Source organism: Lissotriton vulgaris, chromosome 3_1, assembly GCF_964263255.1.
Source record: "Lissotriton vulgaris chromosome 3_1, aLisVul1.2, whole genome shotgun sequence".
Taxonomy (NCBI): domain Eukaryota; kingdom Metazoa; phylum Chordata; class Amphibia; order Caudata; family Salamandridae; genus Lissotriton; species Lissotriton vulgaris.
The window spans coordinates 1694571236-1694643324 of record NC_141689.1 but is presented as its reverse complement, the minus strand read 5'-3'; positions in this window follow the sequence as shown (position 1 = coordinate 1694643324).

Sequence of the window (72089 nt, the reverse complement as noted above, 5' to 3'; positions counted from 1 at the left end):
ACCTTCAAAGACCAACATGAATGGAGAAGGTGGTGATAAAGTGACTTTCTGGTGCCAGCTCCAACTGGTGACATACGTGTTCAGGTACATTTTAGAGAACCACTGGGCCCTGTTCAAATGTGCCACTATATCATCCATCGTCGGGATCACGTGTCTTTTTTTTCCAGATGGCCCAATTGGCAAGCCTCATGTCAACACACCGCTGAATGGCAACATGTTGCTTTGGCTTTGGGGCCACCACCAGCGGGGACACCAACGGAGTGGGCCCAGACACCTTCTCTATGACTCCCAAGTCCTCAAGATTTTGAAGCTCTTTTCCCACCAGGGGGCGAAGGTGGGAGGGGTGCGCCGGTGCCGGAGTGCATTCGGTTGAATCTTCTGGTTGATGTGTAATTTCACTTGGCGATCTCGGAGATTGCCTAACCCTTGGAAGAGCTTGGGAAATTCACTCAGCATATCTTCAGCGTGGGTTTTGTGGACCTGCTTGGCAGAAAAGACCAGCTCCAGATCTTCTGTAGGTTTGGCACCCCAGCAGAGTCCCATTATTTCCCTCGATCACCTAGAAACTAGTCATCACTGAGTACTTGGAACTCAAGACTTCAACCGCCATCATCCCTTGGAGAGGTATTGGTTTGGTGCTTCAGTATGTGTACATTTTGGCCGCACTGGGTTTTAGACGTGGTTTGTGTGACAGCCGTTCATACTGATCGGAGTCTATCACATTGACTGATGTGCCTGTGTCTATTAGGGCTTGTACTGATGTTCTGTTGACCTTGATGTTCCACATCTGGGGTGGACTCCCCTTTCGTCCTGACCTCCCTGCGAAAGAGATGACAAATATTTCATCGTCATCTTCTAAGTAGGCAGCGGCGCCTTGCTCTTGTGGAGGTCCAGGGTTGTCATGTTCCTCGAGTGTTAGGTGTCGAAGGGTCATCCGATGCATTCTGGGTGCGTGCCACAGCAGCGCCCCCCTCCACTATAGCAGACGCTTGTGTAATGATTGGCCTTGCTGCATTTTGAGAAAGTTTGTCATCTCGCTGGGCACCTGTCCTGCTCTTTGTGGTCAAATCCACAGTGCCCACACTTGCCACCTGGCAAGTTTCTGACTCTTCGCCTCTGGCTCGGCGCATCCTTGGTACGACCTCCACCGTCTCTTCTTTAACCTGTACTACCTTCTGCGTCGACGCGGCTGGAGTGTTTCGAACTCGTACAGCCTCCATTTCTTCGGCCTGCTTGTCTGACAGTTGGTGGGAGTGAGCTAGGACCAAGATTTCATCCAGGAATCTCCCTGGTTGTTGGTGCATCTGGCGCTGCAGCTCGATGGACTTGCATCCCTGAATAACTTGTGCCCTGATCGCTTTGTTTTAGTCAATACCTGTGCATATGCGTGCCAGCTTCCGGAGTTGGGAACATGTCTACTGTTTCTGCCTCTGTTTGCCGGGCCTGGCGCAGCTTGAACCACTCGTAGTCAGGGTTCATCTGTGAGTCAAAGTACCTGTTGAGGGCTTTGATGTGCGCGTCATACCCTTGGGCCGCTCCTATGTCAGGCAGTGTCTCAAACAGAATATAGAGCTCATCTCCCCCAAAGTGCATCAGTAGGCAGCGCTTCACCCTCCCATCTGTCTCTCGGGTCTCAGTGAAATAGTGATTGAGGCGATCTGCCCAGAGCTTTCATCTGGGCGAGGAGGAGGCTGGGTCAGCGAGCTGGCTGAAAAGGGTATTGGTGTCACTGACATCTGAGAGTATGGCACTGTTTGCACTTGTGCTGTGGCTAAGGTGGCAGAGGATCCCCCATGATGTGCTTAGAGTGATCTTGTCCTAAGGTGACTGCACTGACATGCGCAGAGCATGTAGTGGTGCTGCACCTCTCCCTGTATGATGTGCCTTTACCCTACTTGTGCCCGGAATGTGTCTCTTCCTGGCTTCCCAGACTGACCTGTCCATATCTCTGTACTGGGGTGAATGTATGACATTGTTCTGCATTCGGTCCATCAGTTGTCCTTTTTGCATTTGTCGCCCCGAGTAGGACAGGTATGCTCAGACATGTGTCCCGTGCTCTCCATGCCACTGGAATCAAGCTATCCTGGCTGATGAGGGCTCAAAGCCTGAAACTGGTCCTAGGATGCTTGTTTCTAGTCCAGAGAGGACCTGGCATAGCAGTTCGGGCTGGACTGTTCCCATTGGGCGCAGGGTGAAGACTGATTTGCATATGTCTGGGTCCAAACTGGAATGGCATGGTGAGCAAAAAAAACGATGGATTTAGGCCCAGATCTCTGTACTGGGGTGAAAGTATGACATTGTTCTGCATTCTGTCCATTAATTGTTCTTTTTGCATTTGTCACCCCGAGTGGGACGGGTATGTTCAGACGTGAGTCCCATGCTCTCCGTGCCACTGGAGTCAAGCTATCCTGACTGATGAGGGCTGAAAGCCCAAATCCAGTCCTAGGATGCTTGTTTCCAGACCAGGGAGGACCTGGCCTGGCAGTTTGGGCTGGACTGTTCCCATTGGGGGCAGGGTCAAGACTGATTAGCCTATGGCTGGGTCCAAACAGTAATGGCGTGGTGAGCAAAACAACAATGGATTTAGGCCCAGGTCGATGTACTAGGGTGAATGTATGACATTGTTCTGCATTCTGTCCATCAATTGTTCTTTTTGCATTTGTCACCCCGAGTGGGACGGGTATGCTCAGACGTGAGTCCTGTGCCCTCCATGCCACTGGAGTCAAGCTTATATCAAGAAGGGGGAGAAAGGACAATTGATCACTTGATCAACGGACACTATTTACCACTCAGGGTGGTGGAAGTTCCAGTAGCAGCTTGTGTCCGTATCTAGTACTGAGGATACAAAAGGGGTTGCTGAACTGTTCCTATGGAGGGATAGGGAAAATTTACCTGGCGTGACCAAGGGTGTTCGAATGATACCCTGGGGCATCCATTATGTTGGATGTAGTTGCCTCACACACCCAGAAGGGTGTCATGCTTCATCATAGGCGGTTGCTCCTCGTTGGGGAGGCGGTGCAACCCCCGACGGGCTCACCTCAAAGAGGGGCTCTTTGGCGGAGATCTTTTTATCCAACAGCCTTATGGTGAGGTGGGGGTGTGTGGGCAGGACGGTGTATTGTTGTGGTAGGGTTATTAAAATGTAGCAAGGGGTACCGGAATTCACTTTATTCTGGGGGTCCCCTGGCTGCAATTAAAAAGTGGGGCTAGCTCGCTAGGAGTCAACAGGTTAGGTCGAGTGACCCTAGAGGAGACTAGAAGTGAACGTGGTCGACATGTTTCTCGCAATGGGTTAATCACCGGCGATTCTTCAGGACCTTAAAAAAAGTGAAAATATCAACAACATGCTAGTGTCATGTGTGTGGTGTATGTTACCTCTGTGGATTCTCCTATGCCTACTGGTCAAACACTAATTGCCACATGAGGGATCGGCGGGACAAAACATCAGGGATGAGCCCATAGGGTGTGGCTCTAATCTCCTGTGTCCGCGTGGGGAGACCTACCCGTAACCGCCGAGCTCGAGTTCAGACGTGAGTCCCATGCTCTCCGTGCCACTGGAGTCAAGCTATCCTGACTGATGAGGGCTGAAAGCCCAAATCCAGTCCTAGGATGCTTGTTTCCAGACCAGGGAGGACCTGGCCTGGCAGTTTGGGCTGGACTGTTCCCATTGGGGGCAGGGTCAAGACTGATTAGCCTATGGCTGGGTCCAAACAGTAATGGCGTGGTGAGCAAAACAACAATGGATTTAGGCCCAGGTCACTGTACTAGGGTGAATGTATGACATTGTTCTGCATTCTGTCCATCAATTGTTCTTTTTGAATTTGTCACCCCGAAAGGGACGGGTATGCTCAGACGTGAGTCCTGTGCTCTCCATGCCACTGGAGTCAAGCTATCATGGCTGATGAGGGCTGAAAGCCCGAAACCAGTCCTAGGATGCTTGTTTCCAGTCCAGGGATGACCTGGCCTGGCAGTTCGGACTGGACTGTTCCCAATGGGTGCAGGGTCAAGACTGATTTGCATATGGCTGGGTCGAAACTGGAATGGCATGGTGAGCAAAAAAATTATGGATTTAGGCCAAGATCTCTGTACTGGGGTGAAAGTATGATATTGTTCAGCATTCTGTCCATCAATTGTTCTTTTTGCATTTGTCACCCCGAGTGGGACGGGTATGTTCAGACGTGAGTCCCATGCTCTCCGTGCCACTAGAGTCAAGCTATCCTGACTGATGAAGGCTGAAAGCCCGAACCCAGTCCTAGGATGCTTGTTTTCAGACCAGAGAGGACCTGGCCTGGCAGTTTGGGCTGGACTGTTCCCAGTGGGGGCAGGGTCAAGTCTGATTAGCTTATGGCTGGGTCCAAACAGGAATGGCGTGGTGAGCAAAACAACAATGGATTTAGGCCCAGGTCGCTGTACTAGGGTGAATGTATGACATTGTTCTGCATTCTGTCCATCAATTGTTCTTTTTGCATTTGTCACCCGAGTGGGACGGGTATGCTCAGACATGAGTCCTGTGCTCTCCATGCCACTGGAGTCAAGCTATCATGGCTGATGAGGGTTGAAAGCCCGAAACCAGTCCTATGATGCTTGTTTCCAGTCCAGGGAGGACCTGGCCTGGCAGTTCAGACTGGACTGTTCCCAATGGGCGCAGGTTCAAGACTGATTTTCATATGGCTGGGTCCAAAGTGGAATGGCATGGTGAGCTAAAAAATTATGGATTTAGGCCCAGATCTCTGTACTGGGGTGAAAGTATGACATTGTTCTGCATTCTGTCCATTAATTGTTCTTTTTGCATTTGTCACCCCGAGTGGGACGGGTATGTTCAGACGTGAGTCCCATGCTCTCCGTGCCACTGGAGTCAAGCTATCCTGACTGATGAGGGCTGAAAGCCCAAATCCAGTCCTAGGGTGCTTGTTTCCAGACCAGGGAGGACCTGGCCTGGCAGTTTCGGCTGGACTGTTCCCTTTGGGGGCAGGGTCAAGACTGATTAGCCTATGGCTGGGTCCAAACAGGAATGGCGTGGTGAGCAAAACAACAATGGATTTAGGCCCAGGTCGATGTACTAGGGTGAATGTATGACATTGTTCTGCATTCTGTCCATCAATTTTGTCCACTTTTTGCATTTGTCACCCCGAGTGGGACGGGTATGCTCAGACGTGAGTCCTGTGCTCTCAATGCCACCGGAGTCAAGCTATCATGGCTGATGAGGACTGAAAGCCCGAAACCGGTCCTATGATGCTTGTTTCCAGTCCAGGGAGGACCTGGCCTGGCAGTTCGGACTGGACTGTTCCCAATTGGTTCAGGGTCAAGACTGATTTGCATATGGCTGGGTCCAAACTGGAATGGCATGGTGAGCAAAAAAACTATGGATTTAGGCCCAGATCTCTATACTGGGGTGAATGTAGGACATTGCTATGCATTCAGTCCATCAATTGTTCTTTTTGTATTTGTCACCCCGAGTGGGACGAGTATGCTCAGACGTGAGCCCTGTGCTCTCCATGCCACTGGAGACAAGCTATCCTGGCTGATGAGGGCTGAAAGCCCGAAATCAGTCCTAGGATGCTTGTTTCCAGTCCAGGGAGGACTTAGCCTGGCAGTTCTGGCTGCAAAGTTCCCATTGGGTTCAGGGTCAAGACTGATTTGCATAAGGCTGGGTCCGAAAAGGAATGGCATGATGAGCAAAAAAACAATGGATTTAGGCCCAGATCTCTGTACGGGGGGTGAATATATGACATTGTTCTGCACTCTGTCCTTCAATTGTTCTTTTTGCATCTGTGAGGGCATCCACACTCTTATGTATACTGTCCTGCCTCCAATGTCACTTTTACTCTTGTCTTTCTTTCTCCATTTTGTTTCTTCTTTTTCTTCTCAGGCAGCTCCCAGCACATCCGGCTGCAGACTGGACCTCCCCGGCGTAATCTCTCCTCTGTGCCGGGCCTCAGATCATTCCCCATGTTTTGGGACTGAAGCCCCACCCTCACATAGCGTGTCACACGTGGGCAGGCCTGGGCTGAAGAGGGGCTGCCGTCGATCTCGTCCACTCAGACGAGGGCCGCTGCTACACCGCTGCGAGTGTTCCGGCCTTCTGTCTCCCGCTGTGTGCTCACCCACTCAGACACCTGGAAACAAGGACGACAGGCTGCACGGGTGACAATGTGGAATGCGCAGGTTCTCCAGGACCGATACAGCCTCACATGGTCTGCCGGTGCAGCAGTCTTGCAGAGCAGGGAGATGCAAAGGTGCGTCTACCCCTCGTCGCTAGTGTGGCGCGCCAGTACAGGTACGCAGTACAGCCTAACCAGTGTGCAAAGCATACACATGTTCAGGCACAGTTAAGTCTAGGCCAAAGGTCATGTGTGACCTGGGACTTGTTTCTTAATACCCTCGAACCGAGCCCGGTCACGAGGGGTGGTGTACTGTAACACTGTAGTGTAACAGCTGGGTGGCTCTCTACATGTTATGTTATGTTGATATAACTTTTAAAGCGCACGAATACTCGGAGGTATACACTGGCCTTCATCTTCCAGTTTGAAGTTTGGTGCTGAAAAATTACCTCAATGATGGAGAGAGTCAGATACAACCACCTATAAAAGAAACTTCTTATTAATCTGCATTTCCTACTTGCCAAACAGGAAATTACATTACACTAGGGCATGCTGATCCCTATATTCCGTGACTGGCAACGCGAAATGGATGAATATTACACCAGAGAAATAGTGTTATATCAAGGTAGAAGCTGTCCCCAGAAATTTGGCAAAATATGGAACAGATGGGCAGGGGAATGCTAAAATATAGGAGAGAAATCAATGGGAGAGCGAGGGTTTTTTGGGCGCGTCCTGATACCCAGAAGCGTACTATACCTAAACAATGTGGACGGGCCCACTATATGTATGTAATTACTTTTCTCACTGTTTGTGGCATGAGCTTGGACCCATTGGGTGTTGTTAAAAGACCTCTCACACACCAACCTAGTTAGTGTCCTGCTTCATCATTGGGGTCCCAAACAGGCGGCCAAATGCCCCCCAGTTGTGCTACGATGCATGATTTCAGCAGAGCTGGCGTTGGTGCGTAAGTGTGATGTGATGTGATATTCTACAGTTAAAAATACCTCTGAGAATCCTTGCCTTTAATTTTTAATATTGGCGCCTACCTGAAAGTGTGCAAGGTGCAAAAATGGTAATCTCAGTGATTTTGAGGAATATTGTAATACAAAAATACGCCAGTTACTCCGGCGTAGTTACAAAATCACCCAGTCCTAATGTTAAGGGTTGCATCCATGTGAGATGTTCAGGATACCTACCATATTAGTTCAGTTCATAGACATTCATTGTATGTAAATCCACCTTTTGTGGGTATTCTGAACACCCGTCCTTAATTTCGCTCTCCTGGACATGCATTGGACACCCCTGGCATATTAACAAGAACGGCGTTAAAATTATCGCCGGTTGAGCGGCAGAAAACTGGCGCTAAAGCAGCGATAATGGGCTTGATAATATGCCCTGGAGAGTTTCAATAGAAGCCCATGTTCACACCAGAACATGGACTTCTATTGGAATCTCAAGGACATATTATCAAGCCCATTATCGCCGCTTTAACAGCAATAATTTTTAACGCCGTTCTTGATGATATGCCCCGCAGTATGGCTATTGTACTGAGGAAATATACACTGTCAAGCATGAACCTGCTGGCTTGTGATAACATCGTGACTAATTACAGTTAGACCGTTTTGATCCGAGTAAAGCTAACGCAGAGAGGGGGATTCGTTTAATAAAGCATGGCTCGGTGAAGTATCCTCATTAAAGGTACGATTTGCGTCCGTAAGGATCTGAAGTAACGGTGATGTGATCACGTACAGTGTTTGGCAGCACACTGGTGAAACAAACGCGGCACTTCCACTGTGTACATCTTCTTTCAAACCAAATATCACATCGAATGTAGTTCAGATCATTTAGACTTTCAAACAATCAAACCGAACTCTCCTTTCTTCACCTCACCACCGTTGCTGTATTGCAGGTTCAGGCAGTACTCTTTCAAACCTCTTTCTCCTTTCTGCACGTCTCTGGGGCTCCCCAGGTAGCACTAGTTGAGACTGTTCTAATTTCCACGAGTCTTTGGCGTATTTCTTTAATCACAGTGGCATCACCGACTAAGGTCACACCCATCTGAATAAATTGACGGGGTTTGCCTTGCCGACACCGGAGTAGAATCCCCAAGTGAGAGCATCCCTTCATTAGTAGAGGAAAACGGACTACTCTCTTGAGGTCAGGTATGTGCTTAGTCCACAGGGGATATCAGATCATGCCCTATCCCTTGGCTCCCTCTAGTGTCTAGTTAAAGTTTATCTTCATTTGTCGTCGTCTCTCAAAGATGGCTGCCTACGATGAATGTGCGTGATTAACTTGAAGAACGTGTGCAAGGCTCATTTTCACTCTAACTCTAAAGCACATAAGAATCAATTTTGTTATATCAGGGCCCTATGACCAGTAAAGGAAGGGAAGGAGTTGCTTAAAATGAAGTGCTATAAATAATTTCAGAAAAAGATAAAGTGATGGCAGTTAATGATTCACTTTCCTAGCACTTCATGAAATGCACAGATACATTGTTCAATCACAAATGTTTTCGGGCCCACACATTGCGGGCTCCCACAATAACTTTTGCTAACGCAATCTGTAGCAATCGTGTGAGCCATTTGAATGAAATGAAAATGCAGCAGATGGAACTCGAAGATATATATATATTGTGCTGGAGAAATATAGTGATGTTCAGGAAAGCAGAAGTAACTCCGTCGTTGAATAAAATTAGTGTTTCTTCATGTAACGGGTACTTTTAGATTATTGTTTGAAAAGGCAAAGGAGAAATCTGATGTCAGTGTGTGCTCTATTTCATCAAGGTTACAGTTGCCTAGCACCGCCTCATCCAATCCCACCCACACCGACCAAAGAAATATCAGTCAACGCTTTTAAAAGCAGATTTGCAAAAAAATAAGTAGAGTTGAAACTTGATCTTACTCTATGTCGCTTGAATGTGTGTGTCTGGTTGGTAGCTTTGCAATTTCTACTTTCTAAAGAAAGTGGTATTGTTCAATGCTAAATGGTGGAGAAAAGCCATTCAATTTGTATTCTCGGTGTCTGTCTGCCAGTTCCTGCAATCAGGTGCTATAAATGGGCCTGTCTGCTCTGTATCATTTCATCTGCAGAAGGACCAAGAGCAGGGAAACACGTTCCACTCGATCTGTTTTTAAGTGAATATTCTCTTTTTATACTTTGCCCCCGCAAACCAAAACGTATCAATCCTTCCCCTGCTCTGCTAACATTCAAGAATAACATTTTCTTTCTAACAATATAAGGCCATGTTCTCAAGGAAGTGGCGGAGAGAGGCGTTAGCCTTTTAGCTTTACGCCTCTCTCCCCCACTTCGGAAACGCAAGGCTGCACCCTATTCTCAAAGGCAGCCTTGCGTTTCCCCCTGCGATGGCGCTCACAACTTAGCGCCAATGCAGGCACCATTGCACCAGAGTGCAAGGGTGTCTGCAAGAAGGGAGGGTTGTTTATGTATAGGAAGGTGGCCCTTCCTGCACATAAACAAACCTTAAATGCCAGTTTGTAACTTACCTGTGTACTGCCTCATGCAGCACACATGTACGTTTTAAAACTGCATTTAAAAAAAAACATTTGTTTATGCGCAGGAAGGGACATCTTCCTGTACATAAACAAACCATGGCATTTTGCTTTTTCCATGTGTGCTGCCTTGTGCAAAAAGCAAAAACGAGGAGAAATAAAGCATTTCTGCTCGTTTCGCCACCTTAAGACCAGATTTTTCCTGGTCTTAAGTTTGGCACTACCTCCTATTTACGTTGCCCTTGTGAATAGGAGGTAGCATAAAACTCAATGGGTGTTGTGGTGGAACGCCCACTGCCACACCCACTGCACGCCCCTTTCAGGCTAAAAAAGGTTGACGTGGCATAACGCTGCCAAGTGGATAGGGCTAAGCCCCTATCACCACTACAATGTTACTGAAAGTGACATTGTGGTTGCGATGGGGGCTTGTGAATATGCCCCATAGTGTAGCTACAAACAGACTTTCAACATCCCCTCACTTTCTTCACCTTCTAAGACCCTACACATTGACTTCAACTCCCCTCTTATCCCAACAAAACTGCAGCCAGATGTATTGTCTCTGTACCAATGTAATCAGTCATGCTTTGTATGTATTAAAGCAATGAAAACAAATGAGTTCGGGCACAAGTTTATTTATTCTGACGAAACATGCCATGCTGCACACCATGATAGGCGAAAGATGGCGAAGTACTATGAGCCATTTCTGTTTGACTTCAACCTGCCAATAAATTGATTAGCTATGTACGTATTATAATTATTCGCTACATTAGTACATCTACATAATCAGACCAGGAACTTGTACCCTAAACCTATTCCTAATATTAGGGTGCTTCCTTATCCTAAACCATTCCCTGGAACTAATCCTAATGCTTACCTTAAGTGCAACCCTAATCCTTGCTAACAACAAATATGACCATACGTGTAAGCCTTACACTCACGATTACCCTAATCCAGAACACCAAAGACTTACTGTAGACTAAGGTCCAAATTTACTGAGGAATTGCGTTGGTGTTCCATCACTTTTATTGCACTGCCCAATGCAAAATACTTTTTGGAATTTAGTTTAGTAAATGCAAAGTAATGCAAGGCAGAGCACAGCGAAGCCTTGCATTAATTTGCATTGAGGAGGCATTCCACAGGTGGAGTATGGGTGTTCCCACGCAGCTGCTCATGGATTTTTACGCAATCACAGATTTAATAAAGTGCGTAAATCTGGGATTGTGAATGACGTCTGAGTTGCATCTTCAGTGCTTTCATGCTGGACGTGTAGAATACATCCTTGTTGGTTTCTGGTCACCTATTTCTGCATCCTAACTTTGTGACTAGCAGCCTACCAGCACATGGGCAAGGTTGCCAATATTGAGGCAGGCAAGCCAATCAAAGGCAAACATCAATGCACTATGTCAAACATAAATTCTCACACTGATTCTGACACATGCATGTTTGCTAGGATAGTATATACGTGAGTGTTTGTCATAGTATATATTTGAGGTGATTGCAGTGAGGGGGGGGGGGGTGAGGGTGAGGTCCAGCAGATGAGAGAATGGGTAATGTTGCAGAAACTATTCCCTGGAGCATCACTAAATAGTGATGTCCCTGTCAAATATGAATGAAGCTGCACCACTGTAGGGATTGCAGCACAATATAAATAGCAAAATCAAAAGCCACACTCCAACTTGCTCTAAACACATATTCTTTCTACAATGTATACAGTAGGGGTGGGTGTAACTGGCATAATTTTCTCTAGCATAATTACAGCACAATTACTCAGAATTATTCGTAGATGTGTGAGAAGCGTAATCAAGCATTTAGTGCTATTTTGTTAGTACGCAATGCGCCCTTGCATCCAAAATGGACCCAAGGGTGCATTTTGTCCTAAGAAAATAAATAGTATGGCATGCTACAGGACACGAGTACCAGTAGTCAGCAGACACTCACTCTCGCTTAGTTCATTTTTCCTGTGCCCCTGTGATATGATTTTTCCTCAAATTACTCTGAATTCCTTATGCTAGCGTAATTGCATAATTTCAGTTATTTCACACCACAAAAGTAATTGCTAGTGACATGTCTCGATATCTGAGTTACAATAACTGAGAAAATAAATAATTTCTACTGAAATATTGAATGGTCATGTGTTTAATACTTGCAAACATTTTAGAAAGATTTTGCAAACTGTGAGCTACATCTTTTGATACAATAAAAAAAATTCTTTTGACAGAATAATGTCTGAACACAACATATAATATAAAGTGATTCTACCATACATACACTCACAAAAATAGTTAATTTACTTTACAAAAAAAAATAGAAATTATGTGAAAAAGCCAAAGGTTAAAGTAATATTATAGTTAGGAGGATTTCTCAGTGAAAACGTTAACGCTTAAAAAACAAACAAACAGAAACTCACTATTTATATTTAGCAGAGCTAACTGTAACTTGTGCCACCAGCATGCACTGCTCATGACCTCACATTTCACATCACTCATGACTTGTTCTATGACATCATATATGACATTCATTTGATTTTGCATTTTTCTGATGCTGCTGACAACCAATCAGAGAGCTCGCTTCCGCAGGAGTCTGACTCCTGCAGAGAAAATTGGCCCTAGGGAAATAAAGCTCCCTGGGTCGATCAGAATGCAACATTTTTGAAATGGCACTCCCTCAAGAGTCTATTAAGACTCATGCGGATCCACCCATTCTGATATATAAATATTTTTGACAAAGTGTCACATGTGCACAGCAGGGAGGCCATTGTGGCTTTCCAAGGGACACCATTCCCCGTGGCCACACGGCCTGCTCCCTTAAAGTAATCGGCCTCGGGGGTTGACTTCCTGAGGCCTTTTGAGGCTCGGGAGGGAGGCCGTGTGGCACCCCCGCATTTAGTCACATTTTGGCCCTAGAGGTGGGTTCCCCAGTGCTTTTTGAGGCTTGGGAGGAGGGCCATGCAGCCCCACTCCCCTTCATGAATGCAGCCTCAGGGCAGGGCTCCCCCGGGCATAAACATAGTAATTGTGGTATTTAAAAAAATATATTTTGGGCTGTGGGTCCCTCTGGGTCACCCCAATGGGGCCCAGGGGGACAGGGTATCTCTACACTGCCACTTATATTAATATTTTTTCCTAACTTCAGGACAGGAGACTCAGTCCCCGAGTCCTGTATTGACAGTCAGCCACATTTATCTCATGTTAGTGGCAGAGAATCAGAGAGCTCTCTCCTGCAGGTGTCTGACTCCCATCGGAGTGAGATGGCTTTTTGGGAACTAAAGCTCTCTGATCCACTCTGAATGCTCTATGTTTACCCTGCCATTCCCACAAGAGTAAAGATATACAGTTATTTTTCAATGTTAAGTCCTCAAAAACTACTTAACGGATTTATACCAAATCACAAAAAACCCAATCTGTGGATAAACTTTCCAGTAAGGAGCTGAGGTGGATGAACTTTTGTTTTAGAAACGTTTGTGAAGATTGGTCAATCAGGGCCAAATTTAATAGCAAACCAAAAAACACCCTATATATATAAATATATATATATATATATATATATGAATGTGTGTCTGTCTGAAAAATAAATATGTTTTATATATGTATGTCTAAAGGTCGATGGAAGAATAAATGTGTAAATGGACTTTTTTTTGTAAAAATGATTGTATAACTGACTTATTAAGTGTATCTTAGTGAATACATGTATTAGCGAGTAATGTTTAAATATGTAAATATCTGTATCAGTGTCTCACTTTGTATATAAGTGGCTGCATGGGTTGGTGACTAGCTACATGAGTGTCAATATGGGTTATTAGTTGGTTTTTAGAGTATCAGTATGAGTGTCTGTATGGTTTGGTGGGGGGTATTTCTTACCGCATAGATGCATGAATGTGTGACTCACTGTTTGTATGTGTTTTGAAGACAACATGTATGCAGGACTGTATGGGTGGATGAGTGTGTGTATGGGTGTGTTAGTGAGTAAATCACTGTCTCAATAGTATCTTTATGAGTAACTGTATATGTTTTAAACTAGTATATGTGAGTATTGATGTATATAAGTGATGTATATAAGTGAGTATATGTGAGAGCAAGAGATTGCAAGAGTTCCTGTATAAATAAGTATGTGTTTCTATAAGTGATTGTTTAAGAGAGTAAGTATGTGTACGATTCTGTAGAAGTAAGTGTAGTGGTGGGTGTATAGCTGTATATGCAAGTAAATGGATGTTTGATAGTTTATTTGCATGTGTGAGGTTGTGTGTGAGTAACTCTATAGATGAGTGTCGGTGTGTAGTAAGATGTATAGATGTATGAGTACACATGATGAGTGAGTACATGTATGAGTGCCTATATAGAACTGTTAGTGAATGACTGGATGTGTATGTAGATTTTAGAATTACTGAATAGGTTGTTTTAACTGGAATTGGTTTTTCCATTTTTTTTAAATTTTAGTTTCTATTTCTGAATTTGTGTATCAAGGGTTATATTACGCTATTACGCTGAGAGGAGGTCTGTCACTCTTTCACAAGGAGGATGTCATCAGTGATGTCATCAGTGATGTCATTTGAGATGTCATCAGTGATGTCATGAGTAATGTCACTGACCATGTCATGAGTGATGTGATATGTGACTTCATCAGCAGTGCAATGCGGGCGCACAAGTTATAGTTAACTACAACAGGGGAAGTTCAATGGTTTTGTATGAGTGAAATGTCCAGCTAACTATAACATGTGTGAAACCTATTGTTTTACAGTGAATTTCTAAAATTTTTTAAATGCTAATTTTTAACTATAACGTGTGTGAAACCTATGGTTTTTTAAGTGAATTTCCAAGGTTTGTTAAATGCTAGTTTTAAACTATAACGTGGCTGAAACCTATGGTTTTTTCAGTGAATTTCAAAGGTTTTGTAAATGATAATTTTTAAATGTAATAAATGTTATATTTTTTTATACTGATTTACTATATTATTTTAAATTATTTATTTTTAGATATTTTATTTTTTAAATTGCATTACATATTTTTTTATATAAATTGAAAAATGAATGTTTTTAAAATATTGAAATTGTAATTATTTTTTTAAATATTTTTTTAATATATATATATTTTATATAGCAGGCAATGATATCCTATGGAAGAAAAAAATCAAGTTGCTGGTAAATACAGTTAAATTTACTTTTCAGGAACAGTAGTGAGCTGAAAGATGCAGCAATGAGGTCTCTCCAGAAAATAGCCGGGTGAATAGGAATTCGGAGATCGGCTGATTTTAGAGGAATTTTTTAAAGTTCCAAAACTCCACACTTAGAAGAATTTCCAAGTAAAACATGTCAATGTTAGCCTAGGGAAGGAAATTCAAGTTACTGTATGTATCGTTACAATTACTTTTCAGGGTCCGTCCTGGGCTCAAAGATGCACCACTGACATCTCTTGTGATAACAGGTGAGTAAATTGGAATTCGTAGTTCGGATGATTTTACAGGAATTTTTTAAACTTCCAAAACTCCACACTTAGAAAAATTTCCATGTGAAACAGGTCAATGTTTGCCTATGGAAGGAAATTCAACTTACTGTAAGTATGGTTACATTTACTTTTCAGGGTCGGTCCTGGACTCAAAGATGCAGCACTGACGTCTCTTGTGATAACAAGTGACTAGAATTCGTACTTCGGCTGATTTTAGAGGAATATTTCGCTCAATAGTGAAGGAAGGGGGCTCGGTCTGAGGAAACATGTGTGCAAACACGCTCTGAGGCACGTTTTAGGTTGGGGAATATATTCCTCTTCAATCCTGAAGTCACCTATGAGCCAACTAGCCCATCAGGTACCTCCAGTTTGCACCAGGGAGCTGTGTTGCAGAAAGTCGTTCAGAGGCACGCCCCCTTTTTACAACACTCTGCAACGCAGCTCTGAGGCACTTACTAGAGGTACCCGTTGGATTAGTTGGTCCTTAGGGGACCTTTGGATTGAAGAGGAATATATTCCCCAAGCTAAAACGTGCTACAGGGCGTGTTTACACACATATCACCTCAAGCCCCGCCCCCTACCTTCACCACTGTGCAAACATGCCCCGTAACACGTTCTAAGTTGGGGGATTAAGTCCCCTTGCATACTAGGGGTCCCTGGGCACCAACTAGCATACCAGGAACCTCGAGTATGCGCCAGGGCGCTGTGTTACAGAGAGGTGTAAAAAGGTGCGTGGCCTCATTACACCTCTCTGCAATACAGCCCCCTGTATCCCAGAGTGGGAACTAATTCCCTTTGCATACTGGGGGTCCCTGGGGGCCAACTAGCCCACCAGGAACCTCCAGTGTGCGCCATGGGGCTGCGTTGCAGAGAGGTGTAAAGAGGCCACGCCCCGTTTTACACCTCTCTGCAACGCAGCCCCCTGGCACGTTTTCAGACGGGGAACTAATTCCCCTTGCATACTGGGAGTCCCTGGGGGCCAACTAGCCCACCAGGAACCTCCAGTGTGCGCCAGGGGAAGCGTTACAGAGAGGTGTAAAGAGGCCACACCCCTTTTTATACCTCTCTGCAACGCAGCCCCCTGGCGCTTTTTCAAAGGAACTAATTCCCCTTGCATACTAGGGGTCCCTGAGGGCCAACTAGCCCACCAGGAACCTCCAGTGTGCGCCAGGGGGCTGCGTTGCAGAGAGGTGTAAAAAGAGGTCAGGCCTCATTACACCTCTCTGCAAGGGAGCCCCCTAGCCCATACTGGAGGTTCCTCGTGGGGTAGTTGGCCCCCAGGGACCCCCAGTATGCAAGTGGAAGTATTTACACCTCTGTAAACGCGCCAGGGGTCGCGTTTGCAGAAAGGTGCAGGGAGGGGGCATGGCCTCCTCCCGATCCCATTTAAAAAAAAGAAAAAACTTTTAAGAAGGAGGGCTATGTAGCCCCCCTTCTTTTTCTTTTTTTTGGCCCTGGAGACCCTATCCCACAGGGCCTGCCCCCAATTATTATTATTATTTTTTTTAATCGGGAAGGGGGCCCCCCTCCCGTAGCCAAATCCGGCCCTGGGGGCCCCATCCCCCAGGGCATGGCCAACTTTCTTTTTTTAATTTTTGTGGAAGGCAGCCCCCCACCTATGCCCCCCTTAAGGCCCCGGGGACCCCATCCCCTGGGGCCAGCCTTTTTTGAAAAATGTTTTTTTTGGGAGGGGGGCCGCATGGACCCCCCCCCGGGCCACTTCTGGCCACGGGAACCTGGGGACCCTGCAAGGCTCTTGCCCTACCACAGCAAACAGCAGTGTCCTGGGGGTGGGCACCCCGGGACACTGCAAGAGCTGGCCCTGGGGGTTGGCAATCCCCAGGGCCATCGAGGGCTCCAGGAGGGGGACTGTGTGGCCCCCCTCCCAACATCAACAAAGCCCTGAGGGGTGGTGGTCCCCGGGAATGGGAGGTCCATCATGGACCCCCTATTTACATATAAGTGCCCCGGGGAGGTGGTGGTCCCCGGGGCGTGTGGGGGTTGAGCCCCCCACAGGTTTTTTTTTTAAATTACAAAAATGAAGCCCAGGGTGGTGGCTGTCCCCGGGGCTGCGGGGGGGGGGCCATGAGCCCCCGCATTCCTAGGAAGAAAGCCCCTCGGGTGGCGATCCCTGGGGCTTGGGGGCCTTAGTGACCCCATCATTAATATTAAAGCCCCAGGGTGGCGGTCCCCGGGGCTGCGGGGGGCCATGAGCCCCCTGAAAACTTAGAAAAAAAGCCCCGGGGGTACCGGTCCCTGGGGTTCGGGGGGCCTTAGAGGCCCCATCACTAATAACAAAGCCCCGGGGGTGGTGGTCCTTGGGGCTGCGGGGGGCTCTGTGCTACCCCGCAATCACAATTACTTTGCCCCGGGGGGTGGCGGTCCCCGCAGCAGTGTGGGGGGGATTGGGACCCCCCCACACTTTTTAAATCATTTTGCCCCCGGGATATGGTCCCCCCGGGGCTAATTTATAAAAAAGCAGACCCGGGGTTCTTTTTCCGCTGAGTTTGCGTACCGTACGTGGACCATGCGGTTCTTGTGGGACACCCTACGCAGGCCTAGGGGCTCAGGGTGTTTCTATCCTGCCCCCTTTTTGCGTTTTCTATGTTTGTTTCTCTGCTTTCTTGTGCCTCGGTTCTACCGAGGCACAAGATGGCTGCCAACACTTCCTGGTTTGTTATGTTATGTTATGTTAAAAATGCTCTTTTATAGCGCACGGCTACTCCTGGGAGTGTCCCGGCGCTTTGGCAAAAATCCCTAGGAAGAAGAGAACCATAACACGGCAGAATGGAAGAAAGCAGGAGAGCAGTTACTGAGCAAAAAGCAAGGTTTTAAGTCTTTTTCTAAAGGAGAGCAGGTCATCAGCTTTCCTAAGCAGGACAAGCAAATCATTCTGACCTTGAGGCGCTAGAAAACGAAAGGAGCGTCCTCCGATTCTAGCAAGGCAAATGGAGGGAATCAAAGCTTTAGACAAAGAAGCAGAATGTAGAGTCCTGCGAGGCACATTAAAAGCCACGCGCTTCTGAAGATATTTGGGGCCTACCTGATGAAGGGCCTTAAAGGCAAAAGTAAGCGCATTAAAAGCGATCCTTTTGGCGACTGGGAGCCAGTGCAACTTGTTTTAGCAACTCTGTGGCTCCAGCTCTGCGCTGGAGACCAAAGATGGCTCTGGCCGCAGAATTTCGCACAATCTGCAGTCGAGCCAAAAGATATTTCGGCAGGCCAAGATAGAGGACATTCGCATAGTCCCGACGCAAACCTATCACGGCCTGCACGATGATCTTACTATGCTTCAGTGACAGCAGCGGAAGTAATTTCCACAGCATCTTCAGGAGGCCGAAGCATTTACCAGTCAGCCCAATGATCTGGGGACCAAAAGCGAGGCCATCATCTATCACAAAGCCCAGGTTTTTAGCTTTGGGAGAGGCGGCATCCGGTGGAAACATATCTAAATGCCACCAGGCCTTCCAACCAGGATCAGGAGGGCATCCGAAAAAAAACAATTCAGATTTATCGGAATTGCATTTTAGGCTGTGTCGCTGGAACCAAGCAAAGACAGCTCCCAAGCAGTCTCTAATCCGAGGACCGTCGAAATCCTTGCCCTTATCAAATGTAAAGAGCAACTGGGTGTCATCAGCATAGGTTATGATCTGGGCACCGAAAGATTCCGCAACCGCCGCCAGAGGGGCCATATAGATGTTAAGTAGCGTAGCGCTTAAGATGGAACCCTGCGGCACCCCCACCTCCAGCGGCGGCATTTCAGCAGAAAACGGAGGTGCCCAGTGTTTGGAGTGTTGACAGCCAATTAGCAATCAGCTCGTGCTCGGGAAGGTACAGTAAGGTTACAGTAAGCTCCTATAGATATACTTATGATTTTACTTATGATTTTCTCAGGAACTACGAAATGGATTTACACCATTTAACAAAAATCGTGATCTGCGAACAGAACTCTACCTTTTTGCCAAATTTGGAGTAATTCTGTTCAGCCGTTTGGGCTGTAGCCCTGGCTAAAGGTCCTATGGAAAATTGCATGGGGAAAACACGTTTTGGAACCCCCCTTTTTTCTCGGCCCCCGCTTCACGAATCAACTCCAAGCTATCAGGGAAGGAGCGAAGTCAATCACATTGGTACTAAATCCTCCATTCATGCACTTATACATCCAATCAGTCTTCAAGGCAGATTGCTATATATATATATATATATATATATATATATATATATATATATATATATATATTTATATATATATATATATATATATATATATATAATACATATTTAAATAACGAACCAAACCACTTTCACAGGATGATGTCATCAGTGATGTCATCAGTGATGTCATTTGAGATGTCTTCAGTGATGTCATCAGTGATGTCACTATAACGGGGGAATTTCAATGGTTTTATATGAGTGAAATGTGTAGCTAACTATAACACCCCTAAAACCTATGTTTTTTTCAGTGAATTTCTAAGGTTTTTTTAAATGCTAATTACTAACTAAAACTTATCTGAAACCTATGGTTTTTTTCAGTGAATTTCAAAGGTTTTTTAAATGCTAATTCCTAACTATACCATGTCTGAAGCCTATGGGTTTTTCAGTGAACTTCAAAGGTTTTTTAAATGCTAATTCCTAACTATAACTTGTCTGAAACCTGTGTTTTTTTCAGTGAATTTTAAAGATTTTTAAATGCTAATTTGTAAATATTTTTATTGTTTTTTTATATTTTCTAACTACATTTTTTTAATCTTTCTATTTTTACGTTATTTTTGAAATTGCATTACACATTTTTTTATTAATTTATTTTTACATAAAAATGTTTTTTTTCATTATTTTATATTGTTTATAATATACTTTATTATTTTTATTATTTTTTTCTTTTTTTTCACAGTTGCGCACCTTACAAACACCCTACTTATTTACTGCTCGAAACGTGTCCGCCATTTTAGGGTTGCTGTCTTGTATCCGCGAAGGGCGGTTGCTATGCGACTTGTGCGCGACGCCTTGCGCATACGCGAGATGTACATATAACGCGACGTGACAGAAGCGCGGTAGCTTGTGATGTCATATACATATCAGACGCGGTGTGTGCGCAACTTCTGTAATATTTCCATTGTTGAAAAACTTATTTATATATATTTAATATAAATATTAAGACAAGAGATTATCTGAGAGTATTATTTTAATAATTTTCTTTAACTTTCTTAAAAACTACACACTGTTATCCTATGGGTAGAAATTCACTTAGCAGGTAAATAGTGTTATCCTTACCTTTTCTTACTCAGTGGTAGATCCTTGATACAGCACTGCTGCATCTCCTCTGAACAGTTGAACAAATGCAAATTACCAAAGACGCTCGGAAGCCCACGTCTTTTTTTTTTTAAATACCGCTAGAATGCGCGGATCATACGCGCACCCCGGGACTTTTCTCCAAAAAAGAAAAAAAATAGGGGCCCTGGGAGACCTTGTGGGACCCCCTGAGGAGACCTAGAGGATCAGGGTCTGTCCACCCTCCCCCTTTTCTCGTTTTAAACACACATTTCACACGCTTCTTCTGCCTCCCTTGTACTGAGACATAAAATGGCTGCAAACAGTTTCTAGTTTTGAATGTTGACAACCACTTGACAGCCAATTAGCCTTCAGCACGTGATCAGAAGGGTGCGCTTATGGTACAATGATAATAAGCGGAGTATACTCATTCAATTTTTTTATGGGAAGTGTGCTGCGTGGGCCCCTCCCTTGCCCAATTCCGGGCACCGGGTCCCCAGCCCCCGGGGCACGGCTAATTATATAATATTATTTTGTGGAGGAGGGCTGCAGAGCCCTCCTCCTGAAGCCACTTCAAGAACACGGGGACGTCCGAACTCTATCTATGTATGTACCCCGTAGGAGTTGCCTTCACTTTACGCATTCATGTTTGTGGTAGCCCATGCGTGTTAATGTTACACATGAGCACAATATGTCCAACCGTCTGGCTATATACGCCTAACGTATTTCATTTTATTTGCACCTGCTCCATTACAATATACCCAATCACAGCTCTCACACCCAGTGACATCATGCTCAACCAATCATCCTTTTGCAAAGCATTTATAAGCTGGCAACCTTCTTGAACTTTTCCTATTCCGCAGTCACAGCCATTGAGAGTGTTCATATCCACTTCTTCATAGGTGAGCACTTTTTTAAAGAGTAATTAAATTAATTAATCTGAACAATCTTTAAATACCACGTCAATGCAAATTTATGTTCGATTTGGCAATGCTGTTTTTAAGCACACTTTCTTGCTTTTTTATATCATTGAGATGACTTCGGAACTTTTGTTTCTGTGCAAATCACTTAATCCTTGTGCGTTTGTTTAATTTGCCAAGCGCCATATGGCCGCTCCTACAGCAGTGTGCTACGTGCTGTTCAAGTGAATGCGATGTAGTTTTTCTCGTGTAAGTAGTGCGCCACGTGCCCCATGCAGTGCATATGTAATGTTTTTGGCAAAAGAATTCTTTAGCACGGTTTCCAGCTCTTATAACTTAAATATTTTGCCTTGGTAGGCGATGTTTCTGGTCAAATCACTTAATCCTGCCACATATAATAGTCACGTGCTGCTTCCTCCCCATGCACTGCGCATGTAATTGATTGGTCAATGTTGTATTTTAGCATGCTCTCCTTGTTTTTAAATAACCTTAAACTTCATTTTCCCCCTGTTCTATCTCATTATACTGATATCTCAACCATGAGATGTACTGGTCCCCACAAGCTGTCCTGCCCATACACAACACCACGTGGTGGTGAACAACTCGACACACCAGATCCACTGACTGCTCTCCATATGTTATCAGCCGAAAATTGCAATGGACCTAATGGAGTTCTAAGGTTTGTCTTCAACATTTCATGATCGAAAACCATTCTGAGATAAGCATTTGTGTATTTCATGTGTTTGCAGACGGATAACTGTGTTATTGTCATCTTTTACTAGAATTCATAGCAATTCTGAAATCAACCAAACGTAAAAAAAAGCATGTCCTCCTGATTTTATTGCACAAATATGTGATGTAAAATTGAACAATGTATGAGTTATAATTTTTTTTGCTTCTATAAATATTTTTATAAAATATAAATCTGCATTGGGATAGTCTTATAGACGTTTCTTTCTGAAACCCATTTCTCATTTGAATGCTCGTTACACATTTTCAGCCTGTACTTCAGTTACAAAGTAAACATTTTTTTTTTAAAACCTTGTCTTTTAATTTTCCTTGCTATTTATTTCTGAATTTCTAGATCCTGGAAGTCCAAAAAGGGTTCTATCAGATCAAGCCCAGGAGTTTGTGAATGAAGTGAGTGACCAATCTCGGCCTAACATTTGTATAATGCAATACTATTTCCTATTTTTCTGTCCAAATATTACCTGTGATAATTACCTTTTATCCCCAATCCTATTGAGAACAATTGTTTTTATGAACATTAAAATTAAGCTTGGACATATGTACAACATATACATTTTTAACTCTTTTTTCAGTTACCACAATGTTACATGAGTCAGCAGCAAGTTACCAACATTGAAGAAAGTGTATCCTCCTGTTCCAGTTCATTTCACAGATGTCTCAAATATGGCATGAACTAGTTGTATGAAGCCAGAGAGATACACAAAACAGACATCTTTAAGGTAAATACTCAAAATATGACTACTGGACAAAGTTAAAAAGTAACGGATATAAGTACTTGAGGGGTTTTCAGTGGCAGATAATCTCTAATTCACACTTGTACGGATAGGTCTGATACAGGGTAGATCTCTGTATAACATTAGGATGGCATATAGAGCTCCCAACCTTCTTACTTTTTTTCCTAAAGGGTTCTAAATTGGGGACGAATATTAGTCTGTGCAGTAGAATTTGACGGTGTTGCTCCACTGGTACTTGGGCCTTCTCATGAAGCAGGAGGAGCCTCTCTCAATCTCCTTAACTCTTCCCTTGCAAAGTTGACCGGATTCTTAGCCTGCAAGTGCTTCTGCATACTTGCAGTTCCACACCAGTCCTCTTTATTGGGGTCTCCTCTTGAAAGCAGTCTTGCATATGGAACAAGTAACTATTCTTGCATTCACCTTTTTTAAGACTTGTGAAAATTAACTTCAAAACATTCAATAAATACGGTGTCACTATTCATTGTGTCAAATGCTTTATTAAAAATATGCAGAAAATGTTCCCTTTAATTGTTGTTAAGATCTTTACAAGAGAATTTGAAAGGAGAAAGTAGGAGATGAATAACAGAGGTAGGCTGTTATATCTCAAACTGCAAAAATTGATAAAAAGGGTGGACCAAAGTCTGCATGTACAATGCCAGTGGAAGCGTTTCAGGCACACTGCAAAGATTTAAAAAAATATAAATATTGTCAAGTATTACTTTGACTTGTAATGTTTGACCTCATTTAGTCACATCAATCGAATTTTAAATACTTATTTTCTTTTTTGTTTTGCAGATTAACTACAATACTTCTTTTGGAGTCCATATTAAATGTTGTTTATTATATTGTTTTGTTAGCTATAGTTCTAGTTATTTATTGTATTATTATCTTTTAGTTATATTTCCAGTTATTGTTCTAATAAAAGTTAATTAAAAAAGTACATACGTTTTTTTGTGGGGGTAGCAGTCATCTATAGAAATGATATTTATAATTTGAAGTATAATTCTGAGGCTAACTCATTAGCAACATAGTGTGGTGAACTTTTAACCTCTGTGCTCACGTAAGTGTTCCATGAACTGATACTATGGTAGCAAGCAGAAAGCCGTTTGGGGGTAGGGTTAAAAGTTACTGGCTGTGCAAAAAATGTTATATTTACCCAGGATCTTCTATATCACAGAAAGGAAAGCAAAGTAAAACAAAACACTGTGTACCAGATTTACAACCCTCTTGCACCACTTTCGATTCCAACCCCCCCTACCACATTACAAGTATGTGGGCTTTAACGACCCCTCTCAAGCCCCGGGAACCACCACCCCTGAAATATGTGTATTACAGGAGGCAAACTGCATGGCCTATGTTTATATTTATTCACATGCCACCTTGTGTGATGCACCACTAGGATGCAGGAGGTCTTGAGCCCCAGGAGCCGCAGCGTCAACCTGACCGAGACCCGAGATAAAAGCTGAAAGATCAGAATCAGAGCCTAAATATCCCGAACCCGCTGTTTGGAGCGAAAAACCCCAAACTGCGCTAAGTCCAGAACCGCTCCGATGAAGAGGAGCTTCTGAGAGGGGCACAGCTGTGACTTTGGCACGTTGATGGACAACCCCAGCAGGTGCAAGAGGTCGACTGTAGTCTGGAGGTAGGAGCCCGCCTTTAACAGTTTTAAGTTGGGGAAATAATTCCCCTTTAATCCTGAGGGTTCCTGGGGGCTAACTAGCCCACCACGTGCTTCCAGTAAGCGCCACTGCGCTGCGTGGCAGAGAGGTGGTCAGGCCGTGCCCCTTTTTTCAGCTCTCTGCAACGCAGCTCTGTGGCGCTTACTGGAGGTACCTAGTGGGCTAGTTTGACCCTAGGAACCCTCAGGATTCAAGGGGACTTCATCTCACAACTTAAAACGGCCACGGGGCACGTTTACACAGTTGTGAAGGGAGCTGATGGGGCCTGAGGTGACGTGTCAAACATGCCCTGAGGCGCGTTTTAAGTTGGGGAATTAATTCCTCTTCAATTCTGAGGGTCCCTGGGGGCCAACTAGCCCACCAGGTACCTCCAGTATGCGTTGCAGATAGGTGTTCAGAGGCCATGCCCCTTTCTACAAGACTCCGCAATGCAGCTCCGGCGCGCATACTGGAGGTACACGGTGGACTAGTTGGCCCCCAAAGGACCCTCAGGATTGAAGAGGAATTAATTCCCCAGCTTAAAACACGCCAGAAACTTTCAAGATAGCAGTGGACCGGAAACGGAACATGAATTTTGAAAATTTTGTGAAGATTCGTCACCAGTAGGATATATATACCCCGTTGCGGTCACTAGTTATAGTTAATATTGTGTTTCCATATGAAATGCATTTTTTTGGTTGCAAATAACTTTAGTGCCATTTGACGAAGCACCACAACATGTTCCAAAAAGTGCTACTTTTTAACTAGTTTGCTCATGGAAAGTTTTGTGGTGATCTGTCAAGCAAGGACTGAGAAATGAGGGGGGGGGGCAAAACTTGTTTTCCCTTTCATTTTTCCATATGAACTTCAGACACAGCTACAGCCAAAACTACTTAACACCAAATTTAGCTGAAAGCTAGATCTTGGGCCAGAAAGAGTGCTTTTTATTTTTGGTGTAAATTTGTTTAGCTGTTTTTGAGCAATTTAGGCTAAAACAGTTGTATATAGCACACCAATGAGCCTATGTGGATCCTTCACAATGGATTTTCAGATCTGGTGTACACTCTTTGCATTATGATTGGCTGGCCGCAACTTCAACAGCAATGTCTGAAATATTTATAAAAATGGTAGAAGGGGTACCCTGGCCCTCACAGATCCATTTATTGTGTAATGAAGGGACCCTCTCTGCAGTTGAACTTAAAAATATATATATTTTTTTGATTGTATTGTGGATTTGTAGAGCTATCGCAATGCCCAGCGCTGCACCCTGAAACTTTGCGATGGATCTTAAATCCATATGACTGTGATACCTTCGGGTTTAGTCTGCGCGTTATAAGTTGCATAATAAAATAAATAAATAAATACACAAAGATATACACACAGGTACACAAACACACACACTCACATACATACACAATTGCATATGCATATAGTTATACACACTCACACAATCATACACACATATTAAATGTACACAACCGCACACAACCCCACACACATACTCACCACACATACAATCTCACACACCCACATAACCCCACAGACACTTGACTTATACATTTATAAATACTATACACTGACATACTCGGAAACACAACAGTACTCAGTGACATACACACACACTAAGAATTACACAATGCCACCCACACAACATCATCAGATGCTCCGACGAACTATGCACACACAATGACCTCCCTTACACACAGTGTGAGAACCATCATCAAAATTCCATACATAGTCACCCACACATCCATGCAAGCCCACATTCTCACATACAAACACACACATGTACAGAATCGCACCTCATATACTCATTTATACACTTTCTCTTAACCTCAGAATGCATACACACTCACACACACAGTAACAAACACAACCGCACAGTCTCAATTGACTTAGTCAAATACATACCCTCACAATATCAGAATGAAGAAGACACATAACCCCTACCCATGACACACAAACACCCCATACACCGAGTCATATGCGCCCTAACAATCTCATATAGACAGCAATACTCCCAGCCACACAACTTCATGTGCTCACAAACACAGGTGCACCTGTACACAACCCCACACACATGCATTGACCCATACAACCACCCACCACATAGAGTTAGACACGCCCTCACAACCACATACATACACAGCCACACAACCCCACATGCTCATTCCCACTCACACACATGTACAGTCCAACCCTTACACACAAAGAATTACACTTAGCCTCAACACACATTCACATATACACACAGTAACACACACAACCACATATTCTCATATACACATTGTCACAGGGACAGTCACAGAACCCTAAAAACTGAGATATATATATATATAACCCTTCCTCTATGACAAACACAACTCAAAATACACATAATCACACAGGCAGACACACAAGTGCACATACATGCATACAGTTACAAAGCCCTATTCATAGTAGCACACAACATTACACTAACAAACACACACACCCACAGTCCAGAGGGGCATTGACGCACATATTGACACAGAGGCACACAGTGAGACAACCACACACAGAGACACACACAGTCATACAGTTACACACTTGTTGACACAAACATTGTCAAATGCACACCTACACACAGACCCCTACAATGACATAGAGACATGCATACACACTTTAGCATAACCAGTAATATACACACACAGTCACACAATAGTCAGGAAAATACTACCAGACACCCAAATTGAGACACACATTCACACATAGACCAACACACACTTCCACTTTAATTCCATAAACTAATACATATAGAGATCCAATTACTCCCACACACTGACACTCACACTCACACAAGGAGAGACATATACAACTACATGCAGAAATTGACGCAGTTCCATACTGTGAGACATACTCGACCACACAAACACCCTCACACATTCACTGACACACACACATTTTCACAGGCTAGAACACATATTCTCTTGCACACAGACACACTGTCCTACACACTCCTCCAGACACACTTGTGAAACAAATATATTTTTTGTAAATTTAAATTGGATCCAAGGATATACAGTGATGAGAAATTTAACAAGAATTATATTATAGCACCTGTAATTGGCATTGCGTGCGTCAGCAGATCTGGTTATTGCATGTAAAATGGTTTTAAAAAAAATTTAAATACACATATTTGTTTATTTCGTGGCTCTGAAAAGAGGCTTTGGGTTGATAGTGTATTATGCACACTTTTAGGTAGAATTGAATACAATCCATGATGTTGTTAAGGAAGATCCATTTATCGTCTGCTGTGAAATGGACTCCATCCTTTTGGGACACTGCTGGCATGTTGAAGCAGATAATATTGTGGTAAACTGAGCCCATATTATGGTCAAAGAGAAATGCTGAAATTGCGTTATTGACATGTCTCCTAGATTTCGCAGTCTTTGGACAAAACTCATAACTTAGATGACCACAACTACTTCTGCCTTTGACATATGCTGGAATATATAAAGGCAGTGTAAGGCTACAGAGCCATCAATTGTGCCAATGTTTCCATCATTTGGATTTGAAGTCCAACCCCTGTGATTTTTGCTTAGACCACTTCTACATACAGATGTCTCGCTAAGCAAAGCTCAGGACAAAAGTGAATAGTCCTCTAAAAGACACATTATCTATGAAGAGGATGAGACTCTTCTGTATGCAACTACCTCTCTTAGGAAACATTATAATGAAGGTTCCTGATATCTGCGAAAGATAACATATATTGGTTGGTGATGCAACTTTTACAGATACCTAACTTCTAAGATAAAGCTCTGTGTCATAAGCCTACTCCCTCAATGCACACATCAATTAATACTAGGCCCAGCCACTTCTACATACAGTACCTTCCCCATACAAAAGAAAGATAGTGTGTACACCGCAACTAGACATAGTATGCATTAAAAGACTACGCTTCTTTTACTTACAAGTCTCTCTTTGACTAACGTTGAGCATGAAGACTCGTCTATTACCAGTCATATGATGTACTTGTAGGTGAAGCCACTTGTACAGACAGCTGTCTCCCTAAACTAAGCTATGCATGAAAAGTCCAGGCTCACCAGAACACACATTGACTACTAACAGGCTCAGGCACTTCTACATACAGCGTTCCCCTCAAAGTTAGCTCAGAAGACACTGACCAGTCTACTCTACTATATATAATATATGTTGAAACCCTCAGTCTCTTATACATATGTTTGTTTCTGTGCATATCTGAGCATGAAGAGTCTAATCCCCATCTCACATACATACAATGTACTGGTTGCGGTTGATTAAATCACTTGTGCACACAGCTGTCTCCCTAGTCAAAACTCTCCATCAAAAGGTCATGCACTCAGTATACCCATTAACTATCACTAGGCCCAGGAACTTTTACTTACAGCTGTCTCCCTAAGCAAAGTTCAGAACAGAGTGACTAGGCCTTTACTAGACACATTATCTGTTGAAAGGCCAAGGTACATTTACATGCAATTTTATCTCAGAAGAGACCCGTGCATGAAGAATTTAGTGCCCTATAAAGCAGTCAATGTACTGGTATTTTAAGCCACATGTAAAAACAGGTGTATCCCCGTTACCACATTCCCAGCAGTGGATTTTTGAGGTTAGCCACTGTGCCACTTTTTTTCTAATACACCCATTCAAACCTTGCCCCTTAGATATTAACTTATGGTATGTCTTTACCTAATCTGTAGGTTGCTCCTTCCTCTGTCCTGATGAAGACCCCTGTTTAAGGAACTACTGGCCTTTCCGCTACCCTTGGGGTTAAACGTTGACTTTTCCTTTAATCTCAACCTGTACCTTTAGAAATTGCCCACATGCAGAGGATGAAATATGCATTTAGAGTGTCTTGCAATTGTGGACTATATTAGTTAGTACATTATGCATTGTTAGACAGGTTCCTCCATTATTTCCTTGTACATATTGTATTGTATTGCACTTATATTTTCTACTCCCATCCCTTTACGAGCACTCCCATCCCTTTACGAGCACTCCCTTGAGCACTTGGTTCAATTCATGTGCCTTTGAACAACCATTAAAATAGGTGTATCAACTGAGTATGACCTGATATATATATATATATATATATATATATATATATATATATATATATATATATATATATATATATATATATATATATATATATATTTATATATATATATATATATATATATATATATATATATATATATATATATATATATATATATATATATATATATATATATATATATATATATATATATATATATCTCTGCCACTCCACTCCACAAGCAGGATGCAGGCGCTCTCTCCTCACGAAAAGAAACGTGGAGCACAGACCCAGGTAGGTGAAAAAGTTTGTCGGTTTATTGAGCTGTTACTCAGTCGGCCATTACGCGTTTCGGTACTGACGTACCTTGATCACATGACTATATGTATATATATATATATATATACATATTACCTACTGGCGGTCGCCAGTAGGTAGTTATAGTTAGGACCGATTATCCATAGGAAATCCGCAACATTCCATTCCTAATAACTTTGGCGGCGATTGATGAAGCTTTGTGAAATTTTCCAAACCTTTGGCCAGCTCTGGTTCGCTCCTATTCTGTAAGTTTCACGGTGATTCTTCAAGTGGGGACCGAGAAAAAAGGAGTGTCCCAAAACTTGTTTTTTCTCCATGCAATGTCCCATAGGATCATTAGCCACAGCTACAGCTTGAACTGCTTAACAGAATGACACCACATTTGGCAAAGAGGTAGCCCTCAGTTCAGAATTGTGCCTTTTGCTTAAATGGTGTCAATCTGTTCAGTAGTTCCTGAGTAAATTACAGTTAAAATCATTTATATATCTATGGGCCCGGTGGATCCACGGATTCTGCACACATTGTCATCGTACCATAAGCGCACTCTTCTGATCACATGCTGAATGCTAATTGGCTGTCAAGTGGTTGTCAAGATTCCAAACCAGGAACTGTTGGCAGCCATTTTGTGCCTTGGTAGAAGCGAGAGTGAGGAAGTTGGTGAAATATGTGTGCAAAACATAGAAAAGGGGCAAGGTATAAATACTTTTACCCTCTAGACCTGCTTAGGGGGTCCCAGAGGGACCCTCAGGGCCCACATTTAAAATGTTTTATTTTTAAACCCGGCAGGTGCGTGTAGTGTGCGCGGACTCTGCTTTTTTAGTAATTAGTCCCCGGGGGGGCTAAATACCAGGGACAAAATTATTACATTTTTCTGGGGGGCCCAGTGGGGCCCCCCAGCCCTGGGGATCATCACCCCTGGGGCTAGAAAAAAAATGGAGGGGTCCAATGTTCCTAAAGCCGGGGGGACCACCACCCCTTAGGGCTTTATGTATTGTGGGAGGGGGACTGCGTGGCCTCCCTCCTGGAGCACTTGAGGGCCCGTTACCCTCTGGGGCTACAAAAAAAATTGTTGGGGAGGCTGCAAGGTCCCCAAAGCCCCGGGGACCACCACTCCCCGGGGCTTTATTGATTGTGGGAGAGCCAGCTCCTGCAGTGTCCCGGGTGTCAATCACACCCTCCCATAGCAAGGATATCTGTTATCTCTTTCAAAATCTTTTTTTTTTTATTGCACAGAAAAGGAGAGTTCAATTGACACAGCTTCTGGCCCACAACCCCTCCGGGCCGGCCGCAACACAGTAATTTGCATCCAATCTTTTACATGCAGTACACAGCCTGGGGGCCGACAACCCGGGGGTCGCGGGCGGCGTTGGGGTACTTCAGTGTTCTCAATGTGCAGTACAGATCTTACTTGCGGGCAGCATCCAGTTTTTCTGTGCGTTTTTCAATTTTCTCCCTCCTCAACAACCCTATAACTCCCCTGTAACATTACCCCCCTCTACCCTCGCCTTTAGCCTCACCAAGGTTCCCCGCTCTTCCTGGCCTTGCTAGCTGCGGAATGGCCTTTCCCTCACCCGACCCCCTTATCTGATAGTATCCTTCACGTTGATAGCAAAGGGACCCAGAAGGTGTTCTGGCCCTACGCCTAGAAGTCCGTGCCTCGACTAGTGGCGTGATCATACGGTGTGTGGTCTTCCCTGTGCATCCCCCTCCATGGTACCCCTCCCCTTACCCTCTCACTTTGTTCTCGTTACTTCTCCCCCTACCTTACCCCTCCGATCCGCTCCCGTTGTCCTATGTGAGCGTCATTGTTCTAGTTCGGATCGCGTGTGGGATCTGCAGCTGACCCTTGGGGAACGCTGTCTGTGGAGCTCTCGTTCTCGGTCTGCTGTCCCTGCAAGTAGGTCTTATATAAGGCCCAGAAGTTTTTCGGGTGGCTTTTTGGGGGCAATAACTCACTGTACGCCTCCGTCTGTGTGCAGCAATATAGCATGTCCCGCGTCCATCTGGCCTTAGTACGCAGAGGGCCCACATCCAGCACTGAGCCACCACTCTCCTGGCCATCAGCATCCCCATGTCTGTGAGTCTGCGTATTGCCCCCGGAAGTCTGTTTGAGTTACCGATGAGTGCTATTCCCGGGTCTATGTCCAAGTCGACTTCCAGAATCCTGCTCATCTCGGAAAATACATCTCGCCAAAACCTTTGTATACCCGGGCACCCCCACGACAAATGCAAGAAGTCAGCGTCTGCCGCTCGGCAGCGCTCGCAGTGTGCCTCCGGTCGCAGCCCGTATCTGTGAAGTCGTGCTGGGGTGTAGTACACTCTTTGGAGGAATTTAGAATGTATGAGCCGGTGCTTTCCATTTAGGGAAATACATTTTGTGCTTTCGCAGCAGTAACTCCACGTCGCATCGTCTAGCGTGGCCCCTAAATCCCTCTGCCACTCCAAACGAGCTTTCATGAGTTGGTGTTCCCCCTGAGATCTAGCTATGCTGTAGAGGTTTGTCAAAAGTTTCCTGGGGTCCTTGTGTGTGATCACGTATGATAATTCTGGCCTATCCGGGGGCTCCACCATATCCGGATCCAGAAGTTCAGAGAGAGCGCTCCGAGTTCTATGGAAATGGAATCTCTGGAGTAACGGAGGGTCAACTCCATCTCCCCGCGTTTGGTCCCAGGTTTTGGCTGTGGCGTCTTGGAAGAGGTCACCCGCCTTGCTCAACCCCAGTTTTGGAAGTTCCTGCGTGGTCGCTTTGTCCACCATGGGAGGGAGCCAGCGCATCCACTCGATCGGCATCTCCGGCGAATACATCATCGCCCCTCCTTGGCGAAATAGGAGTGAGTGCCAGGCGTGGTTGGTGGAGGAGATGGAATCCAATATCCCCGTCCGGCGATCCTGCGGTTGGCAGATCATTGCCGGGAGCGGTATAGTATGAGCAAATAAACGTTCGAGCCGGACATGCGGAATCAACTTGTCACCATGGATCCAGGTGTGTAGATGAGACGCCTGGGCAGCCCTGTAGTATAATTCGAGATCTGGCACCGCTAGGCCCCCTAATTTGTATGGGAGGGTAAGCGTAGTCCATTTGACTCTTGGCTGTTTGCCCGCCCATGCCAGTTTAATCATCAGGCTAGTTACACAGTGAAAGAAGGCTTTAGAGAGTACGATCGGTAATGCGTTAAATAGGAACAGAAATCGCGGTAGCACTATCATCTTCATTATGGCTATGCGGTCCAGCAGCGTGAGAGGTAGCTTACACCAGATCTCAATTTCGTCCTCCAGCTTACTGACCGCTCTCCCGTGGTTCTGCCCAATGAGTAGGTCCGGATCCGTGTGTATCCGGATCCCCAGGTATCTGATCGGGTCCTCCGTCCATTGTACAGGGAACTCCGTCTCCACCCGTGTCGTCACTGGAGTGAGGGGCAGTACCACCGATTTTGCCCAGTTAACCCTGAGCCCCAAAAGCGCGCTGAACCTGACCACCTCTCTCAGGAATGAGAGAAGCGAGACAGCAGGGTCGTGGGCGTACAGCAAGGGGTCGTCTGCATACATAGATACGACCAGTTTATATGTGGGGAACCGAACTCCCTCGTGACTATGATACTCTCTTAGAGCACAGGCGAGAGGTTCAGCAGCCAGCGCGTATAGTAGAGGGGACAAAGGGCATCCCTGACGAGTGCCTCTTCCTATGAACAGGGGGGAGGAAACCGCATTGCCAACCCGGACCCTAGCCGCTGGACCATCATATAACGCGCCAATCATTTGAATAAAGGGTTCGCCCAGACCCATCCGGCGTAGTACCTGGAGAAGGAATAGCCATTCGACTCCCGACTCCGTCGAATGCCTTCTCCATGTATAAGAAGAGCGCTACCACTGGCGTGTCCTGCTTTACATGCTGAATGGTACCCAAAACTGTTCTGATATTGTAAGTCAAATTTCTGGATGGGATGAATCCCGCCTGTTCTGGGGCTACTAAATCAGGGGCCTGAAGTGCAAGTCTGTTCGCTAGCACTTTAGCGTATAGTTTGGTGTCAACGTTGAGCAGCGATATTGGGCAATATGAGCTACAGTCATCGTGTGGCTTTCCCGGCTTAAGAATGGTGACTATCATCACCTCCCTCATGGAGCTTGGCATAGTACCTTGCACACCTATGTCCTCTAGGAGGGTGTGGATGTACGGCAGTAGTTGTTCCTGGAATGCTTTGTAGAAGTCGACGGAGAGGCCGTCCATGCCCGGCGCACTGCCCGAGCTCATGGAGGCTAGTGCTTCTTTGAATTCGTCCAGCTGTATGGGACACATCAGGAATTCCCTGTCTGAATGTGGGAGAAATGGAAGCTGTATGTGTTCTAAATAATCACTTATTTCAGCCGTTAAATCACCACTTTTGGACGAATATAGCTCCGCATAATATTCTCTGAAGACTACCGCCATTTTCTCCTCATCAGACACTCTATCTCCGCTCGCGTTCTTTAAATCTGGGATAAGTACCTTTCTCCTCTGACCTTTGATGACGTTAGCTAGGACTGCGCCCTGTCTCTCTCCCTCGCCGTAAGTGCGGGCTGTGGCATATTTGCCCAAGTGTTGTACCTCTCTGTCCGCAGCCTTGTGGTATTCCACCAGAAGGCGCTTAATGTCGGCCTCTGTAGAGTCATCTGGGTTGGATCGACTTCTCGCTTCGAGAGCGTGCAATTGCAGCTCAAGATCAGCCAGAGTAGCCCTGGTAGTCTTCAAGACACTGGAGTGCTTGGACATCGCTATCCCTCTAATATAGACTTTGAACGCTTCCCATAAAGTTTGGAAGTCCTCCACCGACCCCACATTTTTCTCAAAAAACACTTCAATCGCCTCCGCCAGCTCTCCGCGGAAGATCGGGTCCAACAGGGAGTATGGCGGGAAGCACCACGTGAACGGAGCGTAACCCTTTACTGGGGTTTCCAGAGTTAACAGAATGGGGAAGTGGTCAGAGAGAGTGCGAGGATGAACCTTGCAGTGCCTGACCGAGCTGTTAGTTCCCGCTGTGACAAACCAGTAATCTATCCTTGTATGTATGTCGTGGAACGCAGAGTAATGTGTAAAACCGCTCATCCCATCGTTTCTGCTCCGCCACACGCGATCATATCCAGCATTACTAACTTCGCGGAAAGCGACTGCGCAGCAGCGGAGGGCCGCCGGGGGGGGTCCAGATGATCTGTCTATATCAGGGTTTAGCGTCAGGTTAAAGTCCCCACCCCACAGTATGTGTGAATTGTCGTGTTTGCTGATCTCATTGGCTAGGGAGTCAAAGAAAGCGGGAGAGTCAAAATCAGGGCCATAGGAGTTAACTACTAACAAATCCATCCCCCTCCCGTGCAGGACGCTATGACATACCTTCCCTCTGGGTCGACACTTAGGGTCTGTAGGAGGAGTCCCCATTTTGGGTTTATCCAGGTGAGGACACCTCGCGCGTGAGTGGTGAACCCCACAACCGCTGTATTTCCCGCTGAACTCCTAGTGTGCAGCATGTTGCTAGTGAGTGAAAAGTGTGTTTCTTGTAGTAGTGCAATATCGATATTGTGGCGTCTAAGATAGAAGAGCACCTTTCTAAGTTTTCTGTGGTCATTCAGCCCCCTTACATTCCATGTGAGAGCATGTATCATTCCAGGACTCTCATCAGCTCGTCGAACATCCCTCTCAGCCATAAGGACGCTGCCCGGGGACTATTGTCGTAGTCAAGCGTATAGAGCAGACCAAATTACGGGCAATCAAACGATCGCAGCAGGGACATTGTGTTCTCTGAGGCAAGGCACTTCGAAACAAAACATAACAACCGCAACTTTCCCATTGTCTCATAGTGGCAACTGTGCCCTCCCCCCGCCACCCACAGCAGACCAACTCCAACATGGCCTAGCATGATACGATAATCTCCCCGCCTCCCAGTCCCCCCCAAACCTGTTCCATAGGGCCCAGCCGGAACCCTGTGCGCAATCAGCTCTAGGGCAGAGGTTACCAGAAGTATTGCAGGAAGCATTTAACGTGAACCAACGTTCGCTATCTGGCTCCCCGCCCCATCACCTCTTTTGTTGTCCTTCAACAGCAATCTATGTCTAAGTATCTAACAATGACCAGTGTCAAATTCAGCCAAGTTCCAAAGCCCCACCCGCCTACCACCCCGTTAGCCCCCCTTCCGGAAGTTCAATGAAGAATAGGGGGGAAACTGCCAATGCATACAATCCCGTATAGTCCACTAAGTCAGAGGTAGGGAATAGAGAACTCAGGAGGCTACATGCTCAAACAAGCCCCCTTAATTAGGAACAATCTCACCATGTGTCCGAGTCCGTGCTCGCTTCCAATATGCCGACAGCTCACACCATCGGCTCAGTCCGTCTCGTCGAGGGGGCCCCCGATCAAAACTGTTTGCCAGCTACCTTTCCACAGCAGGGCACTGGCCGGAAACTAACAGGACGAGTCCCAGGAGGCTGAGTGGTCACTCTTGAACTTCCAGCCCACTGGAGGGTTCCGGGTCTCTGGCCCACCCCCCGGGCTGTTTCGCCGCTCTTTTGCCCAAGTCTTCAGCGCCTTCTGAAGGTCTTTCGGGTCTGTAAAAAAGTGGGAGTGACCTCCTTGATTTATCCACAGTTTTGCCGGATACAGCATCGCGTAGTCCAATCCAAGATCTCTCATCTGTTGCTTATAAGGGGCAAAGCGTCTCCGTTCTTCCTGTACCCGTGCAGTGAAGTCAGGGTATAAGGATATGTTGAATCCCTCAAATTGTAGCTGACCTTTCTCCTTGGCAACTCTCAGAGCCGTGTCCCTGTCGCGGTAATTCAGGAATTTAGCTATTATGGGCCTGGGGGAGGCTCCCGGGGGAGGTCTCGGGCCCAAAGAGCGGTGTGCCCTTTCTACTATAAACATGTTGGAGAATACGCCTTCCCCCAGCAAAGTGGTTAACAACTTCTCCACGAATAGCTCCATCTTGCCCGTTTGGGTCCGCGCTTCCAAATCCTCAGACTTGTCCTGGATTACCAGTAATAACTTTGCCATGTGTTTGCGGTCCTTATCGAGTTCCACCTGTCCTTCTTTCACTTCAGTAATCCGTCTTTCGGACATGTCGAGGCGGTCCGCGTGTTTATCGACCCTTTCCGACATCCTGTCCATTCGGTAGGTGAGGGCATCAATCTTCGTCCCTATCGATGCCATGCTGTCTTGCAGGCCCTTTTCCATGGTGACCAGCAGTTCCTTTATACCGGAGTAGATCGAGCCTTTCTGCGCTGCAGAGGCCTGCCCATTGTCTGATTCTCCGAGTCCAAAGGCCTGGTGCGTCGCTGTTCGAATGGCAGTTTAGACTGCTTTGCATCCACTTTCCCCATCTTGCAGCTCCGCTGTTCCGTCGGGTCTCCTCTTACCCCGCAGGCTCTGGGAGGAGCTAGTCTTCGAGTTGGCCGCAGCACCGGTTTATTGGGGGGGTCTCCGGGACTCCCCAGCGCGACCCTCCGCGTGTCTGGCACTTCTGTAAGGGTGGGGAGGAAGCCGCGAATCGAACTCTGCCGAGGGGCACCTCGGGATCGTCCTGGTCTTTTTGCCCCCAGCTAGTCCTCCACCGGGGGGGGCCTGCAGCGTTTAACTGGACCGTTCAGCTGGCCTGTTCCCTGGGATGCCCACCGCGATTCGACCTACCACTCCGACTGGAAGGAGATTGGTCCAGGGCAAGTAAGCGCCGTCTCTGCGGGCTCCCTCCGATTCAGGGGTGTCGCCCTTGAAGCGTCGCAGCCACCGGGGTCGCCCCTCCGGGCCAGGTACAAACCTTCGCTTTGTGTCGGTAGAGCACTGCTGTTGGCTTGTGGGGGGGGGGGGCGCGTCGTGGCTGGTGAGGGCAGTCAATTGAGAGGAGAGGTATCCGGGGCCTAGTGTGACGCAGGACCCAGCCTCGTGTCTGCAGCTCAACTCCCCGGCAAGAGCCCGCTCTCAATTTCTTTAGGCCGCCTTCCTTCCACCAGGATCGCTGGGGCAGCACCACTGTCTCCCGCCCCCCCCGGGTGCAGGCTCCGCTTCCGTGACCGCCGGACGGCAGACGCGTATGCCGAGCACGGCGCACTTCTACCTTTGAGGCGCGGGGGTCAATCTGTGATGAAGGTTCCGTCCCTGGCATGCCACAGCACCTCGATACCCTTGTGTGTCTTCACCAGCGTTCCTCGGCGTCTCAAGCCGAGCTCTCGGGCCAGGGAGCGGGCCTGTGACGTCACCCGGGCACCAGGCACAGCCCACGCCGCACGTCTCACCACGTACTCCGGCGGGCAGGATCACTCAAGGTCGCGGCTCCGAGGCCCTCCGTCTCGGCTCTCCAGCTCGCAGTCTCCGCTGTTCAGCAGTGTCACACGGTCTCCAATGGTGGCTCCGGGGGTGCCGGCGGCATTTAGGGGTGAGGCGATGATTTTGCCCGATGATTAGCGCTGAGGAGGAGAGGATTATTTAAGGATTATGGAGGTGATGTGGCGGAGCTACGCTTTCAAGCGTCCACCATCGATGCCGGCAAGCCCATCTCTTTCAAAATCTAAATCAGATTGCTTTTCCACATGGGGAGCTGCATGTTAGTAGTTCCCCATGTGGAAAAGCAATCCTGGCACCCAAACGCGTAGAAGTTGTGCACCAAAGGCGCTGGAGTCGCGCACCCTACAGATTATGAGTCGTGCACACCAGGGGGCGGCACTGAGCGCTGCGCTGGGTGTGCCACTTTTAATTTTACCATAAAAAATAGCCCCTATCAGTAATTTCTAATATCCCGGGGGACCCTATCCCCCGGGTCTTATAAAACATGTTGGGGACCGTGGGGGGAGCCACAATGCCTCCACGGTCCCGCCGACTCCCCGGGTCCTTCGGGAGCCGACATTGGTTTTTCACATGGGAAGATGTTAACTTGCATGTGGAAAAGCAATCCGGTTTGGATTTTGAAAGTGCTGTGTCTATCAAAATGCAAACTAAGTTTGCTATGGGAGGGCGGGAGCAGTGAGACTCCCGCCTTCTCATAGCACACAGCAGTGTTCCAGTGGTAGGTACCCCAGGACACTGCAGGAGCCGGCCCTGGGGCGTGGCGGTCCCCAGGGTCCTCGAGGGCTCCAGGCGGAGGGCCACGCAGCCTTCCTCTCACAATACACAAATCCCCGGGGGTGGTGGCTCCCGGGGCTTGAGTGGGGTCATTGAGGCCCTTCTACTTCTAATTTTGCAGGGGGGGGCTTGGAGCCCAATCCAACCATTTATTTTATAGCTCTGGGGTGTGGCTCTCACTGTTGCATAGCAAACAGCAATGTTGAGAAAATCTTCCGGTAAGATAACAAAGGATTTTTAAGTCCATTTTCGGCGTTTTAGTTGTAGGTTGCAGCTGTTAAAGTGGCAACAATTTTAACTCCGTCTTTGTAAATATGCCACTAACTTTTGTAATGTCGTCAATCTCGTCTCCTATTTAAATAGGCACAACGTATTTATTAGAGTGCATTAAGAATCGTGAAGCAGCACTGTCTAATTGTGATCGATAAAGAATTGAAAGAGTCGTGTACTTCTTTCACTCATGATGTGCATAGGGGTAGATTTACAAGTTCATTGCGTTACTGTTGCATCATTTTTAAGATAGGAAAAGTGATGCGAAAGTCGCCCAAGGTGCTTGTAAATCTTCTACACAGTGTGCTGTCTTACTTTGCTTTCCTTTCTGTCATGTAGAGGATTCTGGGTAAATATAACGGTTTCTGTACAGCCAGTACTTTTCAACCCTACCCCCAAACTGCTTACTGCCTGTTACTATAGTAACAGTTCATGGAACACTTAAGTGAGCACACAGGTTAGAAGTTCACCACGCTATGTTGCTAATCGAAACAGTTACTGTTGTGGAGTTTTAAAGGTTTTCCATAGGAACCGTTAGTCGTAGAAGAAGTCAGTGGAAAATATAATAAAAATAATAGCAGGGGTTTGCTGGGGTCCCCACAGTCCTGGGGCTTCACTCATGTTGGGACGAGGGTGCAGTAGGCTGTGTTAATTATATCGGGAAAACAACAATGCGGCTTATTGCTTCTTTTCTTTAATATAATGTGGAATAATGTTTATTTATTAGGCAGTGTTCACTTTTGTTATGGATAGAGTCACTTTGTTACAGGAAATGTATTAATATGTAGGACTTTTCTTGTTCTGTATGTGTGTGTGGACCAAATTTAAAGTTTAATTGGCTATCTTGTTCCAACAACAAGCTTAATGTTCATTGGGTGTGAACTATTGAAAGTAGAAGTGTTTTCTGCAATTGACATCTGCTCCAGAGAGTAGCAATGACATCTAATTGGCGCACATGTTGTAAGGAGGACTTTCCTGAGCTTTATGTTGGTTGGTTACAAACTATTGAAAGTAGAAGTGTTGCCAGCCATTCACTTCCACTCTGCGGAGTAGGAGGGACATCTGATTTGCTGACGTGCTCCAAGGAGGACTTCCCCAAGCTTAATGTTGATTGGCTGTAAACTTTGAAAGTAGAAGTGTTGTCAGCGATTCCTTCCGTCTTCGCGGAGTATTAGGGACATTTCATTGGGTAACGTGTTTCAAGCTGGACCTTACAAAGCTTAACCTCTTCGATGCTTGTGACAAGGTCAACTCGTCATGGGTGTTACCTGCGCTGTGCGTTTGACGAGTTGACCTTGTCACATAAGGGATTTTGAAAATTGCAGCGCAGCACGGGAAATAGCAGCAGCAATGATGCGGTTAATGTTCATTGGCTATGAAGCATTAAAAGTGGAAGTTTTGGCAGTCATTCCTTCCTCATCTGTTGAACAACATGGACATTTTATTGGCTAAAGTGCTTCGAGCACAAGTTTGCTCTGTATTGGGTGGGAACGGTTCACTGTTGTCAGTGATTTTGTGATGCACTTCCAAAGGAGTATGGGAAAAGAAAGTCGTAGAGGGGAGGTTAGGAACACTATTAACTCTGTACATTGGTCACAAGGTGGTGGACATGGATTATGAAGGTAAAAATTGTTTTTTAAGGGCCATTTATATAATTGCCTTGTGGTGTACAAATTACGGCGGAAAAATGAGAGTGTCTTGCAGTGTTTTTTTTATCAAGTTTGCGGGTGAGATACTTCCCACAAGCAGTATTTACTTATAATGTGGCGTTTACTTTTCTGATGTGGAGGTGTGGTTGCGCAGCAAAAAATTCAGTCTAGGTTTGAAACAGTTTTTATTTAGCAAATACAAATGAACTTTCTTCAGGAACTGACGCTGTATATATGAAAGAGGTGACAATTAAAAATGCAATTTCATAAAATATAAGTTAAGTGTGGCCATACCCTCCTTTTTTCTTCTATAGTTTGTAAAAGTGTTGCCCATATTCTTGATAATGTAAGAGGGCATCAGTTACTTTTAGATAAAGTAGAATAGAAGTGCTACAACAAACAACTCCCGCACTACATTATCTGAGGTCAGGAGAACAAGTAAAAAACAGTTAAATACAAGTGACTTCATATTACATAGAAATGTATGCATTATTATTTTTCAAATTTGTATTCTGTAGATTTCAGGAACGTTCTTTCGTAGTGCTTAGAGGTCGCACACTGTTCCGCTAACAAATCACATACTCACTTAAGAATATATAGGATAGTACTAGTATAATATACAGAACTGGTCCTATATTTTCTTTAGGGAGAAGGTGAATAGGAACCGCAAATGAGAAGAACAGAAATTGGACAATAACATTCAGAAATATAGGGTTTATCAAATACTTAAAGTGACAAAGTATGTATGAAAGCTATATAATTTCGTAAAATATGCGCCATGAAGAAAATATCTGATCAAGTACTTTGTAATGTTTCCTAAGCTGTATTACAGATGGCCCCAAAAAATCTCCAATTCCTCTTCTAAAACAATAGGACAATCTATTACAATATAATGATTGATACCATTGTTACAGTAAAAAGAAAAGGAAAATAAAGTTATCTATTTAACAGAACATCCATAACGAAATGCTTTTGAGCGGTAAATATTTTCTGAGCTTCTTTTCTACGGGAGGTCAAAAAGTTTGATCTTCGTGGCGACGGGTCATAAACTCCTCTGAGATCATGACTGTGAAAATTATAATATATATATTCACAGTATATGACCAAAAGGGGGGAACAGACTAAAAACCAGAAGTTGGTGACGTTGCTTATATATCTTTACTCTTTGTGACGACGGGTCATGAACTCCACTCAAATTAGCATGACTGTTAATATTATAATATACATATTAACAGTATATAATCCCTAGGGGAAAACACACTAAAAACTGGAAGGTGGTGACGTTGATTGTAAATATTTAGGGTTTGCGCCGATGGGTCACCAACACCTCTGATGCGAAGTACAGTGTCAATATTATAATATAGAAAGTCACAATATATAAGCTGAAAGGAGGCAGAAAAGGAGCAATGTTTGTTGTAATCTATCTGTTTCTAAAAACAAGCTGCTGACGTTACAGAGAAAAAGGGAGAAACATGCAATAGCACTTTTTTCATGATATAAATGTTTAAATATTGACAAATAGCCACAAATTATAACTATTTACTATGCCATAATGAAACAACTTACAACTCCGGAATATGTTTGTTGATGCAAAGCAAGAATTTGATGCTTGAAAAGGGTATCTGCATCGCAGATTGGCGACGCAGAAATAAGTCAAGAAAACGAAACTTATCGCACAATAGGTGTGGCTTATATAGTTTTTGGTTTTTTAGTAGTCTATGGAAGGAAGATTCGACTCCACCTCTGTAGTTGTCACGTATTACAGTTTACACATGCTCACATTTTAACTGTTTTACTTGTGCACATGTTGGGAAAAGTTACAAACTGTGAAGCTGTAAAGGTTTCGATTTCCATAGTAACACGTATAAGGTCCTTATTATCAACATATGTTGGAGAGTTTAAAAAGTGTTACCCGGTAAACTGTGTTCTTTGCATTCTCATGAATTAAAAACATCTAAATAGAAGATATAAAAAAATATAATTTACAAAAAAAGAAAAAAAAACATATTAATATTTGTTATCTCTATGCTTTTTAATAAAAAAAATGCCAGCATTTGTAAAGCGTAAAGCTACCCTGGGAAAGGTGTACCGACGTTTGGGGCGTTGGGAAGATTAAGCAAGGTGTTACCTTCAGTGAGCTAGTGGTGGGCTAAGATGCTGATGGACTTTGGAATTGAACTGTGAACGCTGTTCTTGAAAGTCAGGTATTATAGGTGCTGCGTCATACTTTTACCACACTTATATGTTAATTACTACTAATTAAGTTGAAAATATTCTTACATTATAAATAGGGCTCCTTGATTTATTTTTTTATTGATTTCTACAGATAAATACAGACATAAAAGTATTTTCCGCTCTGTATTTATTTTAAAGTGTGGATAAATACGGAAATGGGGTTATTTTTTGAGCATTTGTAAATGCTGTCAATGATGAGTAGTAGGACAATAGGTCTGTCGTTCTAAAAGTAAAAGGGTAAAAACAATAAAATACTTTTAGTAAACAGCTTTAAAGAGCAATATATATCCTGGTATAAGAAAACTTGCACATTTTAATATGAAGGTTGTATATAGTTTATCATGTGAGAGTGTTTACATGAGTGAAAACGATCAGTCTCTCAGCCATGAGTGCATATTTATCAGTAAAATAAATGTGGAAATATACTAAATTCAGATTCATTTCTTTACAAAACTCGAAATATATATTGGTAAATATACATACAATTATTAGGTTATACGCCGCCTGCTCACACCCGAGGCACTCACCCAGGTGGTGATCGCTACTGTATTGTCCCATCTGGACTACGCCAACACCATCTACCTAGGTCTTCCCAACTACCTAGCGAAGCGACTCCAGATGGCACAGAATCATGCCGCAAGGTTAATTCTGAACCAACCGAGGCGCCAGGCAGCCACCCCCCTCCTTAGGAAACTACACTGGCTCCCTGTGGCCCAGCGATGTGCCTTCAAAACCGGCTGCATAATCTTCAAGTCCTTATACCACAAAAGCCCATTATTCATCAACAACCTGATTTCCAAATACACCCCGTCCCGCAACCTTCGCTCACTCCACCAGAACCTCCTGCAGTCGCCTTCTTTCAACTTAAAGCGCACAGGAGGCCGCAGGTTTGCCACCCTTGCCCCCCGCTTGTGGAACTCTCTTCCGTCGGAGACCCGGAATTGTCAGGATCTCCTCTCCTTCCGGAAAGCCTTGAAGACCTGGCTGTTCAGACAAGCATTCCCATAATCCTCTTCCCTCTATGTTCATGTTATTGCTGATCACAGCGCCAAGCAACCAATCGGTGATAGTGCGCTCTAGAAATACTTTTCTAACATAACATATAACATAACATAACATATACAAAGGAATTATCTTTTAAAAAACCTTTGAAATTCACTGAAAAAAACATAAGTTTCAGGCTGGTTATAGTTAGGAATTATCAATTAAAAAACCTTAGAAATTAATAAGCATGGGCGAATTTTGCGAATTCGCGGATCGCAAATTTGTGTATTCACGAATTCGCAATCCGCAAAATCCGCTAACTCTCGCAAATTTGCGGATTTTTTTTCTGTTCGCAAGGATTTCTGCCAATTCGCAAGGGTTTTGCACCAGTTCGCAAACCCTAACTTACTTGTCGGGTCGCAACGGTCGCGACTATGATGTTTCTACGTCTGGTTCATCACAGCACCCTCTGTTTCACAACTGCCACCCTCTGGTTCACCCATGCCACCCTCTGGTACATCACTGCCACCCTCTGGTTCATCACTGTAGATTATGGGGGGAAAGCACACCTGCCCTGCTTCAACTGACATGAATTAATTTGGGGTTGATTAATGTGTCACTGAGTCTGGCACCTGCTTCCTTATCTGTAATTGCTTTCTGTTGTAGTGCAAATTTTTTTCACAGGACCTTTGTGGCCTACTTGTAGCTATTCGCTGAGCCTGCTGTGAGGGTCAGAGCAGGGTCATAGAATAGTTGCAAGTAGGCAACTGAACTCTGGAGGGGGCCCTCAGGAAGCACTACAGGGAATGGTTACTAATGATGAGGTTGAACTTTTGCACCTGCTGAGTGCTTTCAGTTTTGCAAAAATCGTTTTTCTGCAATTTCGCGGGATTCGCGGGGCGCGAATTTGCGCGAGATCGAATTCTGAAGCCGCAAATTCGTGCGAATATGCGTTTTGTTTTTTTGCGGTGGGTTAGTTAGCAAGGTTTTGTGCGTTTTAGCGAGCAGCTTGTAGCGCAACGGCACGAAGTTACCCTCACGGTCGTTCACAGGCGCTGCCATCTTCTTTGCGTGACATATTTCCGTTTCCGGGCGCTATGTGTAATCTCGCAAAGTGTGCGGCTCGCTAGTACAAGTTAGCGTGTGATTGCGAGGGAAATCTCGCATGAAATTACCCACGCGGTTGTGAACGGGCGCAGCCATCTTGTTTGTCATTCATTGCTATGGTTCTGAGCCTGCTTTCTGTATCCTCTGTCAATCTCTGCCATCCTTTGCTTGTTTGAAGTTTTTTTTAATCTATTTTACTTATTATCTATCCCTCTATTTTTCTAGCTCTATATTTTTGTGTTTTCTGCTACTTTTGGTTAATTTTAAACTACTTTTTTAAACTCTTTTCTTTTCTTCTTCCCTATTCTATTTCGTATTTATTATTTACCTTCCTTTCTGCACAGACCATGGTAAAGGGAGCCGGGAAGCAGCCTGAGAAGGGGAAGGGTCCAGCACCCCGTGCCCGGCTCCCGTGTGGGCGTTTGAGAGGGGAGAAAGGAACAGCCCGGGAGAACTTTAGCGCGGAGGAGGTGGCCGCACTAGTTTTTTATGTCCAGCGCCGACTCCCCAGGACCATCATGGCAGGCGGCAAGATCGCTAGCGGCTACAGGATCCGGGAGCACCGGAAGCGGTGGGAGAAGGTGTGCCGGGCCATGTACCAACACTCTCGGGTCCGGCGCACCTACAACCAGGCCACCCACTGTTGGACGGATCTCCTGGACCGGGAACGCGACTTGATCGACCTGCTAGGCCTCGAGATCCCCGGGCTTGGTGAGTAGTAGTAGCTATTTCTTCACTACTCTGTTTTCTCCTGCTCTGTGTGTTATTATATTGCAAATTTTTGTTTTTTACCAAGAGCAATAATGTTGCTGATTGCATTGTAGGTAAATTATATTTCAAAATCTTCTGTGCATTTCAGGTGCACTGCTCTCCTTCTCAGTAGCGTTGCTACTATGCTTATTTGTTTTCGATTTTGTGTTCATTTCATTGGCCTGAGAAATTGTGTATGAGTGTAGTTTAAAGAACTGCGTAATGCTAGACACTAAGGGTCAGATTTTTAATTACCGGCGCATTCCTGCAAAGTAGCAGGGATGCGCCAGTAATTGTGCGCCGCGCCACGCCATCACCACCCATGGTTCGCCGTATTTACAATGCGGCCCACCATGGGCCCAAAACGTCACCGAAGCGTTACACATTTGTTCTGTAAAGGCGGCGCATTGCTGGAGTTGCGTCGCAACAATGGCACAGCTCCAGCAATGCTCTGGGGTGCCCTATCTCCCCAATGCTGCGTCAAGCCGTAAGTCTGCTTCAAGCATGTGCAGGGTTTGAGTCACGCATCATTGTCCTAAAAGTGACTGATTGAAAACTTGTAGATTTCCTCAGCCACTTTTAGGATGCATTCCTGCCCAGGAATGCCCTCCCTTGCGCCGGAACGCCCCCTGATGGCGCAGGGCTTTACAACGGGATGTATCTCCCATATGCGTCACGTTGTTAATATACGCCGCACCATGGCGCCTCTTTTGTTCTGCCGCTGCGTCACAAAAGTCATGCAACAACGGAGCAAAAGAGCCGCAAGGGGCTTGTAAATCTCCCCCTACAGACTCAAGTCCCTTCCTTCCTTTGTACACCTGGCAATAAGAAGAAATAGTGGTGGTGGATTGATAGTTTGAGTATTTTAATGACTGGTTAATGTAGTATGAAACTTTTTAGTGTTGTTGCTAATCTGCAATCACGATGGAGTTTGTCTGTCAATTCGTGTGCTGCGGACTGCTGCCTGCCAGTCCTAGGCGTACCTTTTGAGTAGTTTGTTTAGTGAGTTACATAACTTTCCAAGTCGACGGCCCGCAAATCAAGCAATACTAATATCGTCGTAGACCACATGAGATAGGTCAATATATCCCGTGGAATAGTTGTCTATTTGCTATTTCGCCAAAATATTTTGTTATCGTTCTTTTGAAATGTTTGATTTGGTTGACAACAATCATCCATGTTTTCGGGTCTTTCTTTCTTTCATGTTGTACATCAGCTCCCCCCAGGGGCAAGCGGACATTGGAGGAGGCTGCTGCACAAGGCCAGGATCAGTCAGGGCGAGGGCTCCTTTGCTTGCCCCGGTAAGTTTTAATTTTAATATAGAGTACCGATTTTTTCCTAGCGTTCCTCATTCGATTTTTTCTAAATCGTCTTTGATCTTCTTGTAGACTGTATCTAAATTCTTATCCTGCCTCGACTATGACTCCCTGTGGTATTACTAGATTATTCTTATTAGTCTGTCTGTGTAGCTAACTAAGATTGCATATTTGGCAAAAGGTGGTAAACGAAACTCCCATTCCAGTCAGCAATAGCTCTATGCACTGAGTGCAGTCCTCTGGGATAGTCCACAAAGTATTTTCAAGTCTTCTAAATGTTTATGCTTTGACAATTACCAACAATTAAAAGGTGAATGGTCACCAACAAAGAATAAGATACTACTTTACTTTTGGTTTGGATAGGAGGACAATCCATACTACTACTGTTGCAGGGACAAATCTGCACAAACAGAACTATGGACACTAAATAGTGCATTGTTTATCAATTATAATAGGCGCAGGTAGACTTTCCACATACCTCAGTGATATCAGACTTTGAAGAACCCCCAATCTCCTTAATGACTAGATAGTGTGGCAGAGTCATTTAGCTCCTGAATTCATCAATGATTGATCCCCAATGATGATTATCCAACGCAGGACAAGAGTACAGAGTCAGAGTCCAGAAGTGTCAGAGCCACGGACTCATGCTTGCAAATTGCAAATCCTTTTGCTCATTCACTCTTGACCAAAATCCACAGAGTCTATTTAAGTTTTAAAGCTTTATTAAAATTAAAAATATTTATTAAAATCAAGCTTGTCATAAAATTTAATTTGATTTAATTTGCGTGTTTATATAGCGCTAGAATCACTCCCGGGGGAGTATCTCCGCGCTTCGACCGCTGCGAAACCCTTCCTGGCTTCCCTGAGAGATGGTCCCTTAATGGGTATCTCCAGGGTGAGACCAGGCATCCCCGGCGGTCTGGTGGGGCCGTTAGTGAAGATGAGGCAAGCTAATGCCCAGAGTTGCCGAGTGTGATCGCTGATCAGAGTGGGCACCGAGGCGAGAGAATTATCGAGTCCGCTGACCCTGGTCCAGAAACCTGCCGCGCCGGGAATCGAACCCTGGTCCCGGGCCGTCCTCTGCTCTCGGGTCTGCCGCCTCTAACCAGTGAGCCACACTACCATAAAACATAAGCGGTTGATTAAAAATGGAAAAGTGCTTATAGTGATTTATTTCACACATTTAATGTGGGCGAGCCGAGCCCTCACCTGGTTTGAACTTTAAGTTTTCTTTTTGGTGCTGAATCGTTGGTCCCTCCGTCCTAGTGATGATGATTTGTTCTTAGAAGTGAAGCTTCTGTCTGTTATGAGAAAAATGGTGTGTGTTAAAAAGCAAGCATTCATCAGTCTTGCCAAAAAGTGCAGCAAGACTACACCCTTCCCTGGAAAAAGGGACATTTTTACTTTAGAGTAGACAGTCACAAATTATTAGATTGGTTTCTGTATTCATATTTCTTCATTTCTAGACACAATACTAGTGAGTGGTGTATGTCTATGACATCTAACATTCTTAAAAGTACTTTGTAGGTGGAACATCTGGTGCTGGGCCCAGCGCGGAGGTGGAGGAGGAAAGTTCTGGGGAGGAGGCGGTGCAAGTGCCAGACCAAACTGCTGTGCGGGTTGCCACGGTAGTGGCGGGCAGTGGTAAGCTCTTATTTTCCTTACTTATTGAGATTGAAGACTGCATAGTGTGCTCCCCGTGAGAAAACATAAGGTTTGTCCAGATGAGAGACATGAAGAAGAATGATTGACATATAGTTTGAATGGATGGATGCCTGGATCATGGTACTATCTGACTCTTAGATAGCATATGTGTATCTAGAGAGAGTAGACGGTCACTGGCTGAACTAAGTGTTACTTTGAAGAGCATGTAACACCGCACCCGCACGTCCATTCCAGTGTAGGAAAGGCAAGGAAAAGAAGTTGTAATTTTATCTGAATACTACCATGAATAGTAGCAGTAGTTTGTATTGCAAGCACAGCATATATCCGGCTATTACGATGGCCACTCACTACCTCTGTTAATACGTTTATTAGAACTCGGTCATTCATGTGTGGATGTATCACTGTTTACTCAATAAAAAGCAAAGCACCTAAAGTCATCCCAAATGTAAGCAAATACATACCATGTGCAGTGATAGATAATCAGATTATTTATCTTCTTCATTTTCATTTTCTAGTATTCATTGGCACTGTAGGGTGAAAGTGAAATTAATTAAGCAGTAGCCCTTGTAACAGAGTATTCTCAGTGCCACCCGTAATAGAAAAGTAAGAGCATCACCACCTGCATGTACTGGACTGGTACAGTAACGCAAGTCTGTCTCACTCATCATGGCGGGCGTCTGTTTTTCTCGGGTGCAAGTTGACTGTGCTGACATTGTGATGGCTTGCAGAAGTTAACGTACCAATTTTGCTAAACAAGAGAGAAGAAGAAGAATAAGACTAGTCTACTGTCATAGTCGACTCTAATGGAGTGAGTCCATAGTGCTCATAGAATTGATTCCTTAAGCTCCCACTAATGTTAGAGCAAAGATGAAGAAGTGGGAGGTTAGATAGATACTGGCCACAATAGTTATGTACTGCACTTGCAAGTTGCTAGTTCTACTGTGACACAAGTTTCTGCTGAATCATTTTGTGCTGATCTTAAAGAGCATTGGTTACAGACTATGTCTTTCTTTCTTCATATAGATGCTCCTTCCAAACCAACATGGAAGGAGCTGGCTAAAAGGGCCCGGCAACGGAGGCTGGAGGCCACTGTCGCCGAATATCGGAGGCTGGTGGCCCAGGAGGAGGAGGACACGCAGAGTACGTCAACAACATCCACGTCGACACCTGCATCCTCCTCCGCGCTCCCTGGGTCAGCTAGTCAGCGCAGCATGTCTCCAGCGTTACGGAGCCGGGGTACCACAGCCACCCGCCACCACCGAGCAGCAAAGAAATCAGCTGCCCCCCACAGCAGTTGCAAAAAAAGGATGCACCGCCTTTCCCTCAGGGTGTCTTACCTCAAGCAGGAGCTCCTCAACACCAAAACCCTGCTCGAGACTCTCTGCAAAGAGCATGCCGACCTGGCCCGAAAAGTGAACAGCAGCCAGCAGTAGGAGGAGGCTGTCCCTTGCCCCTTTTTTAAAGACTTCTGGGGGGTGGGAATTGGGAGTTGGGTTTTCTACTTTTTTGGACATTCGTTGGGGTTTGGGAGTGGGGTGAGTTGGGTCTTGCGGAGATTATTTATGTTAGGGATATATAAATATACTTTAAACTTTATCTTAGCATACATGTTTTTACTGCTTTTGAGGCTGGTGGGTGGGGGTTTAACAGTAAGTTTGTTTTCCTGAAACTTAAGTGGCATCTTGATTCAAGTTGTGTAAGTACTAGTAAGTAATTGTCCAAATGTTTTCAAAACTAAGTGCCTGTCACAGAGTAAGTGAATTCAATAGTCCTGGGACCGTCAGTCTCTCGTCTCTCCTAATACTCCATTATACTATCTCCCCCCAAACGCTTATCTTACCTGTAATTTGTGTTTGGAAATAGGGCAAGGCACAGGGCGGGCTGCACGGGAAATGGCGATTAAGGTTGGCAATCCTGGGTGGATGAAATATCATCATTGCGGTGGTACTTGTGGTGTTACACAGTGGCAGTTGCAGCATCTGAAAAAAAGAAAATTAAACCTTGTTTGTCCTTACCGTAGCATTAGAGCGGTACAATAGAGAATATGGCAGGTGACAGTGCACTAGAACAGTGCCACAATGTAGCCTAACAAATGGTAAAGTATTAAAAGTATAACTAGTACTTGCGTTTAATTTCTTTGACATTGGCTACTACTACAAGAAATAGAACTGAAGGTGAAGGACAAAGCAGTGTAATAATTTGCCACCTCTAGGAGGAGGATGTTCTTGATGACCAATCAAGTTGATGGCGCACATGAAAATCTGCTTTCATTTGCCAATAGTGACTCAGTGTCAAGCTGAGTAAGAATATATCCTCGGATTCCTTCACCAGCCAGTTGCTATGACCTTTTCCTCCCCAGCAAGTGTGTGGAATTATTGCTGTCATTTAGTCACACGTCAATCAAAACCACACAGCCCGGGGAAAGAGGGTTAGGGTTTGGAAAATGGATGGGAATGGGGGTTTTGGGAAAGTTTTGTTGAGAGAAGAAAAAAAAGCACCGCATGTACAAACAATAATTGAAGATAAACAAATCTTTGGGTACAAAGCTAACCATAAATCTTTTAAGTGACATAAAGGAAGTGCATGCACTACTGCATGCATGGTTACTGAAAAGTAAGTAGTACTTTCGACAACCGTGAATGAAAGAATGCGACAGTACAGGGCTGCAGTAATCATTATGCGTTTTCACTTGCCTATCTCTGCACTCAGAGGAACACCTCTTACATTAAATTAGGTTTAAAAAATAGCAGAAGTAAAACCTATAGCATGGCTGTAGGGATGAATTTAGAAGCAGGAATCAAAGAAATGCAGAGTCACACTCATAGAAGTTCACAGCAATAACATTACTTAAAAGATAATTAGAATAGAACGGATACTGTATCTGTATGTTGTTGTAGTTGTCCTGTTGAATTTGGTAAGATGCATGCATCAAACCATTCCTCTTATTAGCGGGACTCCTCCATTCCAGCTGACGCTCCGTGCATCAATGTTGGTGACCAGAAGACACCCTGTCCACTGCCTGCCTGGCGGATGCTGAATTGCGGCCCGCTAATGTGAAGCCTGACTTCATCCTTTTTTTCCCATTGCACAGACTGAAACCCGGCCTGTAATTATTGATATAAAAACAGGGTGGTGATATTAGAACACCACTGACAAATAAATATAAGGTATGTACGCTGTGGAGTGCATAAAGTCACACTTTGAGTTTCCTAATAGACAGTACAATATTTTTGAAAGTGCGTACTCTGTCTGAGTCTCCTTTTGAAGGATAAATAAGTATGGGCAAATTAATTTAGCGGATCTTTCCCCTCAAGCTAGGTGTACTGTAAACTGTGTTTTAGAACAAAATTAGACCTTCCCAGCAGTGCTCCCAGACCCTTACTAAACCCAGTCGCAAAAATGTAGAAGACCCCCAATCAGATCCCCAAAAAAGAGGCCTAGTAGAAAATGGCGACAAAACGTACTTTGAAAGTAAAGTAGGCCCAAATCCCCCCTTACCCACCATGGATTGTATTCAAACCACTTGCAAGCAAGCAAAGGTATCCATACCCAGCATCGCTCCAAGACTCGCAAACTCCCCTACAAACAGCCCCCCGCCCAAACACATGCAATACAATACTGCTAACCCTAACAAGCCCTAAGTTAAGAATAGTGGCAAATGCTTTCTTTAACTAGGCCAAATCCCCCCTTTCCCTCAATTGATTTTCTTCAAACCACTTGCAAACAAAATTACACATTCCCACGAGTGCTCTAAGACCCCAGAACTCAGTTGCAAAAATCTAGAACACCCCGAAACACATGCAATCCTGCTGCTACTGCTAACCCTAACGAGCCCTAAGTTAATGTGCCAAAACGCTTTTCAGCATGGATTTTCTCCAAACCACTTTTATCCGGTATTATACATTCCCAGCAATGGCCCCAGACCCCTGCAGCCACCCGCAAAAAAGCAGAACACCCCCAAACTAGCAAAAAGCAAAAATGGGCCTACTACCTGGAATTCTGTCCAAACGCGCTGTGCAGCTAGGCTCTAACTCTGCATTTTCCTCCATGGATTTCCTGAAAAACAAATGCAATCAACATTAGACTGTGCCAGCAGTGCTCCCAGACCCCCAAACCCACCCACAACAACCTAAAAGCCCGCCAACCAGCACCCCAAAGACAGGCAAGTGATCAAAAGCGCAAAATTTGTTCCTGCTCCGATTTTCTCCAAACCACTTCTATCCGGTATTAGACCTTCCCAGCAAAGGCCCCAGACCTGTCAACCCAGGCAGAAACAAGTAGAAGACCCCCAAACAGCCAAAAAGCAAAACTACAAAAATGGGGACTTTGAAATTTTCAGGCAAATTTCCACAATCACTCCGCGCGCGCTCTGCAGCTAGGCCCTACCTCCCCTTTGCCACCATGGATTTTCTTCAAACCACTTGCATTCAAAAGTATCCATACCCAGCGTTGCTCCAAGACCCCAAAACCCACCCACAAACACCAGGAAGCCAGCCAAACAGGCCCTCAAAAACGCTAAAGTGAGCGAAATGTCAGAAAATGCAAAAAAAAAATTCCTGATGGATTTTCTCCAAGACACTTTTTTCCGGTATTAGACCTTCCGAGCAATGGCCCCAGAGCTGTCAACCCAGGTGAAAACAAGTAGAAGAACCCCAAACAGCCAAAAAGCAAAACTACAAAAATGGGGACTTTGAAATTTTCAGGCAAATTTCCAAAATCACTCCGCGCGCGCTCTGCAGCTAGGCCCTAACTCCCCTTTGCCACCATGGATTTTCTTCAAACCCCTTGCAATCAAAAGTAACCATACCCAGCAGTGCTCCCAGACCCCAAAACCCACCCACAAACACCCGGAACCCCCCAAAACAGCACCTCAAAGACAAGCAAGTCAGCAAAAACGCAAAAAAAATGTCACCTCCGATTTGGTCCAAACCACTTTTATCCGGTATTAGACATTCCCAGCAATGGCCCCAGACCCCTGCAACCACCCGCGAAATAGCAGAACACCCCCAAACTGGCAAAAAAAATGGGCCTACTACCTGGAATTCTGTCCAAACGCGCTGTGCAGCTAGGCCCTAACTCCGCTTTCCCACCATGGATTTCCTGAAAAACAAATGCAATCAACATTAGACTGTGCCAGCAGTGCTCCCAGACCCCAAAACCCACCCACAACAACCTAAAAGCCTGCCAAACAGCACCCCAAACAGGCAAGGGATCAAAAGCGCAAAATTTGTTTCTGCTCCGATTTTCTCTAAACCACTTTTATCCGGTATTAGACCTTCCCAGCAATGGCCCCAGACCCGTCAACTCATACGCAAAGAACTAGAACACCCCCACAAGTGCAGAGTCTTTCTTCATTGGGCGTAATCCAGCCATCTGCTTTGAGGGAAATAGGAGTCTGGAAGAGGAGAATAGAGGAGCATGTTCTTGTGAACTTGTGAACCTGAGGAATGCAGACTGCGGCACCTTCAAATCAATAAGCAAATAAATGACAACAGTTCTGCTGATGGGCTTGTTTTTGTGATTAGGTGATAAAAGTTTTTTTATATAGATTTTGCAAAACAAAGAAAGACAGACACACAGGAATAAAAGTGAATAAGGACGAAAAAAAAGTTATTGATTCATTGACTCATTTTCAGGGCTCGGTGTCAGGGAAGAAGAGCTCGTCCACTCGGACCGGAGGGACACAAGTAGGTGCCTATAAGAGGGAGGGATCCTCGAAGCAAATTTGCTGGGATACTGAACCCCTCCGAATCCATGGGGCACAGTTAGGTCCCATGACATGAACCACGTGTTTGGATTAAATACGTAGGTATTACTGCATGCACTTATTATAGTTTGCTACAATTTAATCTAATTCAATTATCTTATTAAAATAACTCATCACAGAGCTAAGGAGTGGCGAACACAGGGCTGGTCCCTGTGTAGTCCCGAAGAAGTGCTTGGGGTATGCACGAAACTTGTTGACGATAGGAGTTGATAGGTACACCTTGACACATTACATTTAGGGCGCCCTATCTTTCCACCCCGTTTTTAATACTACCACCTAGAGGCAGGAATAAAGTTTATTGTAAACCTACTGGGCAGGTATTTTTAGATACATCACATAGTCCACTCCACACATATGCACCACACATAGTCTTTGAAAGTGCTCCTACGTAACTCGCAATTTGTAGCACGCCCCAGCCCGTAGAGGACTGGGATGGCCCCAATGATGAAGCATGTCACCATGGGGCAACCCTGGTGAGTGAGGGGACACCTAAAAAAAGGAGCAATTTCTCCTTTTTTACCTAGTATGAATTTTCCATGACCGACCCCATTGAGTGTTGAGTATGGTTCATAGTAACTAGCAAGGCTCTCAGGAATCTGGTAACAGAGACCATTTGTTGCAAGAAGAGCTCGTCCTCATACTCTGCGAATTCAGGCGGGAGTAGGTCACCTAACAGAGAAGAACTTCCCTCATCTAAGTTGGTATCCTCCTCGTCCTCGTCTTCTTCCTGCGTGTATTCTCATATTTTGTAATCTGGTGGTATGAGGTGCTGATTCATCTTGATCATTGTTAACCTCTCCACATTTTTGGGCGAGAGGCGGGTCCTTTTGCAAGTTACAATGCCACCAGCAGCACTGAAAACACGTTCAGAAGACACGCTTGCGAGTGGGCAAGACAAGTAACTTATAGCCAGGTTGGTGATCTCTGGCCACAATTCTCTTTTCCCATGCCAATACGCCAATGGGACATCATGAACATAGACCTCTGTTGAGTCACTCAGATAGACCTGCACCATCGACTCAAGGTTCTCTACAGTTCCTCCAGTTTGCTTACTTTTTGCTGGGACCTTTTGAGAAGCAAACCCAAGCTGAGTTAGCCAAGCCTCTTCTTCACACAATGTTACTGTTGTGTCTGGTGCAGATGATCCGGTTGCTGGTGTCTTTAACGGCTGAGAGGGAAAATCACTCACTTCTGCCACAGCCAAAGATGCAGAAGTGGATTCATTTGACTTAGGATGGCCTGCTGATGCTGATGTACTGCCTTTTCCTTCAATTTCCTGCCGTTCTCTTTCAAACCTCATGGCTGACACAGCTAGCCAATGTTTGTACTTTGTAACTTCTGCGTCATCAAAAGGAAAGAATACTCTGCCTGCCAGTGCCTTTTTGTACCATGGATCCAGACTAGTAGCACAATTGTAATGCTGTTCTGTGTGGATGTTTTGAAGACGTTCATCGCAAAGTAGGCGCTCTAATATTTTCTCCGCCAAATCAAAAGCTTCTTGCTTTTCTTCATCTTTTTGAAACCTAGAAGACACCACCTTCAGTTGGTGCTCTAGCATGCGCAACAATGGGATAGCTTTTCCCAAATTACAGTCCTCCCTGCTGACTGCACCTGTGAAGACCTCAAAAGGACGAAGCATGTCTGTCAGGCTTTGAACTAGCTTCCATTGCTCCGCATACATCCTCAGGTCCTTCATAGCTGTACCCTGTGTAAAGAAATACTGATTGACTACCGCACACTGCTCATACAGACTCTCAAGCATGTAGAAGGTTGAGTTCCAACGTGTTACCACCTCCTGGATGAGTGCTTTCACTGGCAGTTTACGATCATGTTGCAGGAACCCAGATGCTTCCGGGCCTTAAAAGAATGGTTGAAACGTGTGCACATTCTTGGCTGGTGATCAGTAACTCACACACTGGACTTTCTTCACTCAAGAATTTTTTAACAACCAGGTTTATACAGTGCGCAAAACACGGCACTCTGAAATATTTAGCAATATCCATGGCCTTAACTACATTGGCGTCATTATCTGTTGAAACATAACCAATCTTGGGTTTTCTTGGGGACAGCCATTGAAAGACCTTTGTGTTAAACTCCTGCAAAATGTTTTCTCCTGTAGACTTTTCTCCATGCCAAACATGGCTATTGTTGCATGTTTCCGAGCAGCTTTAAAAAATTTGTTCGGGTCAACACCTGCGTTTAGCTTTGATCTAACCCCTGAAAAAGAGACCCAGTGTGCAGTGACGCACATGTAATCAACGGCTTGGCAACTGGTCCACATGTCTGTTGTCAGATGTATAGTGTGAACAGCACTCTTCTGCAAAGCTGCCCCAATCACCTCCAGCACACCTTCATGTAGTGCTGGGACCGCAACTCTGGCAAAATAGAACCGGCTAGGAACCTTCCCCTTAGGGCAGAGCGTTGCCACTAATTCAAGAAAACCAATCCCTTCCACAAAAGAAAAATGGAGAAGGTCCAGAGCTAGCATTTTAGCCAGCTTAGTGTTATACAGATGCGTCATTGGGTGGTTGCGTTCAAATGGCGCATCTGAAAACAACATGCTATTAATGGTGGGCTGGACCATGATTTTACGGGATGATGATGACTTCTTCGACCCAGTTACGCTCGGTGATGATGAACTTTTTCACATTGGTGTCTCACTCTCTCCCACACTCTTAGTGTGGCTCATATATCTTGCAGGGGGTGTGCTGCTGACGGGTATGGGTGTGAGTGAAGAAATGTTTGGCGCTTCTTCCTCCTCGTCATCATCAGATGAAACATCAATGGATACAGTTTGTTGACTTGCAATTCGGGCTTCCTTGATCTCCTTTAGGTGCGCATGCCATTTGACAGTGTGCTGTCTCTCAAGATGACCTCTCTGGCCTCCGGTACCATAGTTGGTACCAAGCTTACCACGACTAACTGCAAGCTTACAAATGGTACAAATGGCTATGTTTTCCCTTGTTGTGCTAACACTAAAGAAGTCCCAAACTGCGGACTTCAAATGTCTGTGGGGTCGGAGGAGGCGATACTGGTAATGCTAATGCCAGATGAAGTGGAAGATGTGTGTTGCCGAACTTTACTACGTTGTGCACTTGCAGCACCATTAAATGAGGAAATTGAGGTCGAGGTCGAGGTGGATGGAGGTCCCTTCTGGCGAGAAAATATGTAAGCGGTAGTGGTGGTGTACTAGTTAAGTGCATTGGTGGTGGTCCCATTGCCTCGTCGACAACATCACGCTCAGCAGCTTTACGGGCTAGGGTAAACATTTCTGTTTGCTGCATGCCCGCTGGGGCTGCAGTAACATTTATGATGACTGCGTCGTCGTCATGAGAGTCTTCATCAGCAGGAGTGTACGCCACGTCTTGTTCAGCGTCATCATCACACTCCATAAGTACGAGAGTTTTGGGGACCTTCCTTTTACGCTAAGCTACCCTTGTCAGATCATGGTGTGCCTCACTCTCAGACGGCCGTGGTGGTTCCCAATTGTCATCCAAATCATCAGAAGGAAGGGGGCTTGAAGAAGATGTAGACACCATCCTTGATCTTCTTTTCCTAGCTAGGGATCTGGAAGACAATGAATGATCAAGAGGAGTGGCTTCCTCAAATGATACCTCGGCTTGAATGTCGATTTCCTGATGTGCCCCTACTTTGGGAGGAACAACTATTGTGGGCACTTGTGCCGCTCCATGCACCTCTGCTTGCAAATCTCTTTGCGCTGCCTCTCCTTCCACATGTACTTTATTTATTTATTTATTTATTTGCGTGTTTATAAAGCGCTATGAATAAACTCCCAAAGGAGTATCTCCGCGCTGTTGACACCTAGCATAGAAACTGAGAGAAAGTTACAGGGAATATGATTTATATCAGGAAAATTGATATGAGCCAGCAGATAGATGTTAAAATGAACTAAACAAAAAAGTTTTCAGAGATTTTCTGAATTTAAGGTGATTCCTACATTGCTTTAAAGAAAGCGGGAGGGAATTCCAGAAACTGGGACCTACCACAGACAGAGCCCTACCTCCTTGCCTAGATTTGGTTATTTTAGGAATGTTTAGCAGGAGCTGTTCACTAGACCTTAGGGTACGGGTGGGAGCATATGGAACAAATTTAGTAGCCAGATACTCTGGTCCCAATTCATTAAGGCCTTTATGGATAATACAGCAGGTCTTAAACTTCACTCGTTGCCGTATTGGCAACCAGTGCAGTTTATGTAGTAATGGTCTAGAGGGGGACCTAGGAGGTGCATAAGTACCAACCTCGCTGCTGTATTTTGTACCACCTGTAGGCGGTCAAGAACCTCTTCATTAGCTCCTGCAAGGAGACCGTTGCAATAATCAAGACGGCTGATAACCAGAGCCTGAACTAAGGTTTTCCTATATGAGTCAGGGAGGAAAGGAAAAATCCTACGGAGGAGACCTATTACGTGGAAACAAGTTCCTACAGTAATGGTGACATGATGTTTCATGGTCAACTCCGGTTCCAATCTGACTCCCAGATTCTTGATTATTGTTTTGGGCTCAGGAACTGGACCCAGATCAAGAGGCCACCAATCAGGAGACCATTGGACCTTTACTTCACCAAAAAGCATCACGTCCGTTTTTCCAACGTTGCATTGAAGGAAATTGGAGGACATCCACCTTGCAACTGCCTTCATCCCATCGGAGAAAGATTGTATTATCTCCGGTGTAAGATGTTTAAAAGGGAAGAGCAGCTGCGTATCATCAGCGTATGACACTGGGTGGAATCCAAAAGCTCTGGTTACATCTGCCAAGGGGGCCACATAGCTGTTAAACAAAGTCGGGCTCAGACATGAACCCTGTGGAACCCCCTTGGTGATGTTAACCTCCTCCGACCTAAAATCACCCATGGTGACAGCCTGGGTGCGGTTGGAGAGAAAGCTTCTGATCCATTCCAGTGCGGTACCGCCGATTCCACTCTCAGACAGGCGTTCGATAAGGATGTTATGAGAAATAGTATTGAACGCTGCCGATAAATCTAGCAGTACCAGGACCACAGAGTAACCTCTGTCCTGGTACAGCCGAAGATCGTCAGTTATCGACAGCAAGGCCGTTTCAGTGCTGTATTTTGGCCTAAAGCCTGACTGAGATGGATCGAGGCTGCCAGATTGTTCCAGATAGGCGGATAGATGTTTATTAGAATGTTTTTCGATGATTTTCCCTAAGAATGGTAAAAGGGAAATAGGTCTAAGATTAGATAGATTGGTCCAAGGAATTGATGAATTCTTCCTGATAGGCCTGACAAGAGCTTTTTTCCAATATTGTGGAACTACTCCAGATGTTAAAGAGAGGTTTACTAGCCTCTGAACGTCAGGGCCCAGAGTGCTCCCTAATGGACCCATATGTCTGGCTGGAAGCAGGTCTGCCGGGCTTCCGCTTTTAATATCTATGAGTAGTCTTTGGACCTCACTCAGTGATATTTCCGGAAAATCATTAAAAGAATGAGACTTTGTAGCTTTAGTAGATGACATGTGCACCAAAGCAGAATGAATTTGGCTACTTTGATCAGTATTGGATGTCTCTATTTTCCTGTAGATGGCATCAATTTTGTCAGTGAAAAAGCTTGATATGCTATCACAAAGATGTTGTGAGGCCATGTCTGCGCTTTCGCAAGCAACAGGCTTCAGAAATGTATTGACAATCTGGTACAGGGTCTTTGAGTCATTACCAGCTGCCTCTAACTGAGCGGTGATATAGTGCTTGCAAGCAGATCGTATGGCTTTGTGATAGGTGTTAAGATCCCTCCTATAGTTAACTTTATCTCCTTCCAAGTGAGAAGTTCTCCATGTCTTTTCGGATTTCCTAACTATACGTTTAAGATTACGCAAATCCTCTGAATACCAGACTTCATGTTTCTTGGTAAGGCTTTTTTTAAAGGTCTTTATCGGGGCAAGTTGTTGTACTACATCACCAATTGCTAGATCCCACTTAGAAAGAGCGCTATTTATGTCATCTGTACATACAACAGGGGGGGAAAGATATTTTTGTTCAAAGGTGATGTTAGTGATTTTATGCAACTGCCTTCGTTTGGAAGGAATATGGACATGTGGAGTGGATCGAGGAACATTTATTGGCATGAAAAACTCAAGCATAAAATGATCTGTCCAAGGATATTGTTTGGGTACATTACATTCAATACCAGGAAAGTTGGTTATTATCATGTCCAAAGTGTGTCCTTGGGCTTGTACTTGCACATGTGGTTGTTGAACACTCGTCAGATGAGTTACAACAACCTGTGTTGATTGAGGGATGCTGCTACTTTCTTGCGATGAGCCAAAATCACTTGTCGATGGTGATTGAACAACTATACTGGCTGCCTCTAAAGCACTCAAGGGCTTGGACTTAAGTTGGTGTGGTGGTGGTGGCACTGAGCCCAATGGAGCGGGGGTGCTGCTCCCAGCTTGGTCCCCAGCAGACCCCGCTGCTGCTGCAGGCGTACTTTATTTTTCCCAAAAAATGTGGCGCTCGGCTAAGCCAGTCTCCTTGGTAAGTGGCGCCACTTGCTTCTTCTGCTCCTTACTGGCAACTTTCTTGCTAGTGGAGCTATGGGGACCTTTTTTTGGGGCCATCTTCTTCAGATGTCAGAACAGCAGGCCGCAGTTGCACAAGTTGCAGAGTTGTCTGTGGCCACACGTGACGTTGTGCTGCACACACCGCAGCAGAACTTGTTCCTGGCACTGATGATGAGGAACGATGAGGCTGAAGATTCGTCTTTCTGCACCTAAAAGCAAACAAAGCCAGAGGAACATCAGTTAAATAAATGTTTCTTATGTAGCGCTTCAATTAATAGTTTGCAAGTAAGCATTTTTATTATACCCACCCCGCAAAATGGAAAGACCAATAAAATGCACCACTGACAGAGTACCCCTGGGCATAATGGATGAAAGCATGGCAGACTGGGTGCAGGCCTATGGCACAACAAAGTACACTGCCCGGCTTCAAAATGGCCCCTAGACCCCCACCGCATGGCCAGGCCCTGCCTGTACCAGTCCTCAGAATGGCCCCCACCCACATGGACAGGCCCCATCACCACCACAAAAATCACCACAATCCCATGCCATCCATGCCCTCCATGATGTTTACATTAAAGAGACCCCACAGAAAGACTCAGTCATTGCACCACTGAGTACCCCTGGGCAAAAGGCCCCACCAACAGCCCAAAAATCAAAAAACGCACAAAAATCACCACAATCCAATGCCATCCATGCCCTCAATCATGTTCAAATTCAAGACACCCCACAGAAAGACTAGGCCCATGCACCACTGAGTACCCCTGGGCATAATGGATGAAAGCATGGCAGACTGGGTGCAGGCCTATGGCACAACAAAGCACACTGCCTGGCTTCAAAATGGCCCCTAGACCCCCACCACATGGCCAGGCCCTGCCTGTACCAGTCCTCAAAATGGTCCCCACCCACATGGACAGGCCCCATCACCACCCCAAAAAGTCGAAAAACACACAAAAATCACCACAATCCCATGCCATCCATGCCCTCCATGATGTTTACATTAAAGAGACCCCACAGAAAGACTCAGTCCATGCACCACTGAGTACCCCTGGGCAAAAGGCCCCACCAACAGCCCAAAAATCGAAAAACACACAAAAATCACCAGAATTCAATGCCATCCATGCCCTCAATCATGTTCAAATTCAAGACACCCCACAGAAAGACTGGTCCCATGCACCACTGAGTACCCCTGGGCATAATGGATGAAAGCATGGCAGACTGGGTGCAGGCCTATGGCACAACAAAGCACACTGCCTGGCTTCAAAATGGCCCCTAGACCCCCACCACATGGCCAGGCCCTGTCTGTACCAGTCCTCAAAATGGCCCCCACCCACATGGACAGGCCCCATCACCACCCCAAAAAGTCGAAAAACACACAAAAATCACCACAATCCCATGCCATCCATGCCCTCCATGATGTTTACATTAAAGAGACCCCACAGAAAGACTCAATCCATGCACCACTGAGTACCCCTGGGCAAAAGGCCCCAACAACAGCCCAAAAATCGAAAATTCCAAAATTGTATTTGCAGCAACTGTAATGCCCCAAACAAACTTACTTGTGAAATTTCTAATCCAAAAGTGATCCAAAGAAAGTAAAAAAGGCCTCAAATCCAAATATCCAGCAGCATCCACAAAAAGCAATCCTTCCAGGTCAAGATCCAAATCAAAGTGACCAGCACATGAAGAAAGCACTGGGAGGAGCCTGCTGGACAGGAACAGGAAGTTGGAGACTGTGGGGCACTTCCTTCCAGCCACCCCCCTTCCCAAAATGGACTCCTTGCAAAAAAAAGTGCAGGCAAATGTCAACCTGAGGAGTTATTCTGATAAAAATCATCATTTTCAGAAGGTTTATGTTGCTTGCAGGTGGATTTTTATGTGCAGAATTGCAAATTCTGCAATTTCACGAGTGCAAGATTGTTGCTGCCCGCCGCATCTACGTGTTCGTATTTGCGAACTCTCGCGGTGCATGCTGTGCAAGGTGGCAAGCCGCGATGACGTAATCGCGGTCGCCAAACTTCCGCGGGATCCCGCAGCAAGATCCAAAATGGCGCAGCACACGCAAAATATGGAGAAAAACAACTCTGTAAACGCTGAATGACAGTAAGTGAACGCCGCGCTCCGCAATATTGTATCACCAAGCAAAAAAATCCGCTGCGTGCGAATTTGCGAATTTTCGGCAAATTCGTGAGAGTTCGCGGATTGCGAATTTGCCAAAAATCCGCAAATTCCGTGAGCGGAACGGATTTTACGCCCATGCTTAGAAATTAACTGAAAAAACCATAGGTTTCAGCGGTGTGAGGAAATATAATTTCTGATCGAGTAGTGTTCCCCAGCGCGTACCCCACCGTCTCCATGTACTAGCTTGCAGTGCATGTGATTTCCCTCCTGTGCCAGCTATGAAGACGCAAATACATTTGCGTCCATCTTTAACATGTCCTCTTTCAGATCCGCCATGAACGGATTGAATATTCAGTTCCTATATATGCCATACCACCGTCTTTTTGTGGTACACTTTACACGTTTTTCAGCTCTGGCGAAGTAGGCCCTGATTCTACCATCGAGCCTCTTCCTGCCTTCCGACTCTGAGGGCCTCAACCCAGGCTGCCTTTGTACCAGTGACCCCTGCCTTACTCCTTGCGCGGCTCCGGCGCATAGCTCAGCCAACTGCCTGCCAAGACTGTATTCAACCTTCGAATAATCTGTTCCACTCCTCGAAAATACATTCCTGTCTCGTAGTTCAAGTAAACATCCTCCCAGCTGCAGGAGCAATGGGCCCGGTCTTTCTGTCTCCGTGCAAGTAATTCATAGACTCCGTTGCCATGGTAGGCCCATGCCCCCTCACCCCGCATGCCGACACGTAGACACATATACACGCACTCACAACCAGTATAGGGTAGCCTCCGTCCGAGAGACCTTTTCCCTTCCAGATACTACAGTTCCTTAAACATACGATATCAGATACGATTTGGGATTAGGTTGATCTGACATCCCAGACTTATGTCTACACTTGTAGTGTTAAATGTCAAGTCCCCTTCACCCTCCAGTTACACGTCAGACACACGTCAAGCTGCTGCGCGCGCATCCCTGCCATGTATTTCTGCTGACATTGCAAGATTCTCCTATGGATCCACCCATTTGTGACCTCATGATGAATGACGTCTCTAGTACACGCCTTTATGCACGCCTATTGCAACGCCTTTTCTATGACGTATTCATATGTTATCTCTCCTTTTCCAGCTGTTACGCCTACTACATATTCGTTTATTGTAATGCATTGACTATATATATGAACTTCTGCAAATAAAATGTTGTCTGTCTGCCCCTTCCCGAACCTATGTGGTGACGGAATGGTATGCCACCTTGGCTCGAGCCAATAACCCAATTCCTTTTTAAGGAATAAAACCCTTTTGAGTTAACCTCAATATCCCGGATTTTGCCTCTTATTTATCTGAGTTATTCTTATTGATTTTACCGTATAAATTATGCATAGGTAATTAATTTTACCACAGTTCTGGCGCCCGAATAGGGACCCCTCCCCCACCCCACGCGCCGGAGGTGCGTTGCAGGCCTAGCCCCCTGCCACAGCCGGACGGACAACTACGCGTACCCGCAGGATTTCCTGTATCTCCCTCAGGCCAACGGAGGTGACTGAGGCTGCGATCGACACCCAGACGAGGCGGTGAGGAGTGCGGAGGATCCCGACCTGAGCCTAGCTGAGAGAGCAAGATCCGAGGTATACGGAGGCCCACCAGGTTCCGAAGTTCCGAGGTATCTGTGTCACGAGCCGAGTCCGAATCCAGTCCGAGCCCAGTCCAGTCCAGGGTTTCCGAGGCCTTCTGTTTCCGTGCTTCCTGGTGAGTACCGTTGCTAGGGACGCATCCTGACGTGCGCATTAACTTGTGCCGGTCAAGACGGGTTCGGGTACACGAGCCTGGTCTGCACTGTTTAGCAGTGTATCTGTACTGTTTAGCAGTATATCTAGTTTGCATCTGTATAAGGTGTATCTGTACTGTTTAGCGGTACATCCTGTTTCCCGTAGTTGGTAGGTTTTCATTGTAATTAATGTGGTTCGTTCTTGAAATGTTTTTTTTGATGTGTCATTTAAATGTCGTGGTATGAGTGAATGTTCGATTATCTATTGTGCTTAAACGTGTTCATGTTCAGTGTGTTCATATCTGAGTAAGAACCAAGTAGCCAGAATGCCGTTGTTCTCCAAACTAAGACAGATAAAAACCCGTAAAGGGGTTCTAGAAGAAGCTGTTCCCATTCCACCTAGGGACACTCCAGGGTACTTTATGTACCATAAGCACGGCCTAGATGCCGTTCTATTTCTCGACTTATGGGTGGACTACACTAAAGAACTGTCGGAGAATCAGAGATGGCCCGCTGCTGGGACATGGGATGCAGATTGCATCATGAGAGTAGAAGAAGCTTTATGGAAAAAGAAAGCCAGACAGTCACAGAAGGATGCCATCGAGTTATGGCGTAAAGAATCGCATAGGCGCACAGAAAAAGCACACAGACTAGAAGAAAAGAGTAAGGAGGAGTCTGACAAGACCCGAGAAAACGCATTAGTTGAGGAAGGTATCAGAGTAAAATTAGAACAAGTAGACAGACAGCGGAATACACTCATGAATGGCATGTTCCCCATCTTGTCTAAGGGCTTGCCTAAGGCCTCTCCGGAAGTACCGAACGACCTACCACCCCCATTGCTTCCGACTAAAAAACATCAGAAGACAGCAAAGGACATTTTTCTTTCCTCCTATCTAGACGATGTAGCTCCCGCATATGTTAATACCGCACTGCCACGAGTGCCTGCGCCTAACGGTCAGGACGATTATGCACTTCCTCCCCGACAAGCTACTCCTCCCCCGATCCCTCCACCTCCTACCTCCCTCGATACAAACCCGACAAACCCCTTCGGAGCCGGCGCCTCAGGAGGCGCGTCCGGAGGAGCGATAGGTTTCCAGACCCCGCCACCCACCCACCGCATGACCTTTAGAGAAATAGCGCAACAGCGTACACCTAGAACAGATATTACAATTTATGGAGATCGCCTTGCAGACTGTAGATATGATCCTGTACCTGGTAAAAAGAATGACGAGAGAATGTTACTCGCATCAGTACGTTTACGGCGAGTCACGAACTTCCTAATGACACTACCTGGAATGACAGAACGCCTAGATCGAATATATAGGTTTGTCCAGACAGGAGTAGGGCCTGAAAGTATCAAGGAGGCCATGGCCTATCAGAAAGTGGATACTAAAGCCAAGATATTGCGGTTTCCTATAAACTGCTTAATTAGAGAAGTGGATAGGCCGGGTATGAACCCGGAGGATGTAAAAGCACTCCACAGATGGGGTCAGAATATAGCAGATGGACAGCATGACAAAGAGGCCTGTGTAGATAATATGTATCGAAGAATCAGAACTGCAATAAATAAGATGCACGAGAAAAGACAGCCCACACCGGAAGTAGATTCAGACAAACATGAGTCCACGGAGGAGGAGGCAGAGGAGGAAGCCGAGACACCAGAACACACACAGTTGCCGGCCAGAGAAATGATAGCTTATGTAGGTAAAGGAAGACCATATAATAATTCGATGCGCCCAGTACGCCCAGAAAGTAAAAGGATATATCAGGAAGCCATGTGTAATCCGAGAACCCCTGAACACTTATTCCAAGCCACTGATAGAATACTTCAAGAACGAATGGGGTACCATGTACTCGATTCTATGGATGAACAAGAATTAGCCAGGTCAGCCGTGCAATGGGCTGACAGCTCTGAGAAATATGGTGATGATGCGTTAGCACATACGTTCTTGAACTTGACACCGAGTGAACAGCGTTTAGCTGGTATGTACATGATACAACATCTGCTCTTATTGTATAAAAGCCAACATTCTGATCCAGGCCCTCTGCCTGACATATTAATAGAACTGGTCACGAATAGATGGAAAGGTCTAGGTACCGATCTAATTAAAGTAATTCTAGAACATCGCCACAAGTATAGTACATTCTTATGTCCGCAGATCAACTCAGCACCCGTTATAGAATGAAAAACCATGTATTATATGGATAGACAGAATCCGTTGCGAGAAGTGCACCCCGTACAGAACGCAGACAGCACGCTTAGACGTGTGTTCGTGTATACACCTGTAACTAAAATTGAATTATTGGAAATGAAGAAACTAGTACCCAGTCACGATAAAGATCCCGCAGGGTTTCACCGCGAAATAAAAGATATGTTACTAATGGGCGATTACACTTATCCCGATCTTATGAAAATACTGAAAGTATTACTACCCCCAGGCATATACGAGAAACTCAAAGAAAAAGAGTGGGAGGTGGGAGAGGCAAAGATTGATTGGGCTGGATTACAAAATGAAGAAGATACCCGAGTGCCAGGCCTAGGGCTTGGAGACAAAGTTAAAGCGTTACCAGGTTTATTAGTGCAAGTGTTGCCACGTTTATTGAGTACGAAAAAGGAAGACTGGGGTGCAATTTCAGCATGTAAACAGAAACCTGATGAAGACACTAGTGATTTCTATACACGATTTGAGAAATGTTTTGGTATTAACAGCGGTCTGAAAGCAAGTAGCGAGTCATATCCACATCTTTTTGTCACGAAATTAGTTGAGAATTCTTTGCCCCAGGTTAAGAATAGAGTACTTAAAGTAGAAAGCACTTGGCAAGCTAATACTCCTTCACAAATGTTGCAAATGTTACAGTACCACCAGAATAGGCTTAGAGAAGAACAAGAACATGAACAGAGACGTATGAAAGATACAAAAATGAAAATGTTAGTTGCTCAGTCGGTTCCCGCCGACGGTCATAAAAAGGGTGCGACCCAACCCAGTAATTCAACAGTTCCTGTAAAGGGTGTATGTAATTATTGTAAACAGCCAGGTCATTATATAAATGATTGTGCAGTTCTGAAACATAATATCGCCACGGGTAAGACCAAAGAGAGACCGCGTCCTCCTAGACAAGATCAGACTTTACAACAAGTACCCCAGAACATACAACATATTGCTCCCATGCCAGCCTCCACACAGACCGTAGCGATACCACAACAACAGCCCATTACCGCAACACAAAACACAACACAGCAGATGTACCAGTATGCACAGAACGATTACCCTGATTACCAGCGATACACATGAAACAGCCTGGAGAGGGAATTCCGCTTGCCTCTTATTGAGGTTCCTGTAGATCAAAATGGTCCTTATGTACATAGTCAAGTATTAGGAAAAGACAGAAAGTTTCTCATTGATACAGGGGCAAGCAGAACTACGATAAGCCACAACGAAGTACCAGGGGCACCCCTCTCAGGCTCACAGAACGTGTCCCTTGGATTTTCAGGAAAACCCATTATTAATGAAGTATCACAACCCCTCCCTCTTGCAGTAGGTCCTTTGACACGGACTACAGATTTATTGCTCACGAAATCATGTCCAGAAAACCTGTTAGGCATAAAAACATTGAAAGCTCTAGGAGCTATTATATGCTGTTCTCCAGAGGGAGTACGATTGTTTTTGCGAGATTTCAAAGGCCATTATGTATTGAGAGATATGGATCCCCGGCTACAGAACGTCCCTGCACACTTGTGGGCGCAGGGCCCCACTGATGTAGGTTGCATGCACATTACCCCATATCGAGTCACACTCAAGGCCGGAGTGGTATTACCACGAATTCGACAATACAAGTTACCCCCAGATGCTGTAGTGGCTTTACTGAGAATCATTGACGAGCTGATCGCACAAGGAGTGGTTGTGGAAACTGACTCCAATGTGTGTAATTCTCCTATCATTCCTTTTCTTAAACGTACTGACCCAAATGCTCCACCTGTTTATCGATTGGTTATTGATCTGCGCGAATTGAATAAATGTATTGTACCACAGTACCCCGTGGTCCCAGATATCTCTTCATTGCTGACAGCTATTGATTCAGAAGCGACGTTCTTCACTGTAATTGACCTCAAGAACGCTTTCTTCAGTGTCCCTATTGATCCGGAAAGCCAATATTTGTTCGGATTCAGTTTAAATGGACGATCTTTCAAATTTGCCCGCGCACCTCAAGGATTCACAGAAAGCCCCAGCATCTATAGTCAAGCATTGAAAAAACAACTCGACAGTATCCACATGCCAGTTCACACTGCCCTGCTTCAATATGTCGATGATCTGCTGATCACCGCTCGAAGCGAACCCGAATGTGAAAATGCTTCACTGACTGTTTTGAACTTCCTGGCTGACAAGGGACACAAGGTGTCTCCTTCGAAGCTACAATTCTGTGTTCAGCAAGTTGTGTACCTGGGTCACTTGCTGTCCAAAGTGGGGAGGCAGCTCACACCTGATCGCATTCAGTTAATTGTAAATATGGCACCACCCAGAACACAAAAGGAAGTACGGGCTTTCATAGGCCTAACTTCATACTGCAGACAATGGATTCCCCAATATGCATTTCTAGCGAAACCACTCATTCAGTTAACGACACAGGAGGCAGCGACTTCAACTGTCCTCCCTTGGACTCAGGAACATACACAAGCTTTTGAAGACTTGAAGAAAGCCTTATGTCAAGCACCTGTTTTAGCAACACCATGTTACAGTAAGCCTTTTACACTTTTTGTCACAGAACGTGAGGGTACTGCCTTGTCAGTCCTCACTCAGGAACAAGCAGGTTCACACAAGCCTTGTGCTTACTTTTCTAGCACATTAGATCCAGTAGCCCAGGCCCTTCCGGCGTGTTTGAAATCAGTTGCAGCAACAGCTTTAGCAATCAGACAGAGTGATTCCATTGTGTTAGGACATCCATTGACAGTACAGGTTCCACATGCCGTGGAAGTCCTTTTAAATCGAACTCAGACCCAACACCTGACCATAGCAAGATTGACAGGTTATGAACTGACGTTGTTTCAACCACACATCGAAATCAGACGCTGCAGCACATTAAATCCTGCCACGTTATTGCCACTAAATGGAGTAGATCCATTGGCACATGATTGTATTGAAGTTATTACTATCACAACAAAACCCAGACAAGACTTGACAGATGTTCCGTTACCAGATCCAGACCTGACACTTTATGTGGATGGTTCCTGTATGAGAACAAGGACAGGTGAATTAGTGGCAGCCTACGCTGTCACGACAGACACGGAAATCGTTGAAACCAATTGTATTGACACTTTGTCAGCTCAAGCAGCAGAGCTTATTGCTCTGACACAAGCATGTATTCAAGCCAGAAATAAGAAAGTCAACATATATACTGATTCACGTTATGCATTCGGAGTCGTTCACGACTTTGGAGTCCTCTGGCGAGAGAGGGGTTACTTAACTTCTCACAGTGCCAACATCCAACACGGTCCCCTCATTCAAGCTCTGTTAGATGCAATACATCTACCCACTGCAATCTCTATCATGAAATGTAAGGCACATACAAAGGTTACTGATATCATCTCCCAGGGTAACGACCTGGCAGACCGAACGGCAAAGCAAACTGCTCAGAACCGAACTCATGTAACTGACCAGACACAAATAGTTGTACCATCACACTGCATGACAGTCAGGGATCCCGCACATGATGTGATTGACATACAGACACATGCAACACCAGATGAAATTAAGGAATGGACTAAACTAGGAGGGATCCAAACAGACCAGGGTTGGATGACGAAGGGAAAATCTACATGGTTTCTCCCCGACTCTATGGTACAAGTCATCATTAACACGATACATAGTCCCGCACACCTAGGAGAGAAAGCAATGCTAGACAGTATTCAACACATATGGTTCAATAAAAACTTACGGGCAGCAGCCAAACAGAAAGTGCGTACCTGCATGATTTGTGGTCAGTTCAATCCAGGTAAAAGCATCCCCGTAGAACAAGGTGGATTTCAGCCTCCCGAACATCGTTTTGAAATACTCCAGATGGATTATATCCAGATGGAACGCTGTCGAGGATTCAAGTATGTCCTCGTAGTCGTATGTGCTCTTTCCCGATGGATAGAAGCATACCCAGTTCCCGATTACACTACTCCGACCACTGCCAAGCAGCTGGTTCGTGAATACTTCCCACGGTATGGTTTGCCCCGTATCGTGTACTCAGATAATGGCCAGCCATTCTCATCCGAGCTCGTGAAACACATTACACTTCTGTTAGGCTATCAGTGGAAGTTCCATTGTGTCCGGCATCCTGAGGCAGCAGGTCTCGTGGAGCGCCATAATCAGACTTTAAAAATCCGACTTTCCAAGATCTGTAGAGAGAAGGGTGTGGACTGGATAGTTGCCTTGCCGGTCGCCCTCTTCTATATGAGGATGGTGGTCCATTCCCGATCTGGGCTATCCCCGTACGAAGTGGTTTTTGGTAGACCACCGAATATGTGGGGGACGCCTATTCCACGAAAAATAACTGATGTTGATTGTCTTATGCTGACAGATTACCTTGCCTCCTTGATGTCTGCACTACAATCTTGTCGTTCACAGGTAGCTGCAGCCTTTCCCGACAACACCGAGGTGAAGCCCCACGAGGTGGTCCCGGGTGACTACGTGTTCATCCGCAACTTTGATCGGAGAAGCCCATTGGAGCCCCGCTGGCAAACCCCGAAATTGGTTCTGCTCACAACGAGGACAGCTGTGAAGATAGAGGGCAGGAAGGGATGGCTGCATTCCAGCCACGTTAAGAAATTCTACGGACTTCCTTCGGACTTGGACTCTAAGCCCTGCCCTCCTACACAAACTGACTCAAAACTCCCTTTGGTTGAGAAATCCGCTTCTGAGGAATACAGATTGAAATTACGATCTAGCAAGTCAGACAGTTTAATTGTTTAAGTCCTCCCCTAGGTGAATCGGTTAAATTAGTTTCTGACATGTATCCCCTAGATCGAGATAGAGAGAGAGATAGACAAAGACAACATAAGAAGAATGCATATTGTAAATCACTTCGCAGTCGCTGTATAGTGACCCTACTTATTATGTTTTTTTAAGTCTTCTGATTATTACTGCCAGTGTT